The sequence below is a fragment of the Lissotriton vulgaris genome, chromosome 3_2, assembly GCF_964263255.1.
Source record: "Lissotriton vulgaris chromosome 3_2, aLisVul1.2, whole genome shotgun sequence".
NCBI lineage: Eukaryota > Metazoa > Chordata > Amphibia > Caudata > Salamandridae > Lissotriton > Lissotriton vulgaris.
Window position 1 is genome coordinate 211,481,110 of NC_141690.1, and position 72,089 is coordinate 211,553,198.

Genomic DNA, 72,089 nt, shown 5'->3' on the forward strand with positions numbered 1-72,089 from the left:
TACACTATTATCTGTACCTTAAGCCTGTTTGCTCTGAGGCATAGCACCCCCCACCGGGTTGAATCCAGGTTTATTTAAAAAACGTGTGTCTTGGACCTTACAGTATTTTCTACCATTACTTGGGAAGGACTCAAATCCTCCCCAACTGATAGGCAATTTTTGTACTAAGAGGATTAATTTTACAAGGTCTGATAATCCACAAATGTGTTTGAAGTTATTTACAAACTTTCTTTATGGATGGTCCATTCCCATGAAGGTCAGAATTTCCCGCTGTCAAAATGATATCGGGGAGGACACCTCCAAAATGGATTGGCATGTAGAGGAATGCATTTGTTTGACAGGGGAAAATATTATCCAATGTAGAACAAATTTACATTGAAAGAAACAATACAAATAATAGATAAGCTTTTGACATGGATTTAAACTACTGCACAGTCTGTATGCATTTGCAAACTTATTTAAAGTAGATTTACACTTGAAAGAATGGCTTTACATGCGAGTAGCTTTAAAGTCCCACATCAATTCTAGAACTATTCCCGGAGAACTGCAACTGTTGTATCTCTCCATGAATAGCTCTGAAAACATATTTGAATTGCCCAAATGTTGTAAATTTAATTCAAACCTGGAGATAAGGCTCTGGGAGTAAATGTCTAGCATTTTCAAAGAATCAGTTTTTACATAATCAAGTCTTATTTATTTATTTATACAGGATGCTCCTTGTTGCTCATAGGTTTAGGAGGTTTTACTACACTATGAGGGCTAAACTCCTAGGACCATACTGGTTCAACCGTGAAGTCCTTCATACACGGAATGTGGGAGTTCCCGTGAATGCATAGTTTACTACACATGGGGGCATATTAGCAAGGACAGGCGATACATTATCGCCGCTTTTATCGGCAGGAAACTGCCGATAAAGCGGCGATAATGGCCTTGATAATATGCTCTATGAATTCCAATCAAAGCCCATATTAGATGTGTTCACATCTAACATGGGCTTCGATTGGAATTCATAGAGCATATTATCAAGGCCATTATCGCCGCTTTATCGGCAGTTTCCTGCCGATAAAAGCGGCGATAATGTATCGCCTGTCCTTGATAATATGCCCCATGATTCCTTTAATATGATTTGCTTTCTCACTGGAAGCCAGTGAACATTGGTCGGTTCTAGCAAGGTATACTCTCAGTATTTTGCATTCGCACAATATAGAGAACCAATAAATTATTAGGAGTTTTAATGATTTCATGTGCATTTTATTTAATGATATAGCTTTGTGATGATATTTCTAGGTCCCTGCTTCATATCAACATTCCCTATTATACAACTGTGCATTGATGTTTTAAATGCAATATGGAACAATACATATGTCAGAGTTAAACACATTTGATATGTAATGCATCTGCATTCCAGATGAGTTAAATTGAACATATTCTAGAACTTCTGCCAGAGCATTGCTCTACTCTTTTTCAAAGGGTTTCACTGAGTTAAGGTAACATAAAAAAGCTGCAAAGCATAAATGTCACTTCTAAGCTGCTGCTAAACACAAGCTTAATTCTGGAAAAGAACTGCATGATAATTCTAATGAGCCTGTTGGAGATCCATGGAGCTTGTAATTGCATTTACTTGAGAACAAATCCTGAGGCATTTAATCTTCAGGGATTTCGTAGGAGCTTACTCTGGCCACTTAAACCATGTGTTGATAATGCAATGCCTCAGATAGTTTGGTTCAAATTGAGATTCAGTTCACAATACAAACACATTGATTGACCAGGCCCTAATATGCTGTGTTGGATCAAACCACAGCTCAGAAAGAAACAATGCTTTCAAGTTTAAGTTTACTGCGTGATTAAATAAAACATTACAATTTGCGATGAATAAAAATGATCATGACGTGATCAGCAAAATAGTCAGTGGACCATAACAATTATATTCACGAAGGAATAACAACAACATACAATTAATAAAAGTACAAATGGTATAAAAGAATAAGTGATGCGCATGTAGGTCTTCTGCTAAAGTGGTGTGCTACATGCAAGTGTTCTTCTAAGTGCAAGTATCATTGTGATGGTCCTTGGGCAAGCGCATATGCCTGTCTGAGTACAATATAGCTGTGTAAAAAGTCATAGCCAGAAGGTGCTTGAGGGCCTGGAAAAACTGAGCCTATTAGGTGTAGGCTGCCTACAATGATACTTATGTCTATCTATATTTAAAAGCTTTAAAACCGGAAGGTCAGCGCCCTTGAGTTGTGTTAAAAAAAGGATATTTTTCTTGCTACAAATTCCTGCTGTGAGATTTTTCCAGTTTTCAGTTGTACCTGGGACCCTTGGTTTTGTAGGTGTATAAAGTGCTGCAGGGTTTGGTCTAAGACCAGTTCCAGAAGCTGTTCTTTCGGCTTACCCTCTGTTATTCTCTAAGTCTGCTTGCCGGAGGAGTTTCCTCATTTCCGCTTTCATTTTTGCTGTTGAGTGTTCATGCTAGTCTATGCATTCTAAACAGGTACACGTCCATGTATGACTCACAAGATGAAATAGAAGTACTAAAAGTGTACATGGTGCCCTACAATGAGATCACTGAACTTTGATCATTATAAATGAGTCATTTTCACCCCTTTTTGAAAACAGGCACCACTTATTCTGTGACTGCGTTTTGTGGACAGAGATACATATGAGAGAAGAAGCTTCAGCTGTGTGTCACCACAAAACCTACATAGGTCCCAATTTGCAAGCGCATTTATGAATATGAAATAGTATTACTGGTGTGCTCTTGTATGTACTCTTACATGCCTTTGAAAATGCACAGAACCGTCCACCTCCCAACTAGTAAAGGTGCAGAGAGGGACCAGTCCTTTCTATTTGTACTATGTATATAGAAATATTCCCTCACTATTCCCATTTCAGATGTTTTGGGGCCTATTCACAAAGGTATGCTAGAGTATGTAAAGGAGTACCACAAGAGTACTATTTTACACACTGGAAGATTCCTTTGTGAGTAGGCTCCGATGTCTCTTGTTGGCTGTAAATGAAGTTTATCAATGAAAGCAGCACATTTTCTGTCATAACAACAAGATGTGTCCCTGAGTTTTAGGAAGATGAAAGAGGAAACCTTTCTATAAAATGAGTCAAAATGTGACTCAATTACACAGTTATTGGTTAGTCTGCAAATATGGCTTTGATCTGGCTATGTGATTCAACATTTGACAACCATAATGTCACAGACAGACCTTCCTGGAATAGTGTTGTCCATGTTGTAAATAACTGAGGCTAGATATAGCACTATATGAAAAGCATAAAACACACTTATAGGCATAGTTCTAAATGGGGAGTATCTAAAGACCAATCCAAAAACGATTTAGGGCAGTCATTTATCCCTCATCACATCTCTAGCGATGTCACCATATTAACACTTATATTATTGAGAGGGAACTAGAAATATGTTATTATGATGGAAATGGACTGCCCTGAATTGCTTTTGGAGTGTGTTTTTATTATATGCCTGGTACCCAAGCTTCATTGTTTTGTGATTTGCTTTTAATGTTTTCTTATAGTTTTTAAGAGTTGTTTTTGTAATATGGTTGATTAATGATCAGCATGCTCCCATACACAAAAAACATTCATATTTGAATTAAGCATGGGCGGAAAATCCGTTTCGCTCGCGGATTTTGCGGATTTTCGGTAAATTTGCAATCCGCGAAATTCGCGAATCTCCCGCAAAATCCGCAAATCCGCGAGCAGCGGATTTTATGGCTTGCTCGCACTGTTCGCGTGAGTTCGCGGCTTCCCAGTACAACTTCGCGCCCCGCGAATAAGCGCTAAATTGCAGAAATACGATCTTAGCAAAACTGAAACTACTTACCAGGTTCAAAAGTTCAGGCTCATCATTAGTAGCCATTTCCTGTAGTGCTTCCTGAGGGGCCCCTCCAGAGTTCAGTTGCCAGTTGCAACTATTATGTGACCCTGCTCTGAACCTCAGAATAGTTACACATATGCCACAAAGGTCCAGAATTACAGCTAAGGGAGACAAGCAGGAGCCAGGCTGAAGTTCAAATCCATTAATCAGCCCCTAATTCATTATTGTCAGTTGGGGCAGGGCAGGTGTTGTAACTAATTTTGCAACAATGAAAGCACTTAGCAAGTGCAAAAGATCACTAATCAGGAAGCACCAAGGAAGCAGGTGCCAGCTAAAAAAATATTCTGTGACACATTAATCAGCCCCAAATTAATTCAGGTCACTTGAGGCAGGGAAGGTGTGCTTTGCTTTGCCACAATAATGTACACTGACTGGACAACCAGAGGGTGCTGTGATGAAACAGAGGGTGGCATGGGTGGGCCAGAGGGTGGCATGAGTAGTCAGAGAGTGGCAGTGGTGACAGAGAGTGGCAAACACAAAAAAAAAAAATCTGCAAATTCGCGAGAATTCGCGGATTTTGCGGATTGCGAGTTCGCAAATCCGCAAAATTCGCGAACGCGAGATTCGCAAAATTCACCCATGCTTAATTTGAATGCTTACACCTAAATGCCCAAAGATTCATGAATCATCATCAAATACTTTATTAATGTTTGCCAATGTGGTCACAGTATAGCATTTATTGAAGAACTGACCAACCTCACTACCAACAATCTCTTCTCTTCCGGAAGGTATCAATACAACACCCACATTCAGGAAAACCAATATACAGTACTAAAAATAGAAAGAAAAACATAAAAGCATACATTTCACAGAAAATAAAGATATCCTGTATACAGTGATAGGCGGCTTGATGCCTCTCCACAATACTGGGTAATGTGAACCTGCATTGGAATCCTAATAAGGATGCATCGTGAATTTGTAATCTGTGTATTTTCTGGTACCTCAAACCTCACGCTCTTGCCTTCAAGCCCTTTTGTTCTAGTCTTGTTACTGTATGTCAGTTGCACATGTGTTAAGTTGGGTGCAGGCTTGTACCCTACGTTGTGAATTGTTGTGTAATATCTTTTACAATCAACTATAAGTAAATACTAGACCGCTGTCCGGCTGGACAAGTCCCAATCAAAATAGCTACGACTGTGTCTATATTTATTCAACGGTACATTTTTCCTAAATAGGACCACTGTTGTTTGAATAGCATTATCCCCAAGGGCCCGTTCGACTTACTTGGGTCCCCTTGTTGTTTTCAATATAAGTCAGACTGAAAGCAGGCGTAAGGAAAGTACCCATAACCGAGGTTATCGCTACTTTTCTTATCACTATGCTCTTTAGCATGCAGCTTGTAAATAGGAGAAATGTCCGTTAGCGACATTTCTCACGTTATTTAGGGAAGGAACGCACACTTTGCATCTCATTAGAGATGCAAAGTAGGCGTTCAGGGAAAGGGCGCTAAGGCAAGGATTCACGCGATAGCGTGACCTTGCTGATAATGCGATAAAATTATCTCTGCTTTTAGCCCAAAAACAGATGCTAAAGAGTCGATAATTTTATCGCCCCCCTCTTTATGATATGCCCCTTTGTTCTCTATGAACATTACTAAAGAAAGTTAAGAATATCACCCTAAATTTAAGTATGAATAGAGCGGGATCGAGCAGAGAATAATAATAATAATACTGATATTTATAAAGCGGGAACAGCTACCTCACAAGGAGGTGTCCCGGCGCTGAGAATGCAGAACTTGTTTAGAGGGAAAAGCAGAAGGAAGGAGGGAGAGGGCTTATCTTTTTTGGGCAAAGAGCCAGGTCTTTAGTAACTTCTTGAAACTGGATTCTGTGGTGGCAGCTTGGATGGTGGCAGACAGGGCATTCCATAGTACAGCCGTGTCTTTAGGTGTCCTTAGGTGCTGTAAGCTCCAATGTCACTCCTCTAAAACTAAAAAAAACCCTCCATAACTGAAACATTTATAAACCTACTACACTCTAATGTATTTACCATTATTGATTCTTTTAATCTCATCGCTAAAAATGGAATCAAGATAATTTAGCAAAGAATGTTTTAAACCTTCCCTAACTCTAGAGACATAAGGCATATGCCTCCTGGAGCACTTGTGGAAAAATGACCTGCATCCACCCTGATTTAAAAATCAAAAACAACTCAGAAGGAAATCCAACATACTAAACACCAAAGACGCCTTCTTTGTGGACAAAATAAATCAGTAAAGACTCAAATGAAATGCCTCTCTCTTCAGCATTGTTCAAAAGTATACTCCTACTTATATTATTAAATCCCTAATGAATGCTGCTCAGAAATAGAACCTTCGGCCAGGACCTTGTAAACTGGATATCATTGGACTTTGTATTAACCCCTTGCATGCTGATGACGGCCCCCATCCGTCATGCACTACGGCGCTCGTGTGCTGATGACGGCAGGGGGCCGTCATAAACCCGCCCACTTGCGATTTTGCCGCACAGGTACAGAATCGCGGCAGCATGCAAGGGGTTAATCCAAGTGTGGACAATGAATGAGTTCAAAGCACTTACTCATACTTTGAAATATTAACATAATTGTAGTGGTTTCCTCCTTTATGTGACATGGTGTATGTAAAAACATTTCCCAGAATCTGGTTGCATCTCTGCCGGCCAGACAAAGTGTGCTGGATCTCTCCTTAATTTTCATCCTCCTTATCCATTTGCTCTGTATTTTCCGGCTTGGAGTCCCATGTAACATTTATTTTATACCAGATATTATGCAAAATAGCACAGACAAGGACGATTTTGCAAACCATAGGGGGGAGTGCAACAGTCTTCCCCCTGATATATCCAAGGATCTGAACCTGGACTTCAGAACTACCAAACTACTCGTCACTATTCCTCATCTTGATCTGTGCCATATTGTAGCGTTACTCTGGCTCCGTCTGGGGATGGATGATTGGGGTCAAGACCCATGGCTGAAATCCATATCCTTGGTCATCTGAAAGTAAAAAAATAAAACTGTTCATGAAGTTGCTCATTGTTACAGAAACATTAAAGTATACTGCCAAACTCATACACATTTCTTACAGTCCAGAACAATATGGTTTAGATACTGTTGATCACTGGTTTACACATATCTCAGCTAGTTCTATGTGTCATTGAAAATGCTGACCATGTCCTGATACTTTGGACACTTCTACATGCTGACTGTCATGTTCAGGCAGTAGTTTACTATGATAGGAATTTTGAAATGTTCTAGACCTTGATATGTTAGGTGCACTCGCTATATATAAACTGCCCAACTTATCAGATTTTCTGGCATCTATTGAGCCCTAGGAAGGTTTTGACAGTGCAACATATTTGACACTCACACATACATATGTCCTTTTGAAAGGTATGATGTTGCTTGCCTATATGGCATTGGCACAGCCTTTGATTTATTCACTTGATGTAGCATGGGTATTTGCTTTGCACATGTAGTACATTTCCCACTGTGACATGGCTAGTTATATATTTTGTAGTCAGCCTACAGCTAATGCTTTTTGTCAGACAAGGTGTCAGGCTAAACTCAGATGGACACATAGGTATGGCAATATGGACCAATTTTCTGTAGGATAAACTGACATAGACAAAAGTAGCTTTCTGCTACATACCTGGACACAAGATGTTAGGTTTCAACATAATTGTATGTGATTATGACTTGTAGGTGATTCTGTACTAATATGCCTTAAATCTGTCATCATTGGTGTGCCAAGTGAATGTGCAGATTGGGATCCAGAGTACACAATGACACCTTGCCTTGGTTGCAATTTATTGTGTGGTAATTATTGGTGTAAGACATGTTTGACATCATATTGTGTGACTGTGAGTTTTACATTGAGAGACTCAGAAGCAGGAAATGTAACCAACCTGCACCACAAAAATGATTATCTATCACATTATTTAAATATGTCAATATAGCTTGATACATATGTGTTTGCAACTAGACTTAAGTGTGGCTGAGACATATGTGTGCTTTGTACTGTTAGTATCACATTGGTACCATAAGTTGACATTTACTCATGGTTTGGGCCTACACTTAAATTGCATAACACAAATGGTATTTACAAGGATTCTCCCATTGTTGCTCCAGAAACTTTCTTTACATTTACTTATGAACACTAGATTTGTTCCCACACCAGTAATTCAGTGGATCTTTAACTTCTACCAAGACTAGGTACCCCACTGAATAAACACTCATCTCACTCTTAGCTAATACTCCTAATAACTTGACTTGTGTACCAAATGATTTGCGCATTTTTATGTTGACCACTGCAGACAATGTGGTTCTGTCCTTTAATGCAGTTTGAGATGGCACAATACTTGTCACAGTTGTTTTTGTGCTACTGACATTGCATGATTAGTGAAAGAATGACATAATAGAACAGCATTGTCTACATGTTGGAGTGAATCTTTCCCACAATGTGCACAAGACACGACCTCCACAGACAAACACAGAGATGGCTATTATGTATACATTGCACCTTGTTAGTTAGTATGATGTATTTTTCTGCTTTCCTTGCCAATGAGGAGGCCAGACCCATATCTCCCATTCTGAAACCACTCATTTATTATACTGTGGCAGAAGATGTAGGCATCATGTGCACTCGATGGATATTTACCCAGCACATTAATAAACATTCCCTGGTAATCCACCTTGGCCTGGACATTGTTTGCATGTTGTGCTTCTGGTGTCTGAAGAGGTGGGATGTTGCAGTAGGGGGCACCAATTGGACATGTGTGCAAACAATTGAACCAAGGACATGTGGGAATCCTGCAAAGGTGTACAATCCTCGCTTGATATCCAGTTTTTGTTTTTGAGTTTGGGGAAGAGGAGGTACTGGGGTGTGAGTTCGAGGATGGCATCCAAGACAGAAGGGAGGAACACTGAAAATGCTTCCTGTGAGATTGATGCCAATCTGGCTGTTGAGATCTGGAAGGAGCTGGATGCCAGCAAGTGTAGCACAGCCATAAGTTTTGCATGTGAGGCAATGTTATTAGACCTTGAAGTTGGTGACTGTAGACTTGGCCTAATCTTATGCAGCATTTGAATGATGGGATCTCTTCTGAGTCTCTAGAATTTGATGACCTCATCCTCCCTGAGGTCAATGAGGGATATGCACTGCCAGAACAGAAGCTCCCTTCTCCTTCGCTGCCTACATGGTGGTGGAGGTGATCTCCTTGCGACTCCTAGTTGCAGGGTAACAAGCTCCAGGGTGCAGTTGTGCTTCCCAGAATGTTTTGTGGAGTTGCTCTTTTTGTCCCAAAGCCACTGCGTCATTTCCTATGCCTGGGTTGCTAATGCGCAGTAATTCTGGCACATTTCAGGCTTTGCAATGCGTTTTACAACATTGCGTGATGCATTGGCAAACCCATAACTATGACTGCATTATAGTTCCGACTAATTTTGCAGGGCAACGCCTACATTGCATATATTATATTATGGGTAGTGCAGTCGGTTTCAGTGGAGCTTTTGTCCCACACAAGCCTTATAAAACAACACATTATGGCCAATGCAACCCTTTATAAATATGACCTACTGCTTTCACTGCCACTGCATCACAATTTGTGGTGCAGTGCCAGTTCAAGCCTCTCATAAGTATGCCCCTAATACTCAGTCTAGCCAAGTATGATTTTCAACCGTCTCACAGCACTGACACTGCCTTCTTTGCTAAGTCATAGATGGAGGCGGCTCTATTGCATTTTTTCTACTGGATATCTCTGCCAGATTTCGTGAGGAGTCAAATTCCATTCTTCTATCCGCAGTCCATGTTTCCATATTAAAGAAATACCCATAAGTGGCGGAATTCAACTGAGGTTACTCCATAACATTACACCATTCAGCCCCAAAGCTTACTTCAAATCTGCCATTTCAGCATTGATGATATTGTACCTTATGTACTGGATTGCTCTACTAACCAGACTGTGAAGTTCCCACCTAATCCCACTCAAAGTTATCATCCAATTTTTTGTCAGGTTCATGCCTAAAACTGAGACCTTTGCTCAAAAGTGAGATCATGTTAGTGTCTAGGTGTTCAGAAGAGAGGTTGACAACGTGTACTTCTTTGTTGTTTAATCTAACTACTTCTTGTTCACTGAGCGTAGCTTCTCCCTGTAGTTGTCTTTTGCCTGCTCTGTTACCTCTCCAGGTTTTCTGACCATGTTCGCGGTGATAGACGGTCTAGTCTATATCCTACAACGCAATGCATGCTGGAGTATAAATCACGCTCCACGCAATACTCTGGGTGTTTCCTGGATCCGGCAATACCCTGCACACCTCTACTACTCGGGACACCGGTAAGACTAACATCGGACGAATCATTCTACAGGAAATCCTTTAATTATCACCCTGTTACCGGCATCACTTGGCCACTCCCTAATCCTCCCTTTTTCTCTTATGCAGCCGCTCGTGATCCGAACGAAAGGCATTACCCGCCTTTTCCATTAATACGAGCATCGTACCCTCCAGTCCATTACTATTTGTGCGGACCCGCTACCATTTTCTTTAAACACCCGATCAGGACCGGGTTGGAATTATCACCGGTCCCCCGGTGAGATAGACCCCGACTTTCTTATCTTCTCAATGTTTTGGTCATGGCACCATGCATTTGGGTGTTTTCATCGTTCCCTGACACAACCCTTATCACTCTGTTTTGTTATAGATACAACAATATATCACACCCTAACAGGTACCCCCTCCTGTTTTATTCTTACTGTATCTGTCTAACTTTGCCCTTACTTTGTCTGGCTGTCAACTCTGCACACGCCTTTAATTTTCTAGAACGATCCTTCGTACAGCGGGTGCTGTATTATTATCGTTACAACCTATTGTTTGAACGGTTTTTGTCGTAAAAAATGGGGTCAGGATTACATGTTCTCTCAGCCAAAATGTGATGCTACAGCACGATCGATAACCTGCAAATCTACTACTATTTTGCAGAAATTATGCAGTTTTTTTGTCTTTCCTCCCCCTACTAGGTGAATGAACTGATATGTTAACTTCTAAATTTGCATATAGTCTTATTACATTGAGGATTTGCAAGTTTCAAAACGCATATACTGCCCTTGTTTTTCTCCTCCTAGGCTGCAGGCTACTCTTTTTACTTTACAACAAGAAACAATCAAATCTGTATTGCATTTCTAAGATTTGTTATGATAATCAGTCAGTCACTGATTCCGAGCACTGGCTTTGACATCACCTCACTCACCTGTGAATTGTGCATTACTTTTGTCCCTTTTTCCATTCTTTTACAGGTATATAACCCTGAGCGGTGACTAGCTAGCTAATATACCTAGGTTCTCCATGTTTCTTCCGACCTTACTGTGCTTTTCCCTTATTGTCTCTGTGCTCTGCACACTGTTTTAAGCCGTTTTCCACACACTAAGTCACCCATCACTATGAGGGCACATTACTGTTTTTTTCGCACTTTAGGTGTTTTCTCTACGAACTTGACAGTCACTTCCAGCATCCCCCTCACTCTTTTCTTTAGGTTTCCACTCACACAAGGTACCCCTTCTGTTGATTTTCAATTAGTTATGTGTTCTTTCGCATTCTCGTTGTTATCAATCCCAAACCCCTTCCTTTACCTCCAGCCCTGAAGAGTCATTGGGTTAACACCCTTACTGACGAAACACGTGTCGGCTGGTTTTCTTTCTCGGTGGTGTCTCCTGGACAGGAGGACCAATCATACACCAATTAAAACTAAGATAGAAAGAACATCGTGTGTGACCTTATCCTTGAACGCCTTACCTTGATCACTTATACCCTTACAATTGTTGTGTGCGCTTGACTGGCTGTTGTACTTTGCATAGGGGTTAGTTCCTACACCCTTTGGTTTCAGAGTTTTTAGGGTTCTCTCTGTACAAGCAGCACCAACCAAAATTACCTTTTGTGTGACTACTCAACCACTACATGTTGTGCGCCATTATTTTCTGAGCACTAATAACCCCTTGCTGAACAGTTAATTCATACTACTGAGTAACTGTAGGTCTAAACAAACAGTGTGAAAGCAAGTCTGACCACTGACCTAAAAACTGTGCAAGGTACTTCTTCAAGTTAAAAAGTACCCATCAGTAATCTCTTGGTTCCGCCCTAGTCATCATTTGGGACTCCTTTCACCGAGGAGAAAACTCTTGCATCAGTTGTGAATGCACTGTATGTACAAGGGTAACCCAATGTAACTATGTGGATGGGTGGTGGAACCTACTAGAGGTGACTAAAAAGCAGTGCATGAAAAAGTGAATGAAAAAGGTGAAATGAGTGAAGGAATATAAAAATTGGATAAATAGAGAGCTAAATAACTTTATTAGGTGTCTCTCGTATTTCCAAATCTAAAAAAACAGTGCGGGATCATAGCAGTTTCAAACAAATATCCGCTATATTGATGTAAAAGGTCAACATGTTTCTGCAGTTAATGGACCTCAAGAGTGTCCGCTGCTTTCTTCAGGACCGTGTCATTGCTACTGCATAGTGGTAAAAGGAATAAATTATATGTGTTCAAATCGTTATATAAACAAAAAGATGTCACCTGAACGTCTTAGTGAAGTAATCGTCCTGCTAAAGGAGATGGCGTCCAAGTAGAACAGGTCAGTGTATCAGACAAATGTAACAGAACATAGAGAGAGAAACACAAACATACAAATTGTAAGGTAACATCACATTTCGTGGTGGGTACATGCCGATGTTGCTTGTTTTTAATAGAGCGGTGCTCTAGTTACCTGAGCCGCAGCCAGGTGAGGCGCAGTTCTTACGTTCTACCAATTTGGTAAGTGGACGACAGCCTTAATGCGAGGCAAAGTACACCATTCTTGGGTACTGAAGGTACAGATATATATATGCATGTACTCACCACGAAATGTAATGTTACCTAACAATTTGTATGTTTGTGTTTCTCGCTCTATGTGCTGTTACGTTTTTCTGATACACTGACCTGTTCTACTCAGTAGTATGTGTATAGGTAGTTTGCTATACCATTTTGTTCAGAAAAATCATTAGTCTAGGGATCAGACAAGCTTAAACAAAGCATCGCTGCCCTGAACTTGTCAAAAATAGTGATTGGCATATTGATGATAACAAAACATTTCACCATCATTAGCAGAAATTAAATACAAATCTTCAGTTTTAAATAATGTTTATGATTCTAGTTCAGAAAAAATGCTCTTGACAATATTTAAATTCCATTTATCAGAGATGGATCAAGGAGTAATAATTTAGCCATAGCTACCATAAATACATAAGGAACCTGAAGAATATCTGTAGTATCACAAATATGAAATGATACCTTATCCCAAACAATTCCATTATAGATATGAAATGCAGAAATGTTCACAAGTGACAGGTCTCCTCACAATTTATGTGAAGAAGAATGAGGCTTCAATACCTCAACTAACAGTTCTGCAGCAAAGCATTCTAGAAGGTAATCTCCATTCAAGAACAAGAAAAAGACTGTAACAAATCCAATCCCAATAAATAGTAAAAGTAGTGAAATGGAAATCCAAATATTGGACTATGGAAGAATCACATACGTCTATGTCAGCCAAAGACTAAATGTGCCTGCACCATGCAGTGTAATATGCAAAGCATCTCAAGAAAAATCATCAATTTTGGCAAAGTAGCCAGAAGCAGTCTGTGCAAAAACAGGAACCTCATGTGGTAATGGAGAACTGTAAGACACCTCCAAAGGTGGTTGGTAATAAACAACTTCTTTGTTAATGGCAGCAGTGGAAAACCGTAAATTCATATCTGATGTGAATCCTATGTCAGCAGTAGTAACAGGAAATAGTAAAACGTCAGCATCTGAAGTTCCCAATCAAAAAGAAACATTTGATGATGTAATGTTTGAATAGAGATTTCCTGTATGGTAGTGAGAGGAGACAGGCAACTACCGAGCAGGTCTCGTGGCATACTGTGTAGGACTGATCTCATGGTGTAGTTTGATCAAATCTATGGAAAAAAAACATTTGTTTTCACAATCAACAAGTGGTAGCAAAATCACAGTGCTGGTACCCTGAAGGCCAAGGACTGGCACTGGTGCACTATAATATGAGCCAAATTCTTTTCTGTCCATAATATTCTCTCTGACTCGATCCCCAGCTTTAGAAGTCCAGCTAGAAGTTTCTGGTTGCTCCTTCACTTCATCAGTAGCAGAACATTTGGAAGTGTCATTTGAGTGCTCATCCCAAAAGTCTTTTAGGACCTGCAAGACAGCAAAATGTTTTTTGATGTTAAAAAGGCATATCTGCTGCCACTGTGCCAGGTTTGGTTGAGTTTTTTAACGTACATTTAGACACCAAAGAGGACTACTTAAGAAGTCCGGCCACCCAAGGATCGTCCAGGCAAATTATTTAAATCTCTCTGTCCTCCATGCAAGTGATGTATCCAACTTTGACCTGAACCTAATACTCTAGCTGTTAATGACTGATTAAGTCACAGTTTTTCCTGTCCATTATCGAATTTTCCTCAGGATTATAGGGGGAGGAATAATGCACAGCAACACCATAGGTTGCCATGGTATCCCGGTAAGCCTTAGAGGTAAATGCTGTTCCCTGGTACGAGTGGAATGCTACTACTAAATATGTCCAGATGAAGTCTTGCAAGTCTTTGTTTAAAGTTCAAGCGTCACAATCGCTGTGGCCACATCCATAGACATCTAGAACATGAATCTACGGCCAAAAAGAATACATTTGAATTCACAATCTGAAAGCTGAGGTCTGCAGTGATCAAAATAGATACATGTTAGTGGCTTGTTTGAAATGAGAATGGGTGTCTGGGATGGGCAACCTGCGGTGGAACTTTTATTTTACTGACAAATGTTACAGTTAAGGACTTGGGGGCATATTTATGAGTTCTGGCGCATCTCTGCATATCAGCAGAGATGCGCCAGAACAAATGTGTCACGCAAAACTATCCTTGCGTCACGGCAGATGCGCCGCATTTCCAATGTGGCGCACCGTGGCGCAAGGTTAGGCAGATGCGTGACGCATCTCGTGACATAAGGGCGGCGCATCGCTGGAGTCGCGTCGCAAGCGCGACGCAACTCCAGCAATGCTCAGGTCCGCCCGATACTTAACATGCTGCGTCAGTCCTTACGCCTGCTTCAAGCAGGCGTAAGGAATTTACGTAGCATCGTCGCAGAAGTGCCTGCGTGAAATCTTGTAGATTTCACGCAGGCACTTTTGCGAGGCGCACAGGCGCCGGAACGCCCACCCTGCGTGGGACCTCCCCCATTATGGCGCTGGGCTTTATAACATGACGCATCTCCCTAGATGCGTCATGTTGTAAATGCCTCATAGGGGTGCGCCACGTTTACGCCGCTGTTGCATCACGCAAGGTGGCGTAAACGTGGCGCAAGGGGCTTGTAAATCTGCCCCATATTGTTTAGTCTACTTGTACTGACCATGCCACCAAATGCACTTCTGTATTAAGGAAAATGTAGGCACCACACCTGCATAGGTAGATGCCAATTCTTCATGAGCAGCTATGATATGTCAGCTTAATCAGTCAGTGAATTCCCTACAACATGTATTCCAGAATCCTGCTAACTCAATGTATAAGTTACATGAACCTGTGGCAAGCAATCCTGTAGCAGGGTTTCCGTTCTCCCACAGAACTGTGCACATAGATCTAGAACCTGGGTGAATTAGGATGACCCAAAACTCACCTTAGTTTCAAAAATCCCCTTACCAAGCTAGCTACAGTGTCTCATTGGTCATAACAAACTTCCAATGACTTAGACAAACCAGAACATGAACTTTAGTGTACCTCAGGTATCGTGGAACACATGAACACTTTTTCGCTTTATAATCATTTCAAGCCACAACGGGGAGTAAAAGAACACATGTGCAAGTTTGAAATATTTATTTTTCAATGCAAGGTTCTCAAACGCAGTATCTTATATAATACCAACATACATATTATAAAAATCAGAGTTATCAGCATAGTCACTAGTCCATAGTAAGCGAACGGTGATAGCATATTATAATGCAAAAATCTATAGAAATCTGTATCACCTATATTTCGCGCACCCTATTTAGCATACTATATTATATCTAAGAAGGTCTCATTTGGGTTTTAGCAGGGCGGGCCCATACCTCTACATGTCAGCAGGTGAAGATCACATCATCAGCTACCAACTCTCTCCATGCGAAGCACCATCAAGTGTGTTTTTTTCATTCTCAGTAACTCTATCTTAAACCCGCGTAGAGCCCAATGTTGGCAGCAACATTATTTGTGTTATGTCTAATGTGGTGCGAGGATCAGGCCTCCCAGCAACCTTGTGCTAGGTTATTCTTAGAGGCTATAGTTCTCAGTGTGCAGACAGTGTACCAAGCACAACTGATATCAGAGCAATAACATATTATTCTCAAATAAATCACATCTTTCGTCTAGGTTGAAAGCTACAATAATAATTATGTGCTGTGTGCAAACTGAAGCAGAAGGAAAATATGTTGTTTAAACATTTAATAAGCTCATGCTAACTTAACACAATATATAGAAAAGCATTAACTATATGACACCCCCTCAATGATCCGAGGACGGTCAAGAAACAAGCCAATAATATAACAAAGGCATAACATGAAAGCAGAGTTTAATAATATTGAGCCAAGCTAAATGTATGTATATGTATATAAAAATTATCAATACAAAAATATGTATGAATGCCTACAGTGGCCAAAAAAATGTAAAAATTCTCAAACTTGAGGCCTAATATAAAATCACAGGCCTAGAACATATGAAGTAGATTGTCCATAAGAAAAAATGGCACCATTCAGAATTACTAAAAAGTCACGTGCCAGTATAGTGAAAGTCTTCAAAGCCACTCATGGGTGGATAGAATATGCAAAATAGGTAGCCACAGCTTCCAAAATGAAATCACTGTCATCATCCGAAAACAGTTCAGCCATCCAATTAAGCAATGGGAAAGAACAAACGTGCTCCTCCAACACCGGACCCTCTAGCAACATCAGAGGACAACTCGGTGGGTTCTCAAGAACGCTATGTGCCAGAAACTCATGCGCCGCTGCGGGGATGTCCCACTGACCCATTAGTCCATGCATCGCTGCCAGGCCATAATCCTTTCGCCAGAACAAACCAACTCGTGAGCAACTACGGGGCCCATCAGGTGATAAAAAATCGACTTTAGGAGATAACGGCAAGCAGAGACACAAATCAATGGCCTAGTCAAAATGGCAGCTCAGGCAATGAAACACAGGCTGGACACATGTGAAATAGGAAAATCGAAATGATAATCCAAATGCCGTGCTTAAGGTCGCAAGCGGCAGGGTGCCATAGTAATCAAGCATCCGGTTGCGAAACAGCGTCAGAAGGGGCTGAGCGGCTTCTTGTGCAGGACGGGCATCCATGTTTTAGGAAGCAGAATAATATCAAAACGCCTGCAGCTAAAGCCAGCAAAACAGGCAATCCGCCAAACAAGCTCGAAAATATTGAATGGAAAAAAGCGAGGATAACACCCAAAATCTTTTCAAATGTAGTCACGAGACCACTGCTGACCAATTTAAAAAAATGAGCTAACCCAGACGTGGAGGAGGCATTAAAGATTTGATGAACTAATTCGCAGAAATGAAACGGCAAGTCAGTATTTAAAAGTGCTTGCACCTCAGTGAGTGTGTTAGCTATGTGAAGGACATAAGTTTCACGGGCCGAGCTCAGGGCCACTTCTTTTTGAGACAATAGAGTCCTTATGCGGCTCATACCATTGAACTCCGCTCTCAAGGTTGGGATGCGCGGCCAGATGGAAAAATCTGAATTCCCATGCGTGGGTGGATATAACACGTTCTTGCAACACACCACCCATTCTGATACAGTAACCACATAGGCGATACCGACCATTAACCCACAACACTCCTCGTTATTCAAAAGTAAATAACTACCATTTGTCAATAAAGTAAATGTGGGAACTATTGCAGGAACCGGTGTGCCTTTCAAAACACAGGCTAAATTAGGCCGGTCCTGATTACAAGAACCATGCAACTGGATGTGTCTGCATATCAGTGAATGGTCAGGCGACTGCGTGCATTCTTCACCATTCAGATTCACTTCCTTCCCATCCTTCAGGCATCTGTACGTGTATGGTAAGACCATGTCTCATGTAGGAAAGCACTGCCTAGTGGTTCATAACGCCCTATAGCAATATATCTCATACAATTAGTAAATTTATACAAAGCAAATGGTAAAGTAATAACACCATGGATAAGCCATGTAGCAGCAGCTGCCTCAGCTACAGAAAAGGGCGAAGATTCTAACTTTTCAATGTGCAACATAGAAAATGATGCATCTCGCATGGAAAGCATGCTCTGCTTGTCAGTCAAATTAAACGGGGCAAATAGGGACGACACGTTCATGTAATTCCAAGGAACGTGACCAGCTTCCAGAGTCTGTAGTGTCCATGCAAACTGCATCACAGAACGCAATTGATTTTGTCCATGGTACAATACAGATACTTCATCATTTACAATGTCAACCACAGAAGAGACAATATTGTTCAACGTGTAAATTCTGGAAGAAAGCATGTTAATACTGTTATCGACAACTGCAAGCACTTTTTCCAAATTTGCTTGGTCAATCGCCCTCAGGCGTTTAGCAGCCTCAATTTGTGAATATTTCCAAATTTCATTGTAAACCGCATAAATCCATCGTTTAGACCTACCATTAGCCGGGCCTTTTATAAAATCATTTAAATCCACATTATCATTTAACTGAGACAGATGTAGTTTAACTGCTGCTAACGTGGAATGTTGTAACCAGTTCTGACACAATTTCCCCACAGAGTAAGTAGTGACAGTATAATCAGTATCAAAACGTGGATCAGGTCTGACTTGTGTGAACCCTTCACCCAAACCCAAAAAACGACGTTGGCAAGAATCAGCACTTCTTTGCCACATCAGCCAACCCTTTGGATCCAAACTGGATATATTAAAGGACGAATTGTGCAATAGAGCCTGTAACTCACGAATGGACAATTCGGTATAATTACCCCATCCTGAATATTTTTCCAATTCGGGGATAATTGGTGTATTTAATTTTTTAGAAGTAGCCAATCCAAAGCATGTGGTTTGGAAAATGGATGAATTTAGAAACAACATGTGATTCGGGATGAGACATGCACGGTGCAAAGCCTCAGTGCCTTGTACCTGCCAATCTTTAGTACCCCAAACCGATTTAAGGTCAATTGTTCCTTTCCAAAACTCGTAGCCATCTACAGCCAATCTGTCTAGAAAGGACTTCGAATACAGCATTTTTGTATCGGTAAGTCTAACTTTGGACATGGACTTTAGTGTCATTTTGAAATAAAATGACTCAGGATTTGATTGATTAAAATCTGTAAAATAAGAATATATTTTCAGAAATGTACTGGAGCTGCCTCCCAATGGAGAAGGGCAATGTTCCCACTGTGTGTAATTTACAGCAACCCTCCCGGAATTTGTCTTATGTAAAAAATGATTACCATAATGTTGAAAACAAAACAAATCACCATAATTAATAGAATCTAAATATAAATCCTCAGCATCAAAGGCAGCATAGTATTTCAAATCAGAGAACAATGCTTCTACGGCCTGAATATCCCAATCATCAGAACGTATATTTTGTTTAATCACATCCCCCATGTTTACTCTAAGCACATTCGGAACATTAATCACTTCAGTGGGCCCATGTATTTGAAATCTAACCGCATCCCACACAATCCCATCAAGGACAGGCCAAGCAGTAATGTTGACTGTATTCAAGTTTCGTTTCAGTCTGAGTGCTGAATGTGAAGAGGAAAGAGGGGCCAATGTTCCATTAAGGTACCGAATTCCTGTTCTTTCTTTAACATAGTGACCATCGATCAGGCAGAAAAAATAAAACACAAAACCAATTGACATAAAAAGATAAAATGAAAATAAGATCAACCAAATGTATGTCCAAGGGGGAATTAAAAAATGTTTTTTAAATAAGGTGGCATATTTTGCAATAGTTGAGGGTTTCTTCAAAAGTTCCGAAACAGAGTCAAAAGAGAATCTTGACTGGTCGGCCAAACGAGTCTGCAAATCTGGCATAGATAAGTCAGCAGGATAGGCGTAGTTCAGCTCATCAATGTTAGTAACAGGAATAGTATTTAATAAAGGACTGGATATGGCAGGCATCTCGAGGGACACCTCCTGTTCTGCACCAGAAGTAATAGCCAGCACAAAATGCCTCACCATGGAAGGACAGGATATAGCCGGTGTCATGCTATGAAGAATCGGCCACCCTGTGTGTCTTGACATTGTCAATAGAGATAAATCTGTTTTCCTTACGACCTGGAAGTGGTGGTAATATGACTGTTCTCGTGCCCTTCACTCCAAGAACTCGAACCGGTGCACGATATTAGGGACCAAACTCTTTCTTGTTATCGATCTTCTCTCGAACCAGTTCTCCAACTTGGGGTAGCCAGCCAACTACCGGGATCTGCAACGCATCATCCGATGTGGAGGGCAAATGTTCCTTTGCTACACTGTCTCTGGTCTTTTGTAGATCCTGTAAAACATTGCAATGTTTATCTACGTCAAAGGCCGCGGCCTGGGCCTTGCAGTCTAGACCGTCGAGGTCAGGGACGTACATCTTGATACCAAAGAGCATTTCGTATGGGGTCCGCCCACCCAGAGACCTTCTAGGGAGATTATTAAGCGCACGCTGCACGCCATTGAGGTGGGCTAACCAGTTTCTGCCAGTGCCTATAACTCGAGCTGTCAAAGATTGCTTTAAGTCATGGTTCATTCGTTCAACTACACTATTTCCCTCGGGTCTGTACGGAGACGAAAACTTGACTTGGACCCCCAACGAAACCATAGCATCCTTATACGCCTTAGAGGCGAAAGCCGGACCCTGGTCCGAATGGAAGGTACCACAGGCAAAAATCCCTACAAAGACTCGCAAATCCTTAATGACAGTCCATGAATCAGCGCTCCGATGAGGCCAAACCCACACAAAGCGTGTGCATGAATCAACTGCTACTAAGATATACTTATATGCAGTATCAGAAGAAAAAGGACCGCAGTGATCTAAATAGACACACCCCAGTGGTTTATTAGAAATGTACAACTGTGTTTGAGGCGGATGCGCAGCAGTTGAAGGTTTAATCTGCTGGCAAATGTCACATTGAAGGACATAATCGCGCGTCTGTTTGTACAGTCCCCGCCACCAGAACCTCTGTTGTAGCTGAGTTACAGTGGCCGAGACGCCCGCATGCGCAGACGCCACACCTTCATGAGCCACTGTAATCAAAGAAGCCCTGCGATCCGAGTTGGGAATTAAACGTTCGCCAACTTCAGGAATTTTCACATAAGGAACCTTATCGGGACTTAAGTGGTATGTGCATTTAGAAGGGAACCCCGCAGGATATTTACTTCCCTTCTCAGTAGCAGCAACCGCTGCCAAGATGTCATCATCTATCTTACTTTTGGACCTCGTGACTGCTGCAACTAAGTATTTTGATGCTTCTGACTTCGCTGCTTCATCAGCAAGCGAATTTCCAACAGCGTGGCCCCCACGCACTGATGGCCAAGAGTATGAATTACAAACACGAGTGGCAACTTCTCTTTGAGTTCTGCCACTCGGACCCAGATCATTTTATGTTTTATAGTGCTACCTTTGGAATCACGAAATTCATTCTGAATCCAAAAGAACAAGTTCTCATTGTAAGACTGGACACAGTAGTAAGAGTCACTTACGACCAAAGTCGTCACACTCGGATCTGCGTACTCCAATGCAAGCATCAGAGCATGAAGCTCAGCCAATTGTGCGGTGCAGTACCCAAGCGTCTGCGTGTGCACGACACTGAACTTGAACTCATCGTTCACCATGGCACCGACCACAATGGTGCAAGCGGAGACGTAGGCATGTTTAGAGCCATGCGCAACCTGCGCCAAACCATCAGTGTAAATGATGCAATGGAAATCCTCCAACGGCCGCATTGCTAAAGGAGCAGGATGAACAAACTCATACTGTAAGAACTCCTGCGACCGTAAAGTGGCGTCAAAAATAAACGTGACATCCTGGGATGACAAGGATGCAGCCCATTGAATCCACCGAGGGTGCAAAGCACTAGAATTTGGTACACTGGCTTTCGTAACTGCCTCCAAGGCAGGACACGGGGTAACAACCAACATGCGTTTCCCTGTGACAGGGCACGTTCCTTGAGAATAGCCATCTGCACAGCCGTCAAAACTTTCTCCAAAGTGGAAAATCGCAATTCAGCCGAAGTGTACAAGTGTGACTTGTAAGCCATAGGTACTGTATCTCCTTCATTAAAAGTTAGGTACGTGAAACCTACCGCCCCCGGGACAATTCTTATCACCAGGTTGGTCTGGTTATCTGTAAGTATTCAGAAGCGAGCAAATCAGCTTGCAATGACTGCAGAAAAGCTGAATGCTCAGGCAGCCAGCATGATTTGGAAAAAGATGGTTGTATCAAAGCATACAAAGGCTTGATACGCTGGGCATATTCCGGAATGTATGTCCTCCCGAAATTCTAAAAGCCCAGTAAAGATTGTAATTTTTTCAGTGTTGTCGGAGAGCGCAACTGTGCGCACTTCCCCAGGAAGTGAGGAGCCAAGCCTTTTCCTTCATTAGTTAGTTCATAGCCTAGAAACAACACTGTGTATTCTGCAATGTGCGACTTTGCAAAATTAAACTTGTAACCCATGTCTGCAAAGCTACAAATAATACTGTTCACTCGACACAGATGCTCCCAAAGTTCGTTGTCTGTGAGATAGATACCATCCACATAGGAACAAGAATCAGGGTCGATCCTCTCCAACAGAGAGACTATGCGTGCAGAAAATACGCCAGGACTATTCTCATAGCCCATTGGGAGACGCCGAAACATTTTTTGAACCCCGCCGCATGTGAAAGAAGTCCATTGGGAACTTACACTGTCCAATGAATGGGCATAAAAGCCATTGGAAATGTCAAGCGTGGTTTTGAACCGCTTACGCACAAGACTATTTACAAGGGCAGAGCCGTGAGTATTCTGTACTGCACAGTTACGGCAATGCAAGTTTAAATACCTGTAATCCAAAACCAAACGGTAAGAGCCGTCCGGTTTGTTTACAGTAAAAAGGGGGTTATTCATCGGTGACACACACGTTTCAATTACACCTTGATATTCCAATTGTTTAAGGATCGCTGCGACTGTAGCTTTGGCTTCACGTCGTATGGGATATTGAGGTTGAGGCTGCGGTTGAGACCGTAAAGGAATCTCGTGGTTCGGGGACAATTTATCCCAGCCACACTGATTACGGTACACAGCCGGTGCAAGCGCCAGAGCCCACTCTTCTGCAAAGTGCAGCGCTTCCACTCTCGAAACTGTGTTCGCGAAACTGGGGAGGATTACCTCCTCCCCTCGTGGAGCTGTGAGCACAAAAGGTGGGGGCCAGTCAGCCTCCGAAAGCAAAATGTCATATGTAGACGAAAGATTTTCCCAAAATACCCCTTTAACGGTACGCTGTATGTCGCCTTCAATTAACAGGACAATTTCGAAAAGTCTATCAGGGGGAGCAACTCTTGTATCAGCTGTTTCAATCACAACATAAGTGTCAGTCGCTGTCACCTTCAGTAGTGGACGGAGGGCCTCTCTCACTATGGTAATCTCCGCCGCGTTGTCCAGCAAGGTCAGAGCCCGAGTCAGATTCCGAAGCCTCGTTTTCACAATCTGGGGCATATTGATGCGCTGTCAAGGCTGCGACTTTCTTCTTGACAAACTGCGGTCTCTGAGGCGTAGAGCCCTCCTGCTTGTCTGCACCGTTGCGCGGGCGGGGCTGACCACGTCCTTGCTGGCCACCCCTGCCCCTGCCGCCCCCTCCACCACCGGTTGACAAAGCCAATGAGTCCTGAAAGGAACGAGGAGAGCGTTGGTCAGAAGCCTGAAAACGTTCAGATGTCTTAATCATCGCGCGGTCGCGCAAATCATAAACACGTTCCGACTGCGCAGGCAACGGAGATGCAGGGCGCGAAACCTGTGTTTGTTGTTGTTGCTGTTGCTTACCCTGATTCTGTTTTTTAGGCCAATTTTGTTTTTTGGACTTGGGCTGAGCGTTCGCCTCCGAAGACTGTCCCTGGGGCTGCTTTTTCTCCTTATCAGAAAAAGTCTTAAGACCCTTGGCATTGCGGCCAACCATTTTATAAGCCGCCACAATTATCCTTGCTAACTGACGGGGTTTGTCCGCGTCGGGAATCAACGCCAAGGCGTTATCCACCTGGAAGTTCACTGCATCCCCCTTGACATTCGCAAGGATCAGATCGCAAACCACCTCAAAGGAGCCACACAGGCGCATACCCAACTCAACCGCTGACTCCGGTCCGTGATCATCTTGAACACGTTTAAGGACCGCGACAGGTTGGACATAGACGGGGAGCCAAAGCACCTCTAATAGACTGCTGCAAAAGTCTTACCCCATGTTTCACAGTCAACAAGCTCAGGGGCCAAATCTTTCGGCAAACTAAGCGTAAGAATCCGGTGTTTCTCACCAGGATTCGTATTAGGAAACACAGCCTCCAGCTGGTCGAATTTCTCGGCAAGCCAGAAAGGAAAGTCATCCTTATCCTGGGGCTTCTTGCCCATTACGGAATTCACCATGAGAGGACTGATTTTCAAACCAGCCTTACCTGCTTGAAGCTGCGCACCCCTAGGGGCTGTAATTACGACTCGTGTTATGAACAAGTGCCCTAATCACTTCAACCGTGACCTCGTGAAGACGTCGCAGGTCACCCATGTTACAAGTGGCGTGATTAGGGTGAGGAGTAAATCCAGCCAAAGCGGGCCAAGGTGTGCCCGGAATGGACAAAGGACCTAACCTCGGAGCGGTTAAAGCGTGTGGTAGGGCGCCACCAAACCAAACTCCATGCTGCCAAACATAAATAGGTACTTCCTGTGCCCTGTACGGGGCATATGCCGCAGGTACAGCTGACAGAGTGTACGAGTGGAACACACCAGAATTCGTGTCCACTGGCGGAAATGTCACCCAAGAATAAAACAGTTCGTAAGGGTAAGCATGTTCCGCACTCACCACCAGAACCACAGCCAAGCCTTCCAAAGGGACATCATAAGCCTGCAAATGGTCCCACACCGCAATGCGACTATGCAGCGCGATGTCCACGGCTTGTGCCATGACTGCACAGGAACGTGAAAAAACAAAGAGTACTTTGTAGCACAACTGGGTAGTAATTCAAGGAAACCGTTTTAGATAGATTCAAGCTTGAAAAGACCTATTTCAAAAATAGGTAGGTTTTTCCGACACCGCCGTTTTCCGGAAACGGGAATGAAGGGGTTAAGGTTTGAATGATATACTACTCGAGTGTCATGATATAAGGCCAACAACCGTTGGGCACCATGTAGCAGGGTTTCCGTTCTCCCACAGAACTGTGCACGGAGATCTAGAACCTGGGTGAATTAGGATGGCCCAAAACTCACCTTAGTATCAGAAATCCCCTTACCAAGCTAGCTACAGTGTCTCATTGGTCATAGCAAACTCCCAATGACTTAGACAAACCAGAACATGAACTTTAGTGTACCTCAGGTATCGTGGAACACATGAACACTCTTTCGCTTTATAATCATTTCAAGCCACAACGGGGAGTAAAAGAACACACGTGCAAGTTTGAAATATTTATTTTTCAATGCAAGGTTCTTAAACGCAGTATCTTATATAATACCAACATACATATTATAAAAATCAGAGTTATCAGCATAGTCACTAGTCCATAGTAGGCGAACGGTGATAGCATATTATAATGCAAAAATCTATAGAAATCTGTATCACCTATATTTCGCGCACCCTATTTAGCATACTATATTATATCTAAGAAGGTCTCATTTGGGTTTTAGCAGGGCGGGCCCATACCTCTAAATGTCAGCAGATGAAGATTACATCATCAGCTACCAACTCTCTCCATGCGAAGCACCATTAAGTGTGTTTTTTGCATTCTCAGTAACTCTATCTTAAACCCGCGTAGAGCCCAATGTTGGCAGCAACATTATTTGTGTTATGTCTAATGTGGTGCGAGGATCAGGCCTCCCAGCAACCTTGTGTTAGGTTATTCTTAGAGGCTATAGTTCTCAGTGTGCAGACAGTGTACCGAGTGTACCAAGCACGACTGATATCAGAGCAATAACATATTATTCTCAAATAAATCACATCTTTCGTCTAGGTTGAAAGCTACAATAATAATTAGGTGCCGTGTGCAAACTGAAGCCGAAGGAAAATATGTTGTTTAAACATTTAATAAGCTCATGCTAACTTAACACAATATATAGAAAAGCATTAACTATATGACAATCCTTTAGATGTGCCACTTTTCCCCAAAGCAATGTATGCTTGATAGTATGTCCTTTAGAATCTATTAATCCATCCAAGCACCAATAATGTAAGTTTTCATTAAAAGACTGGACAACGTAATATGAATCACACACTATAAATGTAGGGTATTCAGGCTCAGTATTTGTTGTGCCAGATATAAATCTTTTAGTTCAACCAGCTGAGTGGTACAATCCCCTCAGGATTGTATAAATAATTTTTGTTGATGAAATTGTCCATTTTTCCCGACAACACACACTGTACACATGAATATCTTTTCTTAGTGCAGTTTGCGGGCTCAGCTGAATCATCAGTGTATATTGTGTAATCATACTGATCTAGAGGCAAAACATCACTGAGCACAGGGTATTTTTGTTCAAATTGGAAAAATTATTATGTTTGCAATGTAGGGTCAAAGACATCATTAGCCGTTAAGGAGGTGGCCCATTGTATCCATGTTAACCCTGGGTGTAGGACTACGCAACGCTCGCGTAGTTTGCTTAGATAGCACAACTACCCACTATGCAAATTGCACTTAGCACAGTGCAAAAACACATAGCGTAGCAAGCATTTTTTGCTTGCTCGCGGCCCTCAATGTCGGATTGGCAACTGCGAGTGAGCAAAATAACATCCCCGCGAGACTTTTTTTGCGATCAGCATCATCAAGTTGCCGATCGCGAGCGTGGAAAATAAACCTCCAGGTGAGATTTTCAACACGGGAGGTCAGGTTTCTCATTGCGAGTGGTTGCGTATGCTCGCGACCGCTCGCGATGAGAAACTACCAGTCCGCGCTGAGAAAGCTGCCGCTCTAGTACAAATCTACTCGAGCTGCAGAAAACGACCGCTTGCACTGTGCAAGATGCGGTTTGCAATGATTGCACAGTGCGGACAAGTATCCGGCACTGTGCAATCATTGCGAACAGCATTTTGCACAGTGCACTATGCTTTTTGCGTACCTACGCATAGGTTGCGTAGTGCGAAGTGCACTTCTCGTAGCTACGCGTATCACTACTACGCAAACTACGGCCAGGGTTAATCCATGTAAAACGTAAGGTTTTTGCATTAGGAACACTTGCCTTGATGACAGCCTCTAAGGCTGGAACTGGAGTAACCACAATCATGTGTTTCCCCTGAGCAAACAGTCTTTTCTTTATAACAGCTGTCTGGACTGCAATCAGTATTTTTTCTGTCGATACAAAACACATTCCAGCATTAGAATATAAATGTGATTTATATGCATTTGCTACAGTATTACCCTTGTTAAAAGTGACATATGTATAGACAGTGGATCCCGCCATTATGCAGATCACCAAGTTAGCCATGTTGGCTTGACTGTATAAGTGTCTGGATGCAAGCATGTCAGTTTGCAGTGTTCTGAGAATCTGAGTGTATTCTGATGCCAAATGGGTGCTCAAGAAATCAGGACAAATTAATTCATACAACAGTTTAATCTGTTGTGCATAGCCTGGAATGCATATTCTATCAACGTTGAGAAAACCTAAATGTGATTGCAGCTTTTTGACAGTGTTTTGGTGGTTGTAAGAGAGCACATTTCTTGTAGTGTAGTTCCTAGTTTCCCACTAGGCCCTGCGCATTGGAATAACATAAACAGTAGTATCGACGTGGAACTGCTTATATTCCAGGCCTCCACTGACTATGCTAAACTTAATTGGGTTGTGTTACCAACTAGCTCAGAGGTCACTGGAAACTTTCTTCTCTGCATTGGAAGTGATCAGCTTCCTTGGCACAGACAAGAAGGGATTCAGTTTTCCAACAACCGTGCAACATGACAACTTTGCTCCTCAGATCAAGAGTCAATCTCTAGGGTCGTGTGAAACAATAGACATGTATTTCACTCAGTCAGTCTAGTGCAGTTTACTTTCACGAGATGTAGAGAATAGAGAGACGGGCATTTGTCAATAAAGGGTTAACATTTATTGAACAGTCTTTCTTCTCGTACAAGAGAAATGTATTGCCACAATTGCAAGAATTGTTATTATAAAAAGTACGTACAGTAAGATAAGGATTGCGAAATAGAACTGTAAAAGCATTGATATGGTTTCTTAGCCATACAATGGTTTAAAAGTAATAAAAAATATATACAGTCATATATACATTATGCTAACATACTCAACTGGTGCTTCTAACTATGCCTACCCCAGTGTGCCTGACCTAAGCCTAACACGTGGAAGGGGAGTAAGTAAGCAGCTTAAGTTAAGTTGGTTTTGCCAAGGTTTGTTTCAAGAATTCTCGTCTAAGGGTTTAGTCAACACCATACCTCTGAATAGAATGATGGAGGATTGGTATCTCCTTCAGGGGTCACTCTCGATATCCCAGTCACCCGCGAGGGCAGACCGGAAACGCCGGAGCTGGATTTCTCTGCACGAGAAAGGCAGCGGGTCTCTTCAGCGCGTCGAGGAAGGAGGGGGGACAGCGTCCGCGGGCAGCTGGAATCTGCCGGATGTCTTCGCAGAGGGACGGCTGTTCAGCTCCTAAGTGTACTGTACCATCGTTCGCGCTTTAGCAGCGATAATGGTATCAGCAGCTTCACCACTACAGGGACAGCAGGCTGCAGCGACAGAGTGCTAGATTTACCCACACGGGGTCTTGCAGGCAGCTGGCATCAGCAACAGTAGCTCTCCTTGCTTAAGGCAACGTTGGTAATATTTATACCTGACAGGTGCCGGGTTTGACGCAAGTTTACTGGACATAAGACGTCAATTAAAGATGTCACTAGGAAGTGATAGTTATCAGTTGCTCATTAGAGTTCCATTACTAATCAAAACACAGCAAGCGGGGATTTCCAGGTTTGCTGAGTTTTTATCTTGTTGAAGAACTCGGAGTGTTATCTAGGAATATCAGATAGTGACTACTGCTCTGTCATTGCACTAATTGGTCGCAAAGGAAGTGGCAGAGAGAACTATGCTGGAATGTGGCTCTGTTCGTGTGAGGCAAGAGATGACTTTTCTGAAAATCGCACTTGAACGGTTATGCCAATATAAAGAATAAATGGATTTATAGCCGAATAGGGGCATAAGGTCACAGTATCGATCAGGAACCTAGATAAACACGCAACACCCACTCCACGGGTTAATGTCCATCAAAATTACTAAAACTAAAGCAATTAGATGCATGTGTAACATTGCCCACCCCAAAATACAGAAATGCATTCGAAATAGGCGTACTTGTAATACATGAAATTTAGGTACTGTACGTTTTTTAAAGCATAGAAATCATTCAAAAATTATTGCATATGAAATCAATGAACGATTATGCAAAAAGAATTACACATGAAGTATCTCTGACAGAAGCAGAAATGCATTGTAATAACATGTGTGCTAGAGGCTGGTGTAATGTTGTTATGTCTCTAGATGTGTTTAGAAATAGAAGTGTGAAGCTTCTGTTCTCTAAGAATAGTTTTTACGTTAAGCAAAGAATTGTTCGTGCCAAAAAAAGGTCAATATTAGAAAAATTGTCCAAATCAAAAAAAAATGTTGTAATGCTTGGACGGGGAAACATAGAGTTCCAAAGCTTCTTAGCAGTTTTTGTTGATCAAAACTGAAGGACGAATTCAGAGTTCATGGGAACGCTGTGAGTCGGAAAGCTTCTTAAAAGTTATTGTTTCTGTACGGGTGAGAACATCGTATCAGGCAGGCTCTCAAAGAATTGGTCTACAAATTCAGGTGACAGTTCAACCAAATTAGATAGCGCTGTAACTTGGCAGGTGTGAGAATGATTGCTGTCATCGTATTCAGGAGCAGCAATGCTCACAGAAGGTCGTACCTGGGTGATGTTGCTTTTGTCACTTGCTCCACTGTTACCACCTAGTCGTAGTACAGGAGTCTCAACGAATGCTGTCATCAGGATTGGTAGCCGCTGGGGACAACACAATGCGTGAGCCGTTATTGGACTGAGCAAAGTATCGATGTCCATTGGTACTGCTGATGGAAGTGAAAGACAGATGTCCAACACGCATTCATCGCCGCAGAGCATACACCGTAGCACAGGTAAAATGCAATTTTGCCATATCGGTCTGAATAAAAGGAACCAGGTCATGTTTAGATCTCTCAGCCTGGCCAATCCAAGGACGTTAGTTATCCTGTCCCGGTAGCGCATTGCTAGGATTGTCTCTTCCATTCCCATGGGAGCTATGTCTGAGTTTCGGCTTGCCATAACGAAGCAGGAGGGTCAAAAATAAAATCCCTGCGACGAGTCCCAAAAATAATGGTATGCCGCCAAAAACAGAGTGTACAAAATTAGGAACGATTCCCAAAATTGCCTGGAAGGGTGTTAGAAGTCCCGTAAAGACTGTCTTAAATATGCCTGGGATGCTTGTTGCACTAGACATGTTAAGGAGTTGGCTCAACATTTCTACAAAATGCACGGGGCAATTTGTTGATAAAAGGTCATGAACTTCAGTAGCTGTCCTTGCAACTAGAAGATCATACGTCTCTTTTGATGACGTTATAGGCACTGTTGTCTGTAAAAGTACAGATTTCATTTTGCTTAATGTATCAATTCGTATAGAATAGAGATTCAGACGAGGCCAGATGGGAGTCACTGTGTCTGCAGGCCCACTCGGAAACAATGCTTGCATACAGCATTTGACCATGGATGTTACTTCTACTAGATAACTTTTCCCTGGCACGAGGCCACAACATCTGTGATCCGTTCTAAGAATGTAACTCCCGTTCGAAAGTTGCATAAAAAAGGGCTCTATCTGAGTTGCAGGTGTGACTAGCTGGTGGCATGAAAGGTTGTTAGAATTTCCATCACATGCGCCGTGTAAATTAATACCCTGACACAAAAGTATACCGCTTAGTGAATGTTTACAGTTGTCACCACTAAGAAATAAATTTTTGTCGCTGTCACTATAGCAAGAATGAGTGTATGGTAATTTCCATTCAGATTTTACATATCCTTTACCTAATTGTTCATACTGGCCAGCAGGTATGTACTCAAGGCACTTTTTAAATCGGAAAGTTGTTATCGGAATGGTGATAATTCCGTGTATTATCCATTCAATGACAGGACTCTCTGACATTGTCAATGGTAATCTCTCGAGTTTTTCGATGCTCAGGATTGTATAGTCTGCTCCTTTCTGTGCCAAACTGATCTGTTTATCAGTAAGGTTAAAACTGGAAAATAATGACGTTGTGTTGATTAAACGCCAAGGCACATAGCCTGAACGAAGATTTTGCAGCGTCCAGCCTAATTCTATAATAGAGCGTAATTGAGACTGGCCATGTTGTAACATAAGCAAATCTCTGTCTATCACATCAAAGGCAGAGGATACAATATTGTCCAACGAATATATTCTGGAAGACAGAGTCATTAACCCATTGTCTACTACAGAAAGTGATTTCTCCAAATGAATACGATCAATTTCTCGTATTTTTTCAGCAGTTTCAATTTGCTTTACTTTCCAAGCCTTGTTGTAAGCAGCATAGATACTGGTCGCTATGAAACGCTTGTGACGCTGTTTGCGTGGCCCAAGAATGAAATCGCGCAAATCAGCACCATCTTTTAGTAAAGACAAGTGTTGCTTAATTTCAGCCAGTGTGGACGAAGTTAGCCATTCAAGGCAGAGCTTCCCTACACTGTATGTTGTTATTATTCCTGGATGTTGTCTCTGGGAATATCTTGAGTCTAATCTGGTCATTTTTAACCCCTGTGTTTTATTCAGGAATCTATCTTGACAGCTGTTTGTGTCTGTAGGCCAGATTAACCACTTTTTCCAATCAGGATGTGTTCTGTTGAAATGTAAAATTTTCGACACATCTAACTCAATATCTGCTGTTGTATTCTTAGGTATTGGCTTTGGTATAGACGGTGTTTTAAGGTCTTTGATCTTAGCTAGGCCAAGACAAGATGTTTGGTGTATTGTGTCATTTAAAAACAACATTTGTTCTGGTATCATGCAGGTTCTAAATAGTGCTTCAATGCCTTGCACCTGCCAATCTTTTGTACCCCAAATTGTTTTTGTTTCAATATTATTTTTCCAATAATCAAAACCAAATGTCATCATTTTGTCATAAAATGCTTCTGAATATATCAATTTAGAATTTGTCAGCATTGTTTTCATTCCTGTTTTATCTAACAGTTTGTAATAAAACGTTTCTGCATCACTGGTGTTAAACCCTGAGAAGTATTTGAATTTCTCAAAAAATGCTTTAGAACTGCTTTTAGGTGGTGTAGAACAATGTTCCCATTGATTATACATAAAAACATTTCTAGGCTGTGCAGATTTATGCAAATAATGATCCCCATAGTGGGTGTAAAAGAATAACTGCTCATAACTAGATGAACCTTGTAAATAATGATGATCTGTGAATCTAGCTGACATTACTAAATCAGACATCATGTCATTAATACTGTTAAAGTCCCAATCATCAGAGAATGTACTTGGTGTCACAAAGTCACTTAAGGAAACCTTCAGTTGATGAGGATACTTCAGGATTTCGACCGGACCATATATCTCATAGTCTGTTTTCTCCCATACTACCCCACCAGGTATTGGAATTGCTGTGACATTTACTGTTGACAGTTCTCTTTTCTTCACGTGGGATGATCTGTGTGGTTTCAAGACTAGGTTGATGTTCTGACTTGCTGTGTCCATTGTAATATATTTTCCTTCAATGAATTTTCCCAAACACAGTACCATGATGAGCCAAAGCAGGAGGAAAAATACACCTAGACCGAACCAGAACTCTAGCCAAGGGGAAATTAGGTAGATTTCCTTCAGTTGATGAAAGAGTTCTGTTGCTTTTTCTTTAAAAGACTTTTTTGTTTCTGGCATCACTTCGGGGTCGTTTTGATCTTCAGAGAAGTTGTCGAAGTTGATGAAATAACCAGATTGTTCTTTCAATCTGTCTTTCGGTAGCACTTTCTGATGCCACCTCATTGTAGACTGGTGTTGTTTCTTGACAAACTGTTTCAATCTGTGTTTCAAGAGGCACGAGTTCCATGGCATTATTGCATAGTCCTTCATTGTGCACTGCAGGCTGATCGAATGTGATGAGTCTTTCAGTTTGAACCTCATGGATTGTTGCAAGTTTGGGTATTCTGTTGTTTCTTGGGAGTCCACTGGGCCTACTGTTGATTATAGGCCACATGCTTGTGGTTTTACCAGATCGATAGACACGACTCTGTTCTCCTTTTTACCAGCAAGGGGCGGTAGCACAACTGATCTTGTTCCGGTGACTGCTAAGACAGGTACTGCTTTTCTGTAAGAAGGCCCAAATTCCTTCTTAACCGCGATCTTTTCTCTGACTAGATCCCCAATCTTTGGAATCCAGACAGGCCTTGCTGGGGCTGTTGCTGGTGGTGCCTCGTCAGTGGTACTTGGCTGTTGCTTTAACTTTATGTTGCTTAATGATTTTCTTGTTTCATTCAGTTCCTGTAAAACAGCCAAACGATCCTTTACATCAAAGTGCGTTGTTTCTTCTTGTACCACTGACATCTGACTATCGAGGTCCTGAACGCGCATTCTAATTCCGAACAATAGTTCGTATGGGCTGAAACCTTTTAGAGAATTTCTTGGCATGTTATTAAGACTAGTCTGGACACTTATTAAATGTTTGACCCACCCAGCGCCTGAACCTAATACCTTCGCTGTTATAGATTGCTTTATGTCACGGTTTTTTCTTTCTACCACACTGTTCCCTTCGGGGTGCGACGGACAAGAATACCGCAACCCAATTCCCATGCTAGCCATGGCCTCCTTATAAGCTCGAGAGCTGAAAGCAGGACCCTGGTCAGAATGGAACGTGGTAATTGCGTATGTGCCGATAAAGACTCGCAAATCTTTTATAACCGTTCTAGCGTCAGCCGAGCGCTGGAGGCCTCATTTTTTAAGTGCTTTTCGTCTTAATGGTGTACACTGGGACGCGCTTCTCTTCTTTGATTGCGCAGATAGACCGCCTTATGCTGTCTAGAAGGGATCCTGAAACTACACTGGCCTGTTCATTTCTGCGATCTCGGTTGCAGTTTTCACAATTTTGAGCAAAACATTGAATATCTATACTCATTCCTGCCCACCAGTACTCTGATTGTAATTCTTTCAGAGAGGCTTTGATTGTTTGGTGTCTCAGACCCAACCCCATGTGTGCTTCCAGTAAGAGGAAGCCCCTCCTGCTCCTGTTTGGAATTACTCTGTCCCCCACTCCAGGGATTCGAGCAAAAGGAACGGAGTTTGCATCGATTACGTATGCATAATTGAGTGGATAGTTTACGGGTAGTGCTGCACAGTCGCCTTTTACGGTCGTTTTTACTGCCAGCATGGTTTCCCCGTCTATGTGTTTATCTGTACGCTTTTTTGTGGCTACGGAAGCCGGGTTAGTTGCTTCCGCTTTGGCTGTATTAGCCAATGAATTCCCTGCAACGTGAACGCCATCACGTCGGAGACTCTGTGCGTGAATCACGTGAGTCTTTTGTAGTTCTTTGTGTAAAAGAGCTACCTGTTCCCAAAGCAATTTATGCTTTATTGTGGCACCTGTGACATCTTTGTAGTCATTTTCGATCCAACTCTGCAGTCTGTTATTGTAAGAGTTGACGCAAAAATGAGAATCGCACACTATAAGTGTCGGGAATTCACGTTCTGCATTTTCGAGCGCCATCTTTAAACATCTGATTTCAGTTCTCTGAACCGAACAGTACTTTACTGATTCAGTTTTTGTTACTTTCGGTGTAATTTTACCGCACAGCCAACGACATTTAATGATCGCACATGCTGCATCGTAGGATTTTCTCTCTACGTTGAAATGCTGTACAAAACTATCTGTATAGATTATACAGGCGTAATGTGGGAGAGGCAGAATTTCGATTGGCAGAGGATATTCTTCTTCATATTCTAAATCATTCAGTTCTTCGAATTGCGGGGCGAAATAGTATTTCACATCTTCCGCTCCTAGAGAATCTATACACTGTATCCATTTCGGATCCAGTGACACTGTAGGCAAGTTTACTGGGATGAATAGCGCTTCCAAGGCGGATTCCGCTGTAAGGATATTAATCCGTTTGCCGTGTGCTAGTTCTTGTTCATTTGCTAATGCGATTTGCACTGCTTTCACAGTTCTTTCTGTGTGACTGAATGCTTTTTCTGCTTGTGTGTACAAGTGAGATTTAATTGAAATTGGTACCTTTTCTCCCTCATTAGAGGTTAGGTATGTGAATCCGCATCTTCCTGGGATGACTCAGATTACAAGATCACGTGTGTTGTCACGTGTATCTAATTTAGTTTTTGCTAACATGTCTGTTTGCAGTGATCTCAAAATTTCTGTGTGTTTTTGAGTCCAATTGATTTGTTTATAATCAGGGTTAATTAGTTCGTAGAGAGGTTTAACCCTCTCTGCGTAATTTAGGATGTAAGTTCTTCCGAAATTCAGAAAACCTAGTATGGATTGTAAATTCTTCAGCCTTTTTGGAGCTTGGAGTACAGCGCACTTCTCTAAGAAGTTGTCCGCTAGGCTTTTCCCTTCACTTGATAATTCGTACCCTAAAAATAGTACTGTCAGATGGGCAATTCGGGACTTTTTAAAGTTGAATTTGTAACCCTCTACTGCGAACCCAAGTATGATGGTGTTCACTCTTTTCAAGTGAGTATCCAAGTCATCGTCTGTGAGATAAATATCATCTACGTAAGATAATGCCTCATCATCATAGATTTGTAGTAACTCTGTTACCCTAGCTGAGAATAGTCCTGGGCTGTTCTTGAACCCCTGTGGGAGTCGACAGAATTTTTCTGCGACCCAAATGCGGAGAAAGCGGTCAAATATCTGCTTTTTGGTGCAATGTTTTGACAAAAGAAACCATTAGACATGTCTAATGTCGTTTTGTATTTTTTCCTAACTATGTTATTCATTAGGGCTGCACTATGCGAGTTTTGTACTGCAAAAGTTTTGCAACATGTATTAAGATGTCTGTAGTCCAAAACTAGACGATATGAATTGTCTGGCTTGGAGACAGGAAACAAAGGATTGTTCATTTGAGAGGTGCATGTTTCAATCACCCCTGGTACTCAAGTTGATCTAAGATCTCCCTGACTTGTTTTTTAGCTTCTTGCTTTATGGGATACTGCCGTTGGGCAGTTGGTTCACTTTTTAGTTGGATTTTGTGAGGAGGAGAGTCCTCATCCCATCCTACATGATTTTTATACAATGCAGGTGCCTGGGCTACTGCCCATTTCCGTGCATATGTATATTTTTTATGAATCGGAATGTGATTCGAGAAGGCAGGCATAATCACTTCTTCGCCACGAGGGCACTCCCTGACAAACTCCGGGGGCCAATCTTTTTCAGCTAACAGAATATCGTAGCCTTTTGAGAGCTTATCCCAAAATAGACCTCTAATTTTCCTAGTCTTATCACCCTCTATACGCAATGTTATTTCGTATATTTTATGGGGCTCGCTAAGTCTGGTGTCGGCAGTTTCAACCTGAATGTATTCATTCATGTCCACTGTCTCCAGATGACTCATCAAGATCTTGCGCACTATACTGATTTCTGCTGCACTGTCCAACATTGTCAATGCCCACTCCCCGTTTTTTAACTGTGTCCTCAGTATTCTCGGCATGGTTGATTACTCTAATACTGGCTACCTTCCTTTTCTGAAATTGAGATTTTTTACTCTGAGCAGGTTCCTTGTCTTTGGACTTGGTGTGCTCTCCTGGGTCTGACCGTCCTCTTCTTTCCGAATTCTGTGGAAGAGATCGAGAGGGACGTGTATCAATACTTTGATATCTATCAGGTTTTTTCAGATTATCCCTATTTCTAAGGTTATATCTTTTCTCAGAGGGCTCCCTCTGGGGAGACTGGCGTTCTCGAGTCGGAGTTCTTTCCCTCCGTCGAGGAGACCTTCCTCTGGACTGGAAAACTTTTTCCTTGGGAGTGGATTGTTTATTTCCATCCCAGCTCTTTTTAGGAGTGTTTAAATTATTTTTAATAAATAATTTTTCAGGATTTTTGAGCAGTTGGGGCTTTACTGGTTTCCCACCCAGGCTGTCTCTACCTAATTCTTCATAGCATTTTTCTATGATTTTTGCAAGCTCAACAGGATCTTTTATATCTGTTTCCTTCAACTTCTGGCGAATCGCCACAGATGCTGCTTCTCCTTTAATGTTGGCTAATAATATGGCCGAGACCTGCTTGAAGTCTTTCAGTAATTTCATACCTAGATTTAAAGCGGGCTCTGGACCGAATTCATTTTGAATCTGTTTTAGCACTTCTGGTATTACCGCCATAGACGGAACACCGTGTGTTTTTGTGTAAATGGAAGCAAAGACTGTACCCCAAGTGTCACAGTCCTCCACGTGTGGTGCGATTCCCATAGGAAGGCAGATGGTCAAGATCTGTGTTTCTCAATAGGGGTAGTATCAGGAAATACTGCCTCTATTTGAGTGATTTTCTGTGCTAACCAGAAAGGAATTTGTTCCCGTTTTACGGGTGTTTTACCAAGACATGACTGTATGTTCTGTGGTGTAATTTTATTTGTGTTCCCCTGATGAGGGGTCAGCTGTGGTGTATTAACAGCTGGCTGGACTGTTGCAGTTCGCATTACATATTGGACTAATTGCCTATGTATTTTTATTAATGTGTTTAGCTGTACTAACAGCTCTTCTCTTGACATTCTTACAATGTCAGGATGTGGTGTGTAGCTGGCTAGAACCGGCCACGTGGCTCCTGGTCTACCTAGAGGACCGAGCCTAGTTATGTGATCATTGTGTTTTAGGGCGCCATTAAACCAGAGCAGGTGCTCTTGAAATTTAAGTGGAATTTCAATCTCCTCGAAAGGAGCGTACTCTTCCGGAGGTTTCTCTATTTTGTAATAGTGAAACTCTTTTGTTACAGCGTTTACCGCTGGAAAGTTTATCCATGAATAGAATACCTCTGTCTGCCGATACTCGTGAGCCTCTATCACGAAAATTACTGTACCACCTTGAGGTGTCAGTCCGTTATCTATAAGTTTTAATGTTATAGATCTTCTTAAGTGGACCGGGATGATAATTGCATCCGGGTCTGTGTGTTCGGGACCTTGCTGAGTCGCATCTACTGCGGCCCCAGAGGTTCCGTTATTTTCTACCGACATTTGTTAAAATGCAAGGTTTGCAGAGTAGGTCTCCAAGGAGACAAAGATTAGGTGCACAATATTTTGGAACACTGTCTCCTTCAACGTTGAATAAACCAGAGCTTTACATAGGAATCTCTTCCTACTAAGGTCGGGCGGATTTTAACCTTTCACCCACTCCAGACGTCTATTGGAGTATTTACGGGAGAAAGGGGTCTGTGTGAAATATGCACGACTGAGGTACTCTAACTGTCTTGCGTTAGTTTATCGCCTTACCAAACGTTGGGCGCCATGTAGTGTAGTTCCTAGTTTCCCACTAGGCCCTGCGCATTGGAATAACATAAACAGTAGTATCGACGTGGAACTGCTTATATTCCAGGCCTCCACTGACTTTGCTAAACTTAATTGGGTTGTGTTACCAACTAGCTCAGAGGTCACTGGAAACTTTCTTCTCTGCATAGGAAGTGATCAGCTTCCTTGGCACAGACAAGAAGGGATTCAGTTTTCCAACAACCGTGCAACATGACAACTTTGCTCCTCAGATCAAGAGTCAATCTCTAGAGTCGTGTGAAACAATAGACATGTATTTCACTCAGTCAGTCTAGTGCAGTTTACTTTCACGAGATGTAGAGAATAGAGAGACGGGCGTTTGTCAATAAAGGGTTAACATTTATTGAACAGTTTTTCTTCTCGAACAAGAGAAATGTATTGCCACAATTGCAAGAATTGTTATTATAAAAAGTACGTACAGTTAGATAAGGATTGCGAAATAGAACTGTAAAAGCATTGATATGGTTTCTTAGCCATACAATGGTTTAAAAGTAATAAAACATGTATACAGTCATATATACATTAGGCTAACATACTCAACTGGTGCTTCTAACTATGCCTACCCCAGTGTGCCTGACCTAAGCCTAACACGTGGAAGGGGAGTAAGTAAGCAGCTTAAGTTAAGTTGGTTTTGCCAAGGTTTGTTTCAAGAATTCTCGTCTAAGGGTTTAGTCAACACCATACCTCTGAATAGAATGATGGAGGATTGGTATCTCCTTCAGGGGTCACTCTCGATATCCCAGTCACCCGCGAGGGCAGACCGGAAACGCCGGAGCTGGATTTCTCTGCACGAGAAAGGCAGCGGGTCTCTTCAGCGCGTCGAGGAAGGAGGGGGGACAGCGTCCGCGGGCAGCTGGAATCTGCTGGATGTCTTCGCAGAGGGACGGCTGTTCAGTTCCTAAGCGTACTGTACCATCGTTCGCGCTTTAGCAGCGATAATGGTATCAGCAGCTTCACCACCACAGGGACAGCAGGCTGCAGCGACAGAGTGCTAGATTTACCAACACGGGGTCTTGCAGGCAGCTGGCATCAGCAACAGTAGCTCTCCTTGCTTAAGGCAACGTTGGTAATATTTATACCTGACAGGTGCCGGGTTTGACGCAAGTTTGCTGGACATAAGACGTCAATTAAAGATGTCACTAGGAAGTGATAGTTATCAGTTGCTCATTAGAGTTCCATTACTAATCAAAACACAGCAAGCGGGGATTTCCAGGTTTGCTGAGTTTTTATCTTGTTGAAGAACTCGGAGTGTTATCTAGGAATATCAGCTAGTGACTACTGCTCTGTCATTGCACTAATTGGTCGCAAAGGAAGTGGCAGAGAGAACTATGCTGGAATGTGGCTCTGTTCGTGTGAGGCCAGAGATGACTTTTCTGAAAATCGCACTTGAACGGTTATGCCAATATAGGGAATAAATGGATTTATAGCCGAATAGGGGCATAAGGTCACAGTATCGATCAGGAACCTAGATAAACACGCTACACGCTGCCGCTCGAGTACAAATTTACTCGAGCTGCAGAAAACGACCGCTTGCACTGTGCAAGATGCGGTTTGCAATGATTGCACAGTGGGGACAAGTATCCGGCACTGTGCAATCATTGCGAACAGCATTTTGCACAGTGCACTATGCTTTTTGCGTACCTACGCATAGGTTGCGTAGTGCGAAGTGCACTTCTCGTAGCTACGCGTATCACTACTACGCAAACTACGGCCAGGGTTAATCCATGTAAAACGTAAGGTTTTTGCATTAGGAACACTTGCCTTGATGACAGCCCCTAAGGCTGGAACTGGATTAACCACAATCATGTGTTTCCCCTGAGCAAACAGTCTTTTCTTTATAACAGCTGTCTGGACTGCAATCAGTATTTTTTCTGTCGATTCATGTGATTTATATGCATTTGCTACAGTATTACCCTTGTTAAAAGTGACATATGTATAGACAGTGGATCCCGCCATTATGCAGATCACCAAGTTAGCCGTGTTGGCATGACTGTATAAGTGTCTGGATGCAAGCATGTCAGTTTGCAGTGTTCTGAGAATCTGAGTGTATTCTGATGCCAAATGGGTGCTCAAGAAATCAGGACAAATTAATTCATACAACAGTTTAATCTGTTGTGCATAGCCTGGAATGCATATTCTATCAACGTTGAGAAAACCTAAATGTGATTGCAGCTTTTTGACAGTGTTTTGGTGGTTGTAAGAGAGCACATTTCTCTTGTGAGGTAAGGTTTTTGCTTTCATTTGACAACTCGAATCCCAAGAGTAGCTGAGAAAAGCAGTTTAAGTTTATTTGAAAATTTTGGGGCGCTAGAGGGCGCACAGCGGGATGGCTGGCTTGTAAGTCGGCTCCGCCGGACGGGTGCAAGAAAAGCGGTTTGTGCCCGCTAAAACCACTGCTGGACGACAGAAAATGACACAATCGTGAACCGGAATGAGTTGCTCATGATCCGACGGCTCTGAATTTCGAAAAACGGCGGTAGTGGCGAAAATACTGAGGATGAGCCGATCGGACGAGCGCTGTGACCCAAGATGGCGGCTCCCGATGTTCGGCTCCACCGGCTCCGGCGAACGATAGGGATTTAAGCTGGCGCCGTGACCTGCCCCTGCCCTCCCACAACTGCGACGAAGAGCTATAAACTCAGAAAACGCCGATCCCGGGTATGCGTTCCAGGAGTTGCAAGATGGCGGCGGCAGTGGAACGCACAAGATAAGGAGAGTCCGAGGGTTGCTGTCGGAGACTGACCGAAGCCTGACTTTAAAATATTTTCCACATCCAGGTGCGTGTGACAGATGCGGCTGGATGCGGATGGCCATTCTGACTGCTACGGCGCAAGGTACGTCCTTGGATGAGCTCTGCCGCTGGCTTGCTGTGCTGATAAGGAGGCGGGAAGGCGCTGGGGAGTGGAGGAAGCCGGCCCATGAGAGAGGAGATCGATAGGCGTACAGGCACCAGACAACTACATTAATGGGAAACTAAAACATTGGCTGAAACTGGCGGCATGAACTTGGACTTGTGGTCAGGACGACGGACCTACCGGTCATCTACGCATCGACCTACAGCCTTATTCTGGCACCTGGGCTGGAGGCTACACCCCAGGCGCCGCACGCAAGAAAGAATGCCTAATTAAGTGCGCTGCGAAATAAAAGACAGAGCGTCACTCGACTCATCTGGCGAAAAACTGTGGTGGGCCCTAAGTCCAGTTGAGTGCCTGATGCATAAAGCTGGAGCTCAGTGGACAACAAGGGCATCTCAACAAAGCGAGCTGAACTCCACTAACGGTCCGAGACCTCACAGCACGGGGAACTCAGTGCGCAATTCCTTATCACGCTCTTGCAACATGGGGAAACCCGAAAAGCAACAGACCAAATTACACTTTGAAACGAGGAAACCATCAAAGACCACTGCAGCGACGTCGGATGTGGAGGGGGACAACGAGGCAACTGAAGGTAGTGGCATGGAGGCAGTTCTAAGGGCGATACAACAGAGTCTACAAGAAATGAATAATAAACTGGACAATGTGGTGCAGCGTGTAGACAACATGGCCGCAAAACTTGATAAACATGGCGAGCGTCTAGTGGAGGCGGAACAACGGATATCTAAGGTGGAAGACGAATCTAAATCCACAACAAGAAAGTGCGGAGATATGGAAAAGACGCTAGAAACGCTGCGCGCCAGGGTGGAGGACCAGGAAGCCAGGTCTAGACGCAACAACGTCCGAATAGCGGGCCTGCCGGAATCCACCAACACGGGTAAAATGGAGGACTACGTCGAGGCGCTGCTGAAAGACATATTCAGTGCTGACCAACTATCCCCAGTCTTTCTTGTCGAGCGGGCACACCGCTCCTTGGCGCCTAGGCCGAAACCGGGGGCTACACCGCGTATCATAATTGCTCGCATGCTCAACTACAGGGACAGAGACACGGTTCTCCGACTGGCCAGGGAAAAGGGTGAAATCACATATCAAGGTAACAGTCTGCAGTTCTACCGGGACCACACCATGGCGGTTCAGCTGGCCCGCAAGGAATTCGCGCCTGTGAAAAAGAAACTGCGAGAATTGGGTATTGACTATGCGATGCTCTACCCAGCAAAGCTCAAAACCACAGGTGCGGGCAAACCCGTGGTCCTCCTCACGGTGCAAGCAGCGCAGGAGTATATCAAAACGCTGGGACGACGACGCATGGCACAAGAACGCGAAGACCAGGGCAGTGACAATGAATGAGTCGGCGGGAGGCTTACTGTAACACATAGGTGTGGGTCTTCACTCCGCTGGGCACGACCTAATACTGGACCCAGCTAGAACAATGTCAAATTGATCCTCGCTTCCCATGGCAATAAAGGCACTCCAAGTGCGCACCAGTGACTTGAACTGTGAGTAACCGGGTATTTCGTAATGGCCATGGGACTAGGGAGGGACCGCAGGGCTGTGACGTGTTTATGCAGCGTCTCATCTATACTACACTGATGGAACACAGTACTAGCGAGCAGACAAACACTGGGCCCAGCTTGCGCCACTACGAAGGTAAGGTCTACTATAAAGACTAGGAGGTGAACAACAGGGGTAAACTCATGTAACATGTCAGACTTACGCCACACCGTCAGTAGACATTTGCGGTTGTAATGCACGGGACTACTGTAGGTCTATGGCAGGGAAAGAGAGGAGAGACAGATATAGTGGATACTAAATAGCGAACGCACCCGTCCACATCCACTATGTGGATGGAGATGTGTGTACCTGGCGACACCCCCAAGCGGGTGCGCTCCAACTCAAGTTCTACTACTAGTTTGGTTACCGCACGGGGATGGCTTTGGCAAAGTTTGGGTGCTAAAGTGGGTGGGGGGAGGAAGGGGGTATTGGGAGTTGTTCAAATTGATTCACTGTGTCTGAGAAGCATTGCAACCTCTTTATTTCCTAAATGCACTGTAACTATTGATACGCTCGTTGCTAGAACATGTATACTTGAATATGAGACTGAGAAAATTGTAATCCTAATGTATGGAGAGAAGGGCCCAAACAAGGAACGACGAAATCCACAATTGCTATCATAACACAACCCACCACACTGAAATTTATCACGTGGAATGTCAGAGGCCTGGGTAATCCAAAGAAAATTCGGCAGATGTTTGCCTATTTTGATAGATTACACGTTGACGTAGCTTTCCTACAGGAAACGCACATAGCGGCCGCCAGCACATCCACATTGGGAGCTAGATGGGCAGAATCGGTCACCAGCTCAACCTACTCCTCCTATTCTTGAGGGGTCAGCATTTTATTCAGAAAGGGGGTACACTTCAAGATTTCGAACATACACAGAGACACGGAAGGTAGAAATGTAGTTGTTGTGGGTACGGTAAGACATCACAAAGTCGCACTGGTGAACACGTATGGCCCGAACATGGACGACCCAGGGCTATTTGAGCAGATATGGCGCATCATAGCAGATATCCAGGTTGAAAACATAATATGGGGAGGCGACTTTAACATAGCACTAAAGGAGAGACTAGGCAGATCGCCGAACACGCTGGAACCGCACATAAAAGCGAGAGCGACACTCCAGGATGCGCTGGAAGATTTAGGGATGGCTGACATATTGAGGGTCCAACACCCAGGGGAGCTAGCGGGAACGCACATAAATGCAGCACACAAAAGTTGGTCTAGGCTAGACTACTGGCTGGGCACACAGGAGGTGGTATCGTGGGCTATCCATATAAAACATCTCCCTAGAACACTTTCAGATCACAGCCCTGTGCTCCTGGAGGTGGAAATGCCACACTACGTACCTCCGCCTTTTACATGGAGATTTAATGCAGTAGCCTTACGTGACCCGTTATACGTAGACACTATACACAAAGCAATAATAGATTACTTTGACCTAAACGGCCCCACGACAGAAGACCCTTGCCTCTTGTGGGAAGCTTTCAAAGCTACATTGCGGGGGTATGTATTAGCACGACCACGGGCATATTGAAAGACATCAGGCAACAATTAAAAACACGTGAAAGTGCCATACACACATTAGAACAGAGATATACACAAACAGGGGACACTGCAATACTGGGAGATATACAGGTACTCCTGACCGAACATCAACAGTTTGCAACAGACGAGCTTAAATATATATCCAAACGCAAAATTGCTATAATGTATGGAGAGGGAGGCAGGCCAGGTGGAGCCCTAGCAGAGAAAATATGCACAGGACGAGCGCCCCAACACATCACTGCAATCAAAACCCGAGCGGGAACCATAACTCATGATGTTAAAGTAATAATGGAGGAATTCATGGACTCCTACGGCAAACTATATGAGGCACGTCCCTCGGTACCACAAGAGGAACCACTGTCCTACATGGCAGATGTAGAAATGGCGTGGTTATCTGAGGAACATAGAGAGTACCTAGCTCGCCCAATAACAGTAGAGGAAGTCACAGACACAATCAAAAGGCTACCAAATGGCAAAGCACCGGGACCCGGCGGTTTCACAATCGAATTCTATAAGACGTTCGCGGACATACTCGCTCCACACTTGGTAAGACTATATGGGGCGGCGCACGAGGCCCAAACTCTTCCGACATCCATGAGGGAGGCCCTGCTAATTGCTTTATTAAAGTCAGGTGAAGAGGAGGAACACTGTGACTCCTACCGCCCCCTATCACTCATAAATGTGGATACAAAAATAATAGCGAGCTTATTGGCGGACAGACTCAAACCACTAATGCCACTATTGATAAGACCAATCTGGCTTCATAACGGACAGGTCAACGACGCATAACACGCGCACATTATTTGCACTAGCTCACTACCTGGCACCAGAGATAAAGGCTGTGGCGGTTCTGTTAGATGCGGCCAAAGCATTTGACACGATCGATTGGCCATTTCTTCATGCAGTACTACTGTGCATGGGGTTTCCTCCGATCTTCATTGGATGGATCACGATGCTCTACACAGATTTAACAGCACGAATTAGGGTAAACAAGCATGTCTCGGAACCACTTGCGATATGTCGCGGTACTAGGCAGGGGTGTCCACTCTCCCCGATGCTTTTTGCTTTAGTACTAGAGCCCTTGGCTTGCAAAATTAGACAACATCACCACTACTCTGCCATACAGCTCCCGACACGCCCTATACACATATCGCTATACGCAGATGATATGGTGGTCTACGTAAAAAATCCGGAGCAGCATCTTAACTCTTTGCTGCGCGAATATATAAAATTCAGCCAACACTCAGGGCTCCAGATAAACTGGGCTAAGTCCCTCATTCTGGCGTTGACAGACGGCACACACCCAACGGCCCTGGATTATCCACTAGAGTGGCAGGACGAGCCTACCAGATATTTGGGAGTGTGGTTTCACAGGGACCCAGAACTCGTCATCCGGACCAACTACGGAAGGGTGATCTCGTCATTAGAAGAGAAGATTAAAAGATGGAATAAACTGCCGCTATCGCTGGCGGACAGAGCTGCAATCGTAAAAATGGTGCTTTTGCCCAAGTTCCTCTACTTGTTCAATAACATTCCAATTAAACCTCCTGCGGAGGTGTTCCGAAATATTAAAAAATTGGTGCTCAATCTGCTTTGGGCGGGAAAACAAGCCAGGTTAGAGTTACAAACGATGACACTGCCATATGCTAAGGGGGTATTCAGGGTACCAGATCTATATCTTTACTATTTATGCGCTCAGGCGCAATTTGAGCACTGCTGGTACCACGAGATTCCTTTCCTGACCCACGTGGCGGTGGAGGCGGGTGATGCAGACCCGGTCCCGTTGGCCAACATATTGCCACATAAACGAACTAGATTGCATGAACGTGACATAAACCCGGTGAACGCCACCATGGAAGCATGGAGACTGATGGGCAAAGTAGCAAAAAGCCTACCACTTTACGCGCCTGCACTCCCACTGGCACATCACCCGGCGCTCTCAGTTACACAAGAACAGGTCGGAATGGACTTACTGAGACACGCTGGTATTGATATGATGGGAGATTTATATAAAGATGGAGTCTTTCAAACCTTAGACAAGTTAGATTCCATTAGCAACCCAACACTACTATTCAGCTTTAACTATTACAGGTTACAAAGGGCAGTAAAAGAGCACTTTCCCACTTACCCAGAGGAACCCCAGACCCTGACTCCCCTGCAACTGGTTCTAACCACGCCCACAGCCCCCCACCTAGTGTCAAGATTATACACAAGCATACAGAAGGACATTGGAGGGAACACTGAGGGGATGAGAGGTAAATGGAGCGAAGTGTTAGATGATACGCTATCGGAGGAGGAATGGGAAACCACTTGCCTGCTCACTGGCATACTGACACCAAATGGAAACTTGAGGATCATCCATTATAAATACATACACCAAATGTACTACACGCCTAAGCGGCTCCATAGATACGGGTTAAGGGACGATTCCAAATGTGTTAGATGTAAGCAGGACAATGCAGACTTCATGCATTTAGCATGGCACTGTCGCTCTGTGGCGAGATTCTGGGAGCAGGTGGTACAGGCCGTAATTGACATGCTTGGGGTATCAATCGAATGTAAGGCTAAGGTCTGTTTGTTGCGTATTGTCCCGCAGCTACGAGCGACAAGGCGTAAGTTCTGTGTGGTAGCGCTTTTGATGGCAAAAAGGAGGGTATCATTACATTGGAATAGTAAGATGGGGCCGAAGATGAAAAACTGGCTGGAGGACTTAACATATTGTCGAGACACACTGGCCACTTATGAGGAGGAATTGCCGCTTGGTTCACGCCCCAGGGACTACTGGATGTATTTGCTGGACTATTTGATGGCGCACACACTAGCACAAAACGAATGAAATGGACACGAGGGATTGCAAAATAGTAAATGGAGATGAGTATCGATAAACAGTTTCAAAAGGAGAGGGAGAATGCTGTGACACAGTGACTAAAGTTATAGGAGTTCTTGTTGTTTTACTATATTTACAGGTTTACGGACAAATGAAAACATAAAATGTAAGATCATAGACATGATTGGATGTGAATATGGCACTGTTCAACATTGCGAAAGCTTCTTCATGTAACGCCGCCTGTCCTAACAATGTCGGCTGATGGGCTGTGTACAAAAAAACAAAATATTACATGACTTGTACCAGTATGTGGCCGGCCTGATATGGTTGTAGGTGCAACATTGTATTTCACTCATGTGAAATGTGCAATAAACATCTTACACCCAAAAAAAAAAAAAAAAAGTTTCTTTGAAAATTAAATTTGTAGCCTTGGTCAGTAAATCCCAAAACTATGCAATCTCCTCTGGCTACATGTGTATTTAAGTCGTCGTCCGGGAGATCATTGTCATCCATGTAGGACAATGCTTCTGGTTCAATTTCATGTAGAGTTGACGTTACTCAGGTGTGATGTTATACACTTGAGGAAGTCGGCAGGATTTTCTCTGGGCTTCTACAACAGAAAACGCTGTTAAGTCATGCTCTATATTATGGCAGAAGAAGCCACTGGAGATGTCCAAAGTGGTTTTGTAGTTTTTTGCAAACTATATTGCTCATTAGAACTGCACCATATAAATTTTGAATAGCAAAAGTGTTTGTATGACTGTTTACAAGTCTCTAGTCTAAGACTAGGTAGGAGTATTTTTCTGGTTTAGCTACTGGAAACAATGGATTGGTAATTGATGAATTAAATGCTTTATTATGTCTTGATACTCTAACTGTAAAGAAATTTCCCTAACTTGTTTTTTTGCTTCATTTTTGATAAGCTATTGTGGTTGCACTTGAAGGCTGGACCTTAATGGTATGACATGATAAGGAGAGCCTTTTTCCCAATCTACATGATTGTGGTATAATACCGGGGCTCGAGCAAGAGCCTATTCTACGGCAAAAGCTTATTTGACAACTTCAGAACCTGTACGGAACATTAGTTTACTGACAGTGCTGCTGCCTTCCATTAAATATTACTTAAAATAATTCAGGAAACTGTGGCAAAGTTGGCAATTAATTTCACCCCCAAATCCAGGGCAGGGGCATCCCTGTATTCATTTTGAATCTGTTTTAGAACTTCAGCAATAGATGCTGTACCATACATTATGGTATATATGGCAGCTGTGACTGTAACCTAAGGGGCGCAATTCTCTACTTATGGAACCATACCTTGTGATAGGCACATTGTCAGAATTCTTTATTTGTTTTGGGGTTCCATATGGGGAAATACTGCTTCAAGCTGGTTTGTTTTTTGTGCATACCAGAATGGAATTTCCTCCTGTCTGTCGAGGACCTTACCCATAATTGCATTAATTGCATTAATAGTGACTGGACTAATTGTAGTCACAGCTAACAGTGGCTGTACAGCTTGAACAGCCCTCGCTGGGGGTAGATGATATTATACACATGACAAACTACGTTAAATGTCTGTATGTCCTAATTAGACCTGTTTATAAAGCACAAAGGTCTGCACTATTTAATGATGTTAAGCTTGGGTATGCTATATAGATGACTAGCACTAGTCAGGTTGCCCCATCAGTGCTGACAGGACCCAGTCTTACATTGTTTAGTAGATGTGCGAGGGCGCCTTGGAACCAATTTTGATGTTCCTGAAATGTTAATGGACCATCAGCATGGTCACCATCAACCCCAACAGGCCAGCTACCCTCCATAACAGAAGTGTGGTGAATAGCAACCTCACGCCTGTATTCCTGTCCGTGCAGACTCCCCCAGCCCCCCCCCATCTGGTCTCTAAATCAATTGCCATTTGGCAGTCAAGCATGCCGCTGATATTGCTGACCTCATCCTGAACATACATTTAGACCTAGCTATACTAACAGAATCTTGGCTCAATGAATACTCTTCCCCGTGCCTGGACTTATTAGTCCCTCCCAATTACAACATCACCAGACTGGACAGACATTCCAACATGGAAATTAGGAGTCATTGCCTGCATCTACTGATCCTCCCTCCTTGTCACAGAACTCTTGACCCCTGTGAATACCTTACACTCTCCATTTGCAGCACCTCATTACATCTTTGCAACTTGCACATTTTTTTTCACCCACCAGATTCCAACGACTTTTCACCGATCACCTTTTTGAAATCATCAAAACTAAGATTTCCTCCAATGCCAAAGAGATTTTCCTGGGTGATTTCAACCTGCACTGGAATGACCCTAAAGATCCCTACGTCAATGCCAACAAAGACCTCCTAACCAACCAAGCCCTGACTCAAGCCTGCTCTCTGCCAACCCACTCAAAAGAGGCCACCCTTGACTTGATCATTTCTAAGGAATCCTCAGTCAAGCTTATCTCCATAGACCCATGTGACTGGTCTGACCCCCACTACATCTCCTTCATTTTACCTGGGACCCTCAAGACAAAGACAGAGCAACTGGTGATTCCCAAACTCTGGATCAGAGACACTAAGAACCTTGACCTTGTGAAACTGGAGGCTCGCTTCAAATCTAACCTCCCCCCTCGCACATAACCACAGTCAGCGACCTCAACGAACATTACTCGTCGTCCATATCACACATTCTGGGTGACCTTGCCCCTCTAAAACTAAAAAGAACACAAATCAAATACAGAAACCCCTGGTTCACTGGTTCCCTCAACTTGGACAGGAGATCCCTAAGTTAATCTGAAAGACAACACCCCTCTGCTACGCATCTAAAGCTTCTATGCCAGCCGAGAAACTCCTACAACAAGCACATCCTCAATTCCAAAAAAGAATATTTTAGATCGGAATTGGGGAATGCCAAGAATAGACTCTGCAAGCTCTTTGAACTGGTCAAACACCAATTTAAAAAACTGTCTAAAACACTGAAAGAATCCCCCAAATCTCTAATATTGGCAGAGGAATTCTCCTCTTTCTTCTGTGATAAAATCACGGCATTAGGAATTGAACTCAGTACAGCCACCTACTCTCATTTCAGGACCTACCTGCTTTTTCCGCACCACCCCCTCTGGCCGCACCTAAAAACCAAGCTCGCTGGACTGACTTCAAATACTATGACGAAGACTCCATTTTCAAAATCTTCTCTACCTTAAACCCAAATAATCACTTTAATGACCCGCTGCCATCCAACTGCCTCACTGCTGCCTCCCAATCCATTGTTCCTTGCTGGACTGCAATAATCAATGCCTCTCTCCAGCAGGGTTCAATTCCGAAGCCCTTGAGAGCCGGCCAAGTCCTCCCTATTTAAAAAAAAAACATTGCTGGATCCAGCCTCCCCCAACAATTTCAGACCTATCTCCAATACCCCGCTATTAGCCGAAGTATTGGAGAAGTGTGTACAACTGACTTTCGTCAAAAAAGATTCCCTAGGGACACCTTGTACTTGAAATGACAATTCTCTCACTCACATAAGACAAATGTTAAAAAAACATATACTGAACTGTAGAAGCAATGCAACAAATATAACAATAAAAAACACTATTATAAAATAATCCTGCACAGTTTATTCATACACATTAAAATTCAATTAAAATTGGGAAGCAGACATTAATTGAAGAAGGAAAATTACATACAAAAAATCACAAATTTCCTATCAATAAAAAGGAGATACAAAACAGAAAATTAATTCAGCCAAAAGGTCAGAATTATCCTCAGTTCATGTAAGGTGTATTTCTCCTTTGGCATTGACGCGTTTTGGTGGATTCAAATATATGACCACCTTCAACAGGATAACATGTAATGTCTCCCCAATAGTTCTCTAATCCAATTCAGTTAAGGCCCTTCCAACCTTGGGGTATACACCTCCTATTTAGGTTGTTCTCATCCCGCGAGAATAAAGGTATTCATTTGAAACAAATGGAGCATACAATTCTTGCTCACTAATCCAATCGTGTTCAAACCAAATTTTATTCCAATTAGATTGAGATAATGGCAAATTGTATTTCACACTCTTATCCTCCAAATAACAGTGCTTGTGTATAATGCACCGGAGGCTAATTTCAAACTTTATATGAAGCGCGATGAAAACATCTGCATGAGCTTTTGATGCATCGAGCGTTCAAATAGTTCCACTAATGCACGCGGTACGATAGGATCTCGAAATGGCGTGGGACGTGGCTTCGGATAATACACGGAAATAACTTCTACCGTTTAAAATATTTTAGACCTCACACCGTGGGTTAGAAGTTATATAGAGTTGTCAACACTTCTAATTACGAGCGTGTGCCTCCTTAAATCCCAGTGTCAGCTCGTCCCGCGTGCAGACCCGGTAGCCTCACAGTAACCACAAAAAAAAAAAACCTTTGGTATTGGGGTCCCTCTCTCTTTAATTAGAGAAGTGTGTACAACAGCAACTAAGTCAGCACATCAATAACTCCCACATTCATGATGACTTCCAATCTGGATTCAGACCGGGGCACAGCACTGAAACTACTATGCTCCACATCGTGGATGACGCCCTCCAAGCCCTAGACCAAGGCAAAACCTGCCTTCTAATCCTCTTAGATCTATCCTCCGCCTTCGATATGGTCAACCATGAAAAACTACTTGAACGCCTCAAACTCAGGATGGGTCTGGTTGGTGTTTGGTCCTTGAATGGTTCAGGTCCTTCCTCCACAACCGATCTCAGACATTCCTCATTAATGGCAACCTATTAACGGCAACCTATCAGCTCCGACCCCGGTCACGGTTGGAATCCCCCAAGGTTCAACCCTGTCCCCTACCCTCTTTAATCTTTACTTAGAGCTACTCACCGAAATTCTTCGTACCACCAACATCTCCTACCATATGTACGCGGACGATACCCAAATATACATCAATATTTCTTCGTTTGAGGAGATCCTCTCCCTGAATGAGACCCTGAAACTAACTGTCCAATGGCTAGCCACTAACCAACTCAAACTCAACGCAAAGATAACTGAATTTCTCCTACTCTCCCCTTCAAAAGCCAACCCAGAGATTCAGATGTGGATCAAGGCCATCACAGCCTTAAAATGCCAGCCGACCATTGTGGACTCTGCCAAATCTCTGGGCATAATCCTCGACTGTAACCTGAACATGGGAGACCACATTAATTTGATGGCTAAAGCAGCCAGATTCCACCTGAGCTACCTACGCAAGCTGAAACCTTTCATCGATGCTCCTGACTTCAAAATGGCAGTTCAAGCACTAGTCATCTCTAGACTGGTATATGGATGTTCCACCCTTACAGGATTACCCAAGATCTCCTTGGCACCTCTAAAAGCCTGCCTCAACGTGGCCGCCAGACTACTCACCGGCACCAGTAAATTCAACCACATCTCTCCACATATGAAAGCGCTGAACTGGTTCCCTCTAGAGGCCAGAATTCAGTTGAAACTGGCATGCATTACACACAAGGCTCTATACGCAAACTCCCCTGCTTGTCTGGCACAGAAACTAGTGGTTTCTGGAGGAAGCAGGATCTCCCGGACCGCTAGAAATCTCTTACTTCAACCTGCCTTTTTTCAGAAAAAAAGAACCTTCAATAGGGCATTCACCGGGGCAGGACGAAGAATTTGGAACTCTTTCCCACCCGCCATCAGAAGAATCCCTTCTCTAGCACATTTCAAGAAGGAGGCCAAACCCTTCCTCATGTGTAAATTCCTCGTCTAAGACCTGCCCTCAACCACCACAATGTGCCTGATAAATCTAAGACTATCACTTCTTCCCCTTTGTTTTTACTGACTCTAACTATGATTGTAACCATACACTTGTATCCCCATTTTCCCATATGTTCTCAGCACCCCTGCCTCTTGCCAACCTTTTTGTATTTTTTTATATATTTCTTCACTTTAGACTTTTTATTTATTCACCTCTGTATACCGTGTACAGCGCTCTGATACCCTCACGGGTCAAGCTTGCGCTCTATAAAACACTAAAATAAATAAATAAATGAATAAATAACATTCTAAATCATCATAAGCTCCATATTGACCTGGTAATGCAGCTGGAGTTTAGGTGTGAAATATCAACTGCAAGAAAATGTACCCAAGGGTAGAATACATCTGTTTTATATGTTTTGAGGGCCTCAACCATGAAGGTCACATCTCCCCCTCCCACAGGGAGTCATTGTTGTAGGAAGAGTGCTGTAACTGAATGTCTGCAGTCAACAGGAATAATAACTGCTAGTGCTGTAGTTAATGAATGGAATTCAAAGAAAGGAAAATATTATAGTGGGGTAACCCTTTTTAAAGGCTCAAGCTTGAACAACCTACGGACATAAATAGGGGTTTCCTATTAAGATGAGAAGGATAAAATCCCTAACACCACGGTCTTCTTCGTAATGAGGTTAAGCGGAGACCTTGGGCACATGCAAGAACTACTCAGGAGATCCATTAAATAGGTGCCTGACCTAGACCATTTGTGGTGCCATGTTATATGGTTCCTATGAATTAAGAAGGACTGTGTATCTGGACAACATACGCTCCAGAATTTATGACCTCAATTCACACATTCCATCAGAAAATGTTGGTATGGTTCTTAGCTAGCACACAGCTCCCCATATGAACCCTTAACCAGGTTACCAGATGTATCAGCAACCTACATGACCACTTGTTAATCCCCAAGGAAACTACCATTTAGTTGTTTACTTTTGCATGCCCAAGGTAAACATAAGTAGCTTACTAATTGGCTTTTCAAACATATATGGAAACAATTGCATTCTTGTATAGAACGAATGTGCTGCAATTATTAGGTAGAAGAAACCATGCATTGTAACGAGCATTACAAGAATGGTGAAAAAATAGACAGTTCAATCATCATAACATTACTATATGGTTATACTCCTACCTATCACTGTCTCTATTATGAAGAGCATAGTGGAAGTATCTTCTGCCCGATGTGTTGGGATAGCATAACACTCCATACCTGAGTGTGAGTATAGTGGTCAGAGTCAGAAGGATGGCATCTCATCCACAGTACTTCTCATTCCAGGACAATCCCAGCAGACATGCTGCTCTGCCCATCTCGCTCCTCCCGTTCCCTGCGAAAGTCATCGAGAAGACCGTCAACAAGCAGATGGCCGCCTTCCTCGAGACGAACGGATCCCTCGACCCCTCACAGTCCGGCTTCCGAGCCAATCACAGCACCGAGACCGCCCTCATTGCCGCCACCGATGACATCCGAGCCCTGATGGACAATGGAGAAACAGCGGCCCTCATCCTCCTAGACCTCTCCGCGGCATTCGACACGGTCTGCCACCGCACCCTAGTACAGCGCCTCAGCAACACCGGAATCCAGGACAAGGCGCTGGAATGGATCATCTCCTTCCTCGACGGAAGAACACAGAGAGTCCGCCTACCACCGTACAAGTCAGAGGCCTCCGAAGTCATCCGCGGCGTCCCTCAAGGATCATCTCTGAGCCCCACCCTCTTCAACGTCTACATGAGCCCCCTCGCGGCCATCGTACGCAAACACAACCTCAGCATAATCTCCTACGCCGACGACACCCAGCTGATCCTCTCCCTGACCAACGACCCCGCCTCCGCCAGAGCCAACCTGCACGAAGGGATGAAAGAGGTAGCCGAGTGGATGACGACCAGCCGCCTGAAACTGAACTCGGACAAGACGGAGGTCCTCATCCTGGGCTCTTCACCCTCCGCCTGGGACGACTCCTGGTGGCCTCCCGCCCTGGGCACCGCACCCAAACCGACAGACCATGCACGCAACCTGGGCTTCATCCTGGACTCCTCCCTCTCCATGACCAGGCAAGTCAACAACGTCTCCTCGGCGTGCTTCAACATTCTACGCATGCTACGGAAGATCTTCTGGTGGATCCCCACCGAGACCAGGAAGACCGTCACCCAGGCCCTCGTCACCAGCCGACTTGACTACGGCAACGCCCTCTACGCCGGTACCACCGCCAAGATCCAGAAGAGACTCCAGCAGATCCAGAACGCCTCAGCCAGACTCATCCTCGACATCCCACGAACCAGCCACATCACCGGACACCTGAGAGACCTTCACTGGCTCCCCGTCAACAAAAGAATCACCTTCCGCCTCCTCACCCACGCACACAAAGCCCTACACGACCAAGGCCCGAGCTACCTCAACAGCCGGATCAACTTCTACGCTCCCAAACGCCACCTCCGATCAGCCAACCACGCCCTCGCCGCCGTCCCCCGCATCCGAAGAGCGACTACAGGAGGAAGGTCCTTCTCCTACCTGGCCGCCAAGACCTGGAACTCCCTCCCGACCGACCTGCGCCTGACCCAAGACCACCTCTCCTTCAGGAAGAAGCTGAAGACCTGGCTGTTTGAGCAGTAGCGGCACCCCCCCCCCCCCCCCCCAGCGCCTTGAGACCCTACGGGTATGTAGCGCGCTCTATAAGTGTCATTGATTGATTGATTGATTGAAATGTAGTACAGGGGCTGTTTATATAATAAAAGCACTGTTGGAATCATATTAGAGCTGTCTCCAACCAGATAACAAAATGCAAAGGCATTGTTTTCTATGTACCTAGCCTTGTAGAGTGTACATATAACATGATAATAATGCTTACTAAGTATAAGTTTGTGTAAGTGTACATCATGTAAGAAAATCACCATTAGAAAATGATATCAAGCTAAAATGTTAAACAAAAATGGGGACTGAGCACCGGCCCTATTGTACATTACAACAATACCACTCCAGTGAGCACAAACACTTTAGCACTAGTTAGCAGTCCTAAGGCCAACACAAATATATTCAGCAAAACAGGAGGGAGAAGGCAAAAAAATTGAGGAAAGACCACCCTAAGGCATACAGGTCTAACAGTTACCATCCACTCTCAGCATCACCTGCAATCAATGTGCCCCCATTCCTTTATCCAAATCATGGTTGGTGAGTGAGTATAGCACAACAGCAGCAAGCAGGCAGTGGATGCTGTCTTTTTGAGGTGATGTATTGCTCAAAGTGACTTTGTAGATGATGAACTTCATCACAGTCAATAGTAGAGGTTGGGGAACACATGGAATTTCACTCCATATAATTCTGTGGAGTTGCATAAAAACTCTGCAAGATTCCGAGGAATTCCAGAAGCAGGTGGAATCAGCAAGTCGTGCTGATTTCTAACACCTTGAGCTTGTTCCGCACTGCTAAATCAGCACAAGCGGTCCAACGCAGCGCACCACAGGGTGTTGCTTCTTTGCTGCCACTCGAGCTGATTTTCTACTCCAGTGACAGCTTTCTAACTGTGAGCAGCAGCTTTCTCACCGTAAATAGCCGCAACTGTCCGCGTTGATAAAAAACTCCACCACACGTGGTTGCAGTCAGAACTCCGTGTTACAAGCATAACATAGAGTGAGCAAAACTCCTCAAACTCCGCCGGCTGAGCAGAATTTATCAACCACCCGTAGTCAATAGCAGTATGTCTCAACTAATCAACAAAATGAGCAACAATTTGGTACAATTTGAGCCCCTCCACTAATGACGTTCTGAAGGTGAGAAATCTCTGATTCTATCTGTTCTTATGCATTTACAGACATTTTTTATTTTTGATCAGTGTGGCATTCATCTCATACCAAAACACTACACAAAACACCAATAGGTAGGAATCGTCTACTCGACCCCCATATGCAGCTCCTCTACAATCTAACATAGGTCCTTCATATATTCTGTCTGTCTCCACTCAATAGAGACAAACAAGAATATAGGTGTTGTCTTACAATGGAGCCACTCAACAGATGGTATACTCAATACTGCAATTTGGGATGTTCACTGCCACCATAAATTATGTTTCCTCACTATATGCATTAATTTAGGCTTCACATATAGATACCACCAGGTCCTAGTGCTGAAGAGACTCCTAAATACAATGAGTGTTGAAACGTATCAACAAAAATACAAGGAGGAACTGCATATTCCTAATTAAGAAAGAACAGTTTGCTTCAACCTGACACTCAGCCTACTATAAAGGAATATGTAGGACTCACGCAAAAACGGTATCAATTGGTCCATTTTGTCAACCCAAAACAAAAGCACGGGTGTTTTTTAACTACCTATTATCATTTTATTTTATGTTTTTATATTCACTGTCACATCTGTAAACAATCTGAGCGCACTCCCTTTTGGCTGCTGTCACTAACTTTGAACCTGTTTCTTCATTTAATATGTCAAAAATCACTGTTTGTTATGTAATTGTGGTGATATAATTCTTGTATTTCAATCAAATGTACTATGTCTCATGTACAGTGCCTCAGAAACGTACCAAAGCAAATTTTGTGGTAGCAAGTTTTGAAACATTTTGAAAAATAGCTTTCCTCAATTTACTTGAGTAGTACAACTAAATAAGACATGTATACCTTCTTCAAAGAAAGTCGCCTTTCTATTGATAGGGTGTTCTAAATAAAGCTTTGAACATGCCACAAAATGATGTCTACATGATTTTTCATAAAGTTGAGATTGGCCAGCATACAACAAGAAAATCGTGATTTTATTAACGGCGAGGAGGCATATAATTTTGACTACCTCTCCCCTAGGTTTCTTGGTGGACAACCCAGGCATTGGAGAAAGTAGCTGTTGCATTTCCTCGGCTTGCCAGGTGGTATCATTTATCTATTCTTTTTTTTCACATTGTCATGCTATGCCTTGCAGATTTTTTTGCCTGGTACTAGCTTCCTTTCTTCTGTACTAGGGGTCTTTTACGTTACCCCATTGACTACCTATGTTTCCTTTATCTCTAGCTTCACTGCTCCTCTTGACCGTTGCCTCCCTGGTTTTCGGTGCCTCCAAGTTCCACATTGCATCCAGATGTATGCGCCCCTGTTTTTCTGGAGATGTATTCCAGATTCCCTGGTTTCCACCCCACTTCCTACATCCTAGTTTTTGGTTCTGTTACTCCTGTTTCTCCTTGGTTAAAGTTAAGACTGCTATTTTTGTTGTTTATTCGAAACATGTAAAATGTTTGCCTGAAACATTGTACCATCTTTTAAGTTTCATTTTAATTCTTCACACTATTTATTATGTGAAATGTCATTTTGTGCCAGGTTTATCATACAAATATGTTAGATTCCCTATTACACAAGTTGTAAAAACTTCACAAGTGGATTCTAACTGGTGTGTGTGGGTGGGGAGGTTAGCTACAGCGATCAGTAGCAATCCCCAGGAGAGGTTGGGGAGTCATCTGTTTGAACAAGGGCAACAGCACTTGTCTGAAGAGCACTTGTCTGTGACGCTTTTGCACCACTGTTGCATCACTGTTGCGATGCAGCGGCGGTATGAACAATGCAGTTAATTTACAAGGTGGCACATCTAGGCAGATGCATCATGTTGTAAAGCCCTGCGTCAGGTATAATGTATGCAGGGTGGGCGGTCCGATGCAGTAAAGCCTCGTAAAAGTGACACCATGAAATCTACAAGATTTTATGGCGTTGTGTCGTGCTTGCGACACGACTCCAGCAATGCATGACTTTTGCTCCAACAGATGCGTCAGATTTTCTGATGCATCTGTCAATCCGTGTGCCATGGTGCGCCATGTTGTACTATAACTGAAACTTGAGGTGTCGGGTAAAGGACCTAGTCATAGGTTAGGGATAGGGCATCCAATCAGGGAGATCTTGAAATGTCTCCAGGAAAGAAAAAATTCTTTCTTGAGCCCCCTCACTTACCACTTTCACACGGTGAAATGCTTCATCATAGGGGCCATCCCAGCTGTCTAAGAACTGGGTCATGCTGCAACTTGCGAGATTTACGTTGGAGCACTTATGTGGAAGACTATGTGTAGTGCAGAAAATGTGGTGGAGTGGGCTACAGTGAGTTAAAAATACCTTGCTAGTTGTCCAAAATACTTTATTATTGTTCCTAGATTGGTATGTCTAAAAAGGGGTGATACAAGGAAAAACTAACTATAATGGGTTAGAGTGTGAAAATAGAAAAATAAGCATGGTTAGGGGAACAAAAGCCCCCCTCTCTCTCGCAGAGTAGGTGGGTATACATTTGTAATTCAATGTGCTTCCATGCTCCAAAGATGCTCCTTATTGGTGCATGCAGTAATCGAGCTTAGAGCGTGGTTTTAACCTGTGTAGGAAAAACAGCATGCTGGAAAAACTGTGCCGCTTGGTGAATGACTAGTAACAAATATAAAAACAAAACACACACCTCGTGATTTACAAACAACACACACATATAAGACAATGTTGGTACTGCCTGTTGAGTATTACATACTTTGAGGAATGCAAAACTGTGATTCATGGACCACGGGGTCGAGGGTTCTCTGAATGCACTTTCTGAAAAAAGCGGAAAGAACGGGGAGAAATGTCCTTGTTAGTATGGGCAGAGACCCCAGGTATTGGGGATTGAGTCTCTTGTGCTGGCGTGAATTGCCTATTGAGGAAGTAAGCACTTACTTTGATTGAGAAAGCCTCGCAGTTTGTCACCTAAACGTCTCCCAACCGGACCGCATCTTAGCGTTTCAGCAGTGGGAGACCGATTATACTTCCTGCTTCAACCGCGTGATAGTCAAGAATGACTAGACTGTGGGTGCGTCTTCTCAAAATGGCCACTGCTATGGTCAATGGTGTCGGCCAACTTGGAGGGATACGCAAGTGGGTTCCGCCTTATCCTTGGGTACCTTGCTGATGCATAGAGGTGGTTCCAAGTAATAATTAAGAAAAATGGTTATGAAAACCGGGAAAGATGGGTAAATAGGCAAATAATAAATAAAATGACATTATTAATGTTGCGCTGATGTTGTAAAGTAGTGAGGATTAGTTAATCAGCTAAAGGTAATTGAGTTCCCAAGGTGGCTGTCATTATTGAAAAATGGTGTCTGCCTGATTGGGTATCACTTGTGTATATTAGATCCCTCAACACATTTGTTAAGAGGGTGTCATCATGGTGATTCATAGAGCATGTAATGTAATGTGGGTTTCTTGTAAAGCGCACTGTTACTCTACCTGAGTGTCCTGGCGCTGTAGACCGCTGGGGAACCCGTCCTGGTTTTCTCTGTGAGATGGTCCCTTTCTGGGTATCTCCAGGGTGAGACCAGGCATCCCCGGCGTCTGTGGGTGGCCGTTGTAGAGATGAGGCAAGATTAATGCCCAGATGCGTCACTTTCTTGTAAATCTGCCCCAGACTCTTTTTCTCTGATGAACCAAAAACACATTGGTGCAGATTTACAAGGAAGTGCCGCAGAGCGGCAACGCAAGCCCTTTCGCTGCACCACGCTGCAGCACTTTCAGAGCAGAGGAATGCAGCATATTTACAATAATATGTCACATTCCTGTGCTCTCATCTGTGCTGGCGAACAAACAGCTGCTATGGTACAAGGATGCCTGCATCATGGGGAGATTATTTTTGGGCAGTAAGGGCACTTTCCTGTACAAAAACACTCACTACAGGCATTTTCCTCTTTCAATGCATGCTGTAGAATGCACCATGCATTGAAAGAGGAAAAAACGAGGAGAAATTAAAAAATGTCTCCCCGTTTTGCCTCCCTTGGGGAGGCGTAGCTTTAACACGCATTTCCAGATTTACGATTCCTCGTAAATCTGGAAAAGTGTCTTGTTCCATGGGTGTTGCGTGGGAATACCCACAGCAACACTCATGGAACGCCCCTTTCACACAAAGTGCTGTGTGTAAAGGCGCCATTTTTACAAGGAAAGGAAAAGCCACACAGGTTGGCTTTTCCTGTCCATGTAAATATGAAGCAGTAAAATACGCCACCTGTATGTCACAAAAAGTGACATACTGGTTGCGCAGGGGGCTTGTAAATCTGCCTCATTCTTTCCTCATTCAAACTCCCATTCTAATTTGCTGTGCTGTCCTGGTGCTAATTGCCACAACTGTTAGAAAATGCACCATTCTCAGTTTCAGATGCGGAATGGGAGACAAAGTGATAAATGTGCATATTCCTCACTTTCTGAGACTCGCAAACTCGGATTGTAATGGAAAACAAAAATTGGTGGGGTAGAAACAACAGGCTCTTTTTTTAGACTGTCAAGTGAACAATTGTGCTCAATTGCAGCAGCAAAACAAGCTACAACGCTGGAGGTTATCATACCTTATTTCATATGGACGAAATAAATTATTTATCACGATAGATTGACAGCTGTTTTTCAGTGTCTCTCAGCGGCTCAGCTCAAATGCAATGAAGATAAGTCAGAAATCCTTCTCTATGGGAATGTTTCTCTCCGCTTTAGAGAATGTCTATGGCCGTCCAACTATCCACTGCCATCCTCCTCTGGCCAACCAGTTAAGAACTTGGGTGTTTGGTTCGATGAGCAGTTATCCTTCTCGACCCAAATGAAAAAGCCGTCTGGGGCAGTTTTGGGATACTAAAGTCCCTTAAGAAATTTCTTCCTCTGCTCCCTAGGGCAGCGAAGGAAACGGTGACCCGGGCGCTGATCCTGTCTCGCATTGATTATGCCAATGCGTTGTACTTTGGCCTCCCGGACTACAGTCTCAATAAATTACAGGCGGTCCAGGATGCAGCGGCCAGGCTTTTGTTTAACATTCCTATGAGAAACTGTGTTAGACAACACCTGTGTATGCTGCACTGGCTGCCTGTCATTAAACGTGTAAAGTTCAAGGCTTTGGTTGTCGCGCACCGCGCTTTACATGCGTTGCGGCCTGCATATCTAAGGAAGCGCTTTGCGTTTTATACTCCTGTAAGACATTTGAGATCTACATCCCAGCTTCTTGACCAGATACCACGTGTTCACCTCCAAAGAATGGGGGCAAGTCGCATACCTTTAGGGCGGCTACAGCCTGGAATTCCCTGCCTTATTCTTTGCGCAGCATTCAGGATGTGGGGCAATTTAAGAAACAGCTCAAAACATTCCTGTTCTAATAGGTTTATCACTTACAGCACCTCATGGCTCGCGCCGGGACACTCTTTGGATTATCTGTGCGCATTACAAACTTCAGTAACATAACATAACATAGCACCAGGACATCAGTCATAACATGTTGGCAGAAGTCTGAAGGATGAGCAGAATATTTAGGACTCATCAAAAAACTGGTGACCCATATGTGAAGAGACAAAATCAAAATGCCAATAATGAATAGCAAAACAGGCCCTGAGGAAGCGACAAGGATAAATATGAAGGCCTCGAAACGTGTTCACCTGAGTTAGTGAATCGTTCTATGTGTAAATAAAGGAATATCGAAGGTTCGGATCGGAATAAAGAAATGTGTACTCACATGGAAAGGATTTGCCTGATTGAAACTTTTATCATTTGCAAGATTGGATTTTTTCTAAATATTTCTCACATAGCTTGGAATCATGAGGATCTCAACGAATTTGTCGATTGTACTGTCTAGCCGTACAATTTGCATCAGGTTTTACCTGGTGAAAATTGATTCGCAAACTTGTGGGATCCAAAGTGAGCGCCTGAGGGGAAATCCGGATTCTTGCACAAATGAGAATTTGTGCTCAAATCTGGATTTGCATCTCTGAATGAGGGCCTCGGCATTCGGCATTTTGTAGCTGAGAAACCTATTTTATGTTAAACCCAGTCCTTATAAATGTAATTCAACACAAGTCGCCAGAGATCTTTGCTAGGACTGTCTTGCACCTTGTTTTGTGTAACTTCACAAAGCTAATTTCAGGCAATGGATGCCCTATGGTGTGATGTACAAGTAATCTGTTTTAGGATGGTTATCTTCCCTACCATTCTCCGAGCCCCATTCCATGATCTGCCATGAAATTGGTATTTAAAACTAATAGTATGGTAAAAAAAAAACATATCACTGGACTGCAGCAATTACACGTGGGGTTTGACGGCCAGACTCTGGCCTCTATTAGCTTTCTGCCCTTCGCAGAGCTGGCAATGGGTGTTTAAGGGGATTATTTGCCCCAGGTGCTGAGATAGAGTCCGTACAGCTAATCTACATTGCTTATCTTTAGTAGACAGTGGTCTGTCAAGACCTGTCCACGTGCCCTACATGCCTGTCCTCTGTGTTAATTGACTTCCTGATGCGTGTGCTGCTGGTGGGTGCAGGGTGACTCTGCTGTGCACTTATAAAACAGCCAATTACTGAGCCAAAGAGGGTGTCAGAGGCTATGATCAAATAATTCAGCAGGCGAAAGTGACCTTAAACAAGTCAATTTCATTTGATTGGATATGGTATCTTCCAGGAGAAGAATGTACGGATTGCAAGATCTCCTGAGCTTGTGATTTGGGAAAGAGGTGCACCTTCCACACCGCGCTTATTTAGAATCGAAACCTTGCCAGTGTCAAGGAGCAGTATCAGCATGGCAAAGGTGACAGGAGCACAGGATTAAAATCCCATCCAGTCTAACTGGGCATTAGTCACAGAGCTTTCAGAGTACGGATACATATGGTGTGCAGGAGCACACATTGCAAGCGCGGAAGATATATATCTGGGCAGATGCCAAACTGTATTCGATGGGGCGCAAAAATCCCAGAACTGCTACAAGAAGCAGAGGGTATATAATCAAGATTCAAAATATTATCATTTAAATAGCTATTTTTGCAAAGCTGCAAATGCAGGTAAACTACAGTGACGTAATGTGGGCAAGGTCACAGGGGCGGTGGCCTCTGGCGCCAAACTCTTTGGGACATTATTAGGGGTGCAACATTTTAATAGGGGTGCAAAATGTTAAAAGAAAAGTGGAAGGATACTTGCCTTTCACCGGGTGCTGGCAACCCAAGCTTCGCTGCTGACTAAGCAGAATTGTTGCGACATATACCTGGCACTGAAGAAAATAGCCTTGTCCTAACCTTTGTGAAATGGTAGTGTGCCAGGTCAGGGTTTTATGGCTGGTCAGTCGCCTAGCAAGTGTACCCTCAGCCCTCACACAAGTAAGGCAAACGAGTGCCCTCCCAGTGCCCAGCGGTCTGGTTCACCGCCAGTGAACCAGCTGTACCAGTGATAGCCACATGTATGCAATCATCTGACTGGATGTGCCAAATTCAAGATGACTTCACTCTGCTGTTATTTGAAGGTGATGCTCAGAGTCAGAGTTTCTCAACACTTTGCAGTGGTGCCGAGTTACAAAATGTGACACAGTTTGTTGAAAAAGTATTTGCTTACCAGGCCAAACCTTTGTGAAAAGTATCTCTAACATTAATGCAAATAGCACTCTGCACTTCTTTACATCACTTTCTTTAAGTCAAGGGCGCATCCCATGACTGGTACATGTGCATTACCACTCTACCACCCAGGAATTATGATACAAAAATATTTTTATTTCTCACAACTTTCATACATTGCATGTATGCCAGGTCATGCAGCACACATAACATGTGGGAAAAGTTTGAATGACCCTTAATGAAAACTTCATGTCCCCGTTAAACACATAACTATGGAATAAAAGTCAGATGTACATGTTGGATTCAGTGTCAGGGTCCAGTAGATTCCTTCAGTTCCCATAGGAAATGTGCTCTTTTCGTGGAAAAGGACACTTGGCAGGTGTCTCCCACTCCTCCTGCGGTGAGTTATGCTCTTTTAGGGAGGGAATCTTATAGAATCCTTTATCTTCATGAGCATAATTATGATAAATAACTTAGCAGATAATATGCAAATTAAGGTGATGTTTACAAATATCTCTAGCCTGTTGGTACAAGCTACAAGCTACGCAAAACCTGCTCACAGACCTTGAATAGTCTTTGGGTCAGCTGGAAGGATTGAAACTCAGACCTTACAAAACTGGTCCATATATTTATCCCAGCAGCTGCACCAGTACCATGTATACTTTTATTTTTACTGGTTTCAAATGGAGCACGGAGGGGTCACTTTGTCTGAGTCCAGCTTTGCTACACAAATGTTCAAACATTGACCCTTTGCAGAAGCATACATAAATGTAAATTGATACTTGTATAGCGCACTACTCACCCGCAAGGGTCTCAAGGCGCTTGTACGAATACTGCTGTGGAACCCATCCTGGCTTTCCCTGTGAGGCGTCCACTCCTGTGCACCCCCAAGGTGGAGGCCAGGCATCCTTAGCGTTGTGGAGATTAAGCAAGATATTGCCCAGAGTGGGACCCATGTTTAGAATAGGCACCAAGGCGAGAATTATCAGGTCCGAGGAATTTTGAGCCCAAGACACGCCGAGGTAGGGAATTGAACCCTGGTCCCGGGCCAGACCTCTGCATCAGGGTCTGTCGCTCTAACCATTGAGCCACACTTCTCCACATACGGACACTAAGGAAGCTAATGCTGTTTATTCTTCCTCCTTAAACTCTGCAAGGTCATCTGCCCCTGCAGCCGCGGTACAACGCGTGCTGTGCGAAGTCTACAGTTTTCCTTTCCCATCTTGTTAGTTTGAACAGTGTCAGAAAATATGCAGCAGCTGCTAAACTGAAAACTCTATGATCGAGCAAGCATTTGTTAGCCGTAGCACATTAAAACTGTTAATTCATCTTTCTAGGAGCTATGCCTATACAAACTTTTACTAATGTTACACGTGGTCATGTTCACATGCAATCAGACCTGCTGGTAACATGCATTAGTATCATATGAATGTAGTAAGAAATAATGTTATTAGTTGAGGGGGCTGAGTGCCCACCTCAAATAATAATCACAATTTTTGTCTGGGTGAACCACTAAAGTCGTTACATAAACCTGTATTCAATCCCCTGGAAGCCCTGGCACAGAGAAGACAGGCGTAACACAGAGGTAATGTGCAAAGTATTCATGCAGTTTTAAAACAATAATACATTTGAGGTGCAGAACAATAACAAAACTAAAATGAGTTGGAAAAAAACATTAAAATGCAATAAACAAAGTTACAAAAAAATAAGGGGAACCCAAGATATACATTTTTAAAGTTTAAGTAGAAAATGTGCCAAGGAGCACACAGTGCCAATGAAGTTCAATAGTTATGGTAGAACAAGACTCAGGCTCAATTTGATGTGATCGCAGTGGGGCATGGGATGGATATATAAACCAGGTTTGTCCTGGTCATAGATTTTTCCTTCTGACTATAGTTCTTTAAGTCCCAATCCACTACAGAAGTGCACTTCTAGGGCCTCACCTGGTGTCAGTCACAGTCCAATTCAGGTCCAGTTGCAATTGATCAGGTGGGCATTTGCAAGACAGGCCCCTTAGAGCCTATTGTGACCTGTAGCTTTAGCAGGAGGTCAGTCTTATATAACACTTGGATTCCTCTTTTTCTCCTGGGTACAAGAGGGAGAGCAGGTTCAGTCTTCTTCTGATCTTCCACAGTTCCTGGAGTGCTTTGAAGTGGGTGCCTGGTGATGTGACATGTATGGCTAGTAAGAGCTAGTGAGTGGAAATAACCCCTGGTGATGCCCTAACTAATGGGGTAAAGATTCCCAGGACTAACCTTAGGTACTTTGGACAGTTTTCAAGACGGCTGAAATCTTAGCCCAAACTAAATTTGGACTCTCAGGGCTGGTTGCATGCTATTGTATTATGCTATCAACCTATAACAAATGTTCCATGGAGCTCATTTAAAAACAATCACGTATTACCACGATTTTATTCTATGTTGAGTCAATCAAAAGGCAAATGGTGGTTGAACAGAAAAAATGTGTCTAAAAATGTATTTAAACACAACTTTAATCAAATAGCGCAATCCAAGACTGACCTTTCAACTCAATTCAGACAAACTAAGTTATTTATTTATTAAGTGTAAGGCAAAAAGGAATTGGTTCAGCAAGATATATTAAACATATATTAATTTTCAACGCCTTGGAGTCTGTGAGTGGTGGTTTTAGAGTTTTGGTGATAGAAAGAAGAAAAAGAAGAGCCCCAAACAAAATTACCATAACCAGGTCTGAGAAATAAGTGACAATTTAGTGACTTAAAACAAGATTATTGGTATAAGCAAGGATGTTGGAATATTCTGTTCTTGATAAGAAAGAAGCCGCTCGATTGTTCTCTGGTGCCTCTGCTATTCGACTATTCTTAGGAGTTGTCGATGACGCTTCAACCCTACTTGCAGGACAGAAGTGACCTGGGGACTGCAATTGGCACTGTGTTAGAAGTGATTCTAAATCATATTGAATCATAAGGCTGGTGGGCTACAGGGGCTTTAAGGACATGCTTAACTATGAATGAAAATTGATCTTCTTAATTGGCACAAAAGGAATTTCTTTATGCGGTGGAAGATCAAGGATAAGATTTCTTCTTTGAAGGAGGTAGGCGGTATCTGGAGAGGAATAAGGGCACTACAGGTTATTAGGTGCAATGTCATGGCTATATAGCCATTCTTCTAATAAAATCCCTGTGTAATAACTCACCATGGGTAAAAGTCAATTTGACATATGCTCTCAAGGGCTCTTTATCCTGAGGCAATACCGAATGGAACCGCAGAGAAGCAAGTGATAAGGTCTTCCTGCAGTTTGGATTTTTGCCTAAATTGATGATGAGAAAGCAGGGAGTTGCTAGTCTGGCCCCATAGAATAATTGTACTTCATTCTCATAACTATTCTATTCATCACACAGATGACTTACCGTGGGTATGCTGTTTGCGAATGTATCAGGTGTTTACCCCGGTCTGGTGCTGAAAAGAATGATCAGCTAAGGGTGTAAGCTCCCGATCAGAGATACACATCTGTGTGTCGGTATGAATTTGCGCATTCTTTGACCGCGGTGTACTGCCTATAGTCTTGTGGGTGTACGTACATACGCAGAGGCGCCACATGACGTACTCGGTAATATGCTAATCCTAGTGCCCTCCCACATCTAACATAACAGTTTAGGCCGTCCATGTGCACCCATCAAGCTCTCAGGCAGACATCTGCCAAAACAGAACTGAGCTCTTAGCAACCAGACAGTAAATACACACAAATTGTTTTTGCATTCTGTTTCCCTCCTTTGCAGAGTGCCCAAACTCATGTGAAAACCCCAGCAGACCTGTCAAGCAGGTCTTGACACTCCAGCAGGATCGGACACTTTGATGTCAACAAGATGTCCACTGCGTCGCTCTGAGCTCCATCTAGTTGTGACGGGGTAGGCCTCTCTGAAATTATAAAGTATTTGGGCCCAGCCAACAGGCCATCCTGTCAAAGGCACAATACAACCTCCCCACATCCAAGGCCTTTTGTCCCTGTAGTGGGGGCAATTTTCCATTTAATTCATGCCTATTGAAATGCTAAATACTGGCTAGCAGATGCGGAAGAGCATAACGCAGATTTAGCTTTTTAGGCATTTCAGGCAGAACAAATGTAACTATTGAAAAGTCATCTTTCCAAATTTTTTATTATAAATCTAACTTTGCCACTTATCTAGGTTAGTAATAATTATTTTAAAAGTCCCAATATTAAATTTTATGTGTTTCCTAGGTAGAGATAACATTAATGAAACTTAATATTGTATCCAAAGCTTTCCCATGAAACAGCCAACCCTGCTACAGTGAAAATAGCTTTTAGGGGAATTTCACTTGAAGGACATGTTTAACATAACATTCTTACATGTCCTAATTTTCAGTAGCATGTGAGGTACCTTATATGCAATAAGGCCTATTTAGGGGTGACCTATAAATATTTAAAAGGAAGTTTTTGTCTCGTCAAAATGGGGCTATTTACACATTTCAAACCTGCAGTTAAACCTGCACAGCCAGAGTACTGGTGGCCGGTCTGCACTAATGTTTACATTCTCACTGTAGATTATGGCATAATGGGTGCTGCTGTCCACTTTTGACATTCAATTTATAGGCCCTGAATACAACTTGGTATCCTATATTAGGGACTTGTAGGTAAGTAAAATATGCTAATCAGGAGTATACTAATTTCACCATGTTGAAGGAGGAGCATGTTGCAGGGATACCTGCTTTTATTCATTCCCTTTTTTCCAGTGTGTTCGGTGGATTCCCGCTGTTGTTATTCCTCATTTGTGGCATTTTGGTTCTATGTTTGCTCCCCGTTTCCCAGCTCACTGGAACTACCACTGCTCCATCTGTGTCGTGAGCGAATACTTTGATTCTTCGGATTCTTATTGTTCCCGAAACTGGACTTTGGTTGGTCAGTGTCATTTCGGCCTGTCTGGTTCAACTGCGTGCAATCTGTGTTTCACTGCCTCTGGTGCCCCTCCGAATGGGTACTGAATATTTGCTTGGCTTTGCAGATGCCAGCTCCTGAGGACATTGACCTGCTGATAAGTCCATTAGTGACCCATTTTCAGAGTAGTCCCTTAGGCCTGTGGTTTCTTCATTATGAAGCTATGAGCCACTCCATCCTGAGGAGATGTGTGCATCAGCACATGGATCACTAAATGTTGGCTCCAATAATATGGATGCAGGTTGCCTGGCAACTTTCTCAGCATCGTCTGAGACGGAGGATCATGCCTGTTTTCTGGAGCTTATGAACTGGGCTGTAAACCAATCATCATCTGTGGATACTGAATCCATTATGGATGTGCTGGCCTGTGAATTTGCTAGTGACATCATGAATACCTCTGACACACCTTACATTCCAAACGAAAAAAAAAAAGAACTTTACTCTATAGGGGTAAAGTGCAGAGAATTCAGCAGTCAACAAACATAGAGTTCGGGAAGAAGGCAAAAAGACCCTGAGGTGACACTGTAGACAGAGCACATTTCTAACAAATGCTGTGCAACACATGACACTATTTACTAGCGAAATATTTAAAAAAACTTGTTGGGGTCTTTACTTGGGTTTTTTGAGCAATCTCCTAATGTTAATAATTTTCAAGGTAAAGACCACTCCTTTCCAATATATGTATATATATATATATATATATATATATATATATATATATATATATATATATATATATATATATATATATATATATATATATATATATATATATATATATATATATATATATATATATATATATATATATATGTATATATATATATATATGTGTGTATATATATATATATATATATATATATACATATATATATATATATATATATATATATATATATATATATATATATATATATATATATATATATATATATATATATATATATATATATATATGTCCAACAAAGCTACTTCTGCTGCAACGCTGTGACCCGTTGAAAAGTGGCGTACGCTCCGGCGAAGCAACCGGAAAATAAGTATTCCACACAAAGTTCCAATAAAGTACGCTCTCAGGAACGACACAACAATCCAGGAGTAAACTTAGATCCTTAGTTTATTCACACAACGCGTTTCGGCGACACACGTGATCAAGGCAAGTCGCCGAAACGCGTTGTGTGAATAAACTAAGGATCTAAGTTTACTCCTGGATTGTTGTGTTGTTCCTGAGAGCGTACTTTATTGGAACTTTGTGTGGAATATATATATATATATATATATATATATATATATATATATATATAGATATACTAGCGGCCTGTCCCGACGTTGTCCGGGTAAAAAAAGGCTAGGCAGCAATGGTTTTAGTATCATTGTACATTCGTCCCACATGATAAGAGACACATTTTGAAGCAGTGTTCCCAAAGGTCAGTTTTTCCGAATAGAGCATATTGAATCCCTTTCAAGGGAAACTGTTAGAGGCAGTTCAAAGGTAGAATGTGCTGTTTTCCCAGCTGTTAGCAAAGTGGCAGCTATTCCAGATGAAGCAACAGCTCGAGCCAAATTCCCAGAAGATCGAACTTTGGCAAGTATGAGGTTGATTAGGTAAGTCTTTCCTGTGCAACCGGGGGCGTCTATGAACAATAGTTTGCCTTGCTTCTTTTCAACACTATCAACTATGGTGTTGTAGGTGAGTTGTTGATCGGGAACTAAGTTAGGCAAGGTAGTTATTTAGCTCTGGAATATTGTGTGCGGTAGCGATATTGTGGTATCCAGTTAGGTTAGTTCGGACCGCTGGCGGCAGGCTGAAATCTTGTAAGGACTTCTCGCTTAATAGATACAGTGAGTCTTCAATTGCTATAAGTCCTTGGTTTATGATTTCATTGTTGATAGCAGCCCGTGCCGACGTTGTCCGGGTATGAATTGCTGCCGGCCAGTAGTATATTGCTTTGTAGGATTTCGTTCTGATAGCATTTCTTATCTGTGACAGGCCTGTGAAACGCTCCGATTCACAGTGCACTGCTGATGCACTTAAGAGTGCGCGTTCAGTAGTGTGTGAACTCGAGTTTCCCTACTTTATATTTCTTTGCAATATTATATAGAGCAAACTCGACAACATGGCATGAGCACAATTTACATTACAGAAGAACACATTCATTTGTGGTAGGTACGGGGAGACAAAGCGATTTGCCTGGAATCACAGGATGTTGAGCTGATGCCGAGATTCGAACGTAGCTCCCCAGCTCTAAAGTTCGGAATTCTAGAACTTGTGGCGGGAGGTGTGTCTAAAAGTGTATGTTGGTGCTGGCCATCAATGAGAGAGACCTGTGCATTTTTCAAATGGGTGGTGAAAAAATATGAGTATGTTGCTGGAGATGTGGGCCGCCGTGCCACCAATGTACTTACCGGGGGAGGGTAAACACCGATTATTCCGCAACTTTCTTTCCGCATACCATCACTCCGCATACTTTCATTACGAAAGTACCATGACTCCCCAATGCCATTATAACACATGGCATTACATTTTATATGCTTTTACTACGCATACATTTACAACGAAATTCGTTGTAAATGCATGAATGGTAAAAGCATGTTTTTTTTAATGTTTGGATAAGGT

At 43.0% G+C, this 72,089-nt stretch overlaps 1 long non-coding RNA gene across 1 annotated transcript; it reads right to left on the reverse strand.

The window, feature by feature from the left end:
• Nucleotides 1–6,739: 6,739 nt before the first annotated feature.
• Nucleotides 6,740–59,951, reverse strand: LOC147725539 (uncharacterized). The gene is made up of 3 exons (XR_015309836.1): nt 59,891–59,951; nt 13,919–14,108; nt 6,740–6,871 (listed from the first exon to the last, which is right to left on the reverse strand). It is a non-coding gene; the product is annotated as an uncharacterized LOC147725539 (long non-coding RNA).
• Between the last annotated feature and the right edge of the window lie 12,138 nt (nt 59,952–72,089).